This window comes from Dama dama, chromosome 9, assembly GCF_033118175.1.
Source record: "Dama dama isolate Ldn47 chromosome 9, ASM3311817v1, whole genome shotgun sequence".
Classification (NCBI taxonomy): domain Eukaryota; kingdom Metazoa; phylum Chordata; class Mammalia; order Artiodactyla; family Cervidae; genus Dama; species Dama dama.
Genome location: NC_083689.1, coordinates 49,972,039 through 50,044,127, shown reverse-complemented (window position 1 = coordinate 50,044,127; position 72,089 = coordinate 49,972,039). Strand labels below are relative to the sequence as shown.

At 40.5% G+C, this 72,089-nt stretch overlaps 2 protein-coding genes and 1 pseudogene across 2 annotated transcripts; 1 reads left to right on the top strand and 2 right to left on the bottom strand.

Moving 5' to 3' along the window:
• The first annotated feature begins 30,668 nt into the window (after nt 1–30,668).
• Nucleotides 30,669–41,956, top strand: LECT2 (leukocyte cell derived chemotaxin 2). The gene is made up of 4 exons (XM_061149416.1): nt 30,669–30,714; nt 32,762–32,858; nt 34,483–34,628; nt 41,790–41,956. The coding sequence occupies exons 1-4, from the start codon at nt 30,669–30,671 to the stop codon at nt 41,954–41,956; spliced, it is 456 nt and encodes a 151-aa protein (XP_061005399.1).
• A 2,400-nt stretch (nt 41,957–44,356) lies between these two features.
• Nucleotides 44,357–47,189, bottom strand: LOC133062890 (F-box/LRR-repeat protein 21; the record flags this gene model as incomplete). The annotated part of the gene is made up of 2 exons (XM_061152244.1): nt 44,357–46,321; nt 46,979–47,189. Coding segments are annotated over 2 exons (855 nt in total), but the record flags the coding sequence as incomplete, so codon positions are not given.
• A 567-nt stretch (nt 47,190–47,756) lies between these two features.
• On the bottom strand, nt 47,757–62,570 carry LOC133062402 (F-box/LRR-repeat protein 21-like; annotated as a pseudogene).
• Nucleotides 62,571–72,089: the final 9,519 nt, after the last annotated feature.

Genomic DNA, 72,089 nt, shown 5'->3' with positions numbered 1-72,089 from the left:
GAGTAGTGGTCCCCAGAGGAGGGGAGCATACAGAGAGCGTTTGAACTCTGGGAAGGTGGCTGCGCTTTGAGAAGACATCAGAGAAGGGACCAAGCTTCACAATGAACAGGAAAAGGGAACCACTGAGTGACCTTCTGGAGGTGGTGGCAGAAAAGACCATAAAAGAAAGCCATCCTCAACATGCAAGTATGGAAAAACAAGAATCATAAAGATGCTTACATGGGACTTCCCTGGCAATCCAGTGGTCAAGACTCTGTGCTGCCAATGCAGGGGGCATGGGGTTCCATTACTGGTTGGGGAACTAGGATCCCACATGCTGTGAGCATGGCCAAAAGGTTAAAAAAAATAAAAAATATAATTGTTAGGGAATTCCTTGGCAGTCCAATGATTATGACTTGGTGCCCTCACTGCAGTGGGCTGGATTCAATCCCTGGTTGGGGAATTATGTTCCCATAAGTCATGCAGCCAAATTAATAAATAAAGTCACCTGATGTGAAGAGCTGACTCATTGGAAAAGACCCCAATGCTGGGAAAGATTGAGGGCAGGAAGAGAAGGGGGTGACAGAGAATGAAATGGTTGGATGGCATCAATGAATCAATGGACATGAATCTGACCAAACTCCAAGAGATAGTGAAGGACAGGGAAGCCTGGTGTGCTGCAGTCCATGAGGATGCAAAGAATCAGACATGACTGAGTAACCACACGATGATAAAAATTAAAATGGTTAATAATATTTTTTTAAAAAGATGCTTACATGATGGGCAGACAAATGATAGGTGGAAGGAAAGAAGAGAGCGAGGATTCGGTGCAGACTGTGTGGTAATTGAGATTTTTGAAAAGAGATGACAAACTGCATCTAACACATCCAGATCAGGTGTGGTGATGTTGACTGGCAACTTTCTCTCAATGTGCTAATTACACTTCTTTGTTCTCAAATGAAAATAGCGTATTTGTCAGGACGGTGTGAGAGAGCATCTTCCCTCAGTGAGCAGGTGGGTGGATCTATTTGAATACCAGAAAACACATGAGCACAGAGCAACATGGCCACTTCTCCAGGTTTCTTCTGGATTGGACTCTCAGCTATAGCTCACAGCACTAACCACATCAGGGGCCTGGCTAAGATAAGAGTCCTCAGGGAAGACAACCTGAATGTCTACCAACAGACGAATGATAAGGAAAATGTAATCTATACACACAATCAGGTCTTATTCAGCCATAAAAAGAAAGAAATCCTGCTACTGTTGCAACATGGATGGACCTTAGTAGCATTATGCTAAGTGAAATAGGTGAGACAGACAAATATGATCTCATTTATATGTGGAATCTTAAAAACATAAAAAAGAAAATAAAGTTCATAGATATACCAAACGGATCAGTGGTTGCCAGAGGCAAGGAGTTGGGGGTGGGTGAAATGGATCAAGGGGGCCAAAAGGTACAAGCTTCCAGTTATTTAAAAAAAAAAAAAAGTCTTGGGGAATCCAATAAACAACATGGTGGTTACAGTTAATAATACCATTTTGCATATCTGAAAGTTGCTAAGAGAGCATATCTTAAAGGTTCTGTTCACAAGAAAAAAATTTGTAACTGTGGTGATGAATGTCAGCTAGATTTATTGTGGTACTCATTTCACAATATTCACAAATAGTCAATCATTATGTAGTACACCTGAAACTAATATAATGTTGTATGTTAATTATATCTCAATCAAAAAAGAGACGTGACAGCAAGATTAACAGTGACACCCTCCTTTGCATCAGTCAGGGATAGGCTACGTTATGTGGCAGTAACAAAGAACTCCAAATCTCAGGGGCTTAATTTAACAACAAAGGTTTCTTTCTCATGCTCACGGTAGGTTGCCTGGGGCTTTGCTCTGTATCCCCCTTAGTCAGGGACCCAGGCAGATGGAGCCATTTCAAATCTTGCCAGCCACTGCAGCAGAGGAAGAGAGACTGAGACAAAACACACACTTCCTTGTAAAACGTCTGCTCAGAATGACTTCCATCACACCTGCTCACATTTCACTGGCCAAAGCAAGTCGCATGGCCATGCCGAATGACCAGGAACTGGGGAGGTACAGTCCTACCGTGTGCTGATAGAAGACAAGAAGAAAGAGAAAGGGAAAAAAGAGTGCATGTGAGCACCCTCACTAAACCAGCCATCCATTCCACAATTACCCTCCTGCCTATCACGTGGCTGTCCCTCCCAGCAGCTCACACCCCTCTCGATGATTCTCTGTCATCTGTGCCAAACTGGTCCCCACAATCTTCAATCACATTTTAGATGACGTGATAGATAACAGTGCTTCCAACTTGACTCCATAATCATAAAATAAGGGAAACACAGGGCAAAACCTCTGGAAGGACCTAGCCCAGAATCCCTCCTTCTCTTTACAGGAGGAGAGACAGGGAGTCGGAAGAGCCACCATGTGCAGTAGACAGAATTCTAAGATGGTCCCCAATATTGCCACCCCATCATGAGCACACTGCAGGAATGACTACCTCCCCCAGGAACATGAGCAGACCTGTAAATAGGATGAGACATCACTCTAATCAATGTTACTTTACATGGCAAAGAGGATTTTGTGGGTGTAATTAAGGTCCCATGAGTTAACAAAAAGATAGGTCATCCTGGGTGGGCCTGACTTAACCTCAATGCCTGTAAAAGAGACACAGTGGCAGCAGGCACTGCGCTGCTGGCCTAGAAGAAAGCAAACAGCCATATTGTGAGTGGCCTATGAAGGGGGCCACCTGGCTAGGACCTGGGGCAGCCTCTGGGGCAGCAAGGAAATGGGGATTTTAGCCCTACAGCTGCAGGACCTGAATTGTGCCAACACCCTGAATGAACCTGGAAGTGGCCCCTGAGCTTCAAGTGAGAGCACAAACCCAGGCAACACCTTGATTTCAGATCCTGAGCTGAGAACCCGGCTGCCCTAGGCATGACCCATGAAAACCACAAGATTAAAAAACAAAATTATTTTCGCCACTAAGTTCAAACTAATTTGTTATGCAGTAATAGCACGCTAATATGCTATGGCAGTGGCAGGTTCTGCAACTTCCTGCTGCTGAACTGAACTTCCAGAAGTTTAGCAACTTCTCTGCTGAACTCTGCCACCAGGCACATCTTTGCACCTGGGGAGGCAACCAGACTTCACCCATGAAGCCATCAGGAAAACAAGCTCAAACCAACAGCCCCCAGTCTCTTTTCTTGCAGGCTGTGTTTCATTCAAACCATCTTATACCAAAGATGAGAGAATCTTTCAAAAACACTGCTTTTGCCCATGCCCTTCCCTGCTCAAAAACTTGCAGCAGCTCCAACCTCCTGCCCAGGAACATCAAAACTGGGCTTCTAATCCCAGTGTTCAAGGCCTTCCAGCTCTTTATGTCCCCTCACAGAACACACACTCTCACCTAGGTCTGAGGGGATCTGCCCAGATTGTTCCACTCTGTGCTCATCCCCAGCAGCCTGTTCTCAGAGGCACGACCCCTGGTCCCTGTTCATCTGATGGGTCTGTAACACCCTCCCCCTCAAGGATATAACCGGCCCCCCTACACAGTGAGTCCCGCCCACTGTACTCTTTCTCCGACTGTTCCATCACACCTGGCACAAATACTAGGCATTTCTGCACTTGAGTCCATCCAATAATCAGTCATCACAAGTATCACATCATTTAAACTCCTTCCTGCCAAGATTTCAAGTTCTCTAAGGGTAATAACCATGGTCACTCCAGGTGCTACATCCAGAATCTGAAAAGGTATTTGTAGTCATAACTAACTGCAAACAACCCAAAGAGCTATATCATCAGGTGAGCAGATAAACAATCTTTTATTTCCATTCAATTGAATACTGCTCAGTTTTTTTAAAAAGGGGGAATAAATTATTAACAACATGCTATCATGTGGATGAATCTGAAAAACATTATGCTTTATTATTTATAATAATATTACTTATTTTTCTAACAATCTAGAAAAAGTGAGATGAATCTATAGTGACAGAAAGCAGATAAGTGGGGGCCTAGGGCCAGGGTCAGGGGAATGGTAACAAAGGGATTCAAAGGAACTATTTCGAGGGACTGATGCTGAAACTGAAGCTCCAGTATTTTGACCATCTGATGTGAACAGCCAACTCATTGGAAAAGTCCCTGGAGGGCAGAAGGAGAAGAGAACACCAGAGGATGAGATGGCTAGCTGGCATCACCAATGCAATGGACATGAATTTGGGCAAACTGTGGGAGATAGTGAGGGACAGGGAGGCCTGGCTCGCTGCAGTCCATGGGGTCGCCAAGAGTCAGACACAACTGAATGACTGAACAACAACAAATGTTCTGTGTCTTGATCATGGTGGTGGCTACATGAATGTATCTATTTGTCAAAACACATCAAACTCTACACTTCAAACGAAGGCATTTTATCCTATGTAAACGAGGCCTCAAAGTTGACTTCAAAAATTCTTTGTATATTCTAAGTCAACACAGACTCTGTTGGAAACATCACGGAACATACCTTTCTGAAATGGAGGTCTGTATGTGCCCTGTAAAGATAAAGCCCAGGAGGATGCCTATGGAGGCCTGTTCAGGCACTGTTCCCTACAACGCGGGTAAAGTCCTCTCTCCCAGACAGATGAGCTCCCAGGCTGACAGCACAGTAGCTTCAATGGTGAGTTAACCGACTTAAAGAGGACTTGCTTATCAATGGAAGCCCAGAAAGAGGGGGAGAGGAGAACAAAAGAGGGCATGTGTTCAGGAAGAGAGGCCTGGATGTGGATGTTCAAAGGGCATCTTGTCCACCCTGGAGGGCCCTTGCAGAGGCCTCACCATGACCCAGAGGAAGAGTGAGTCCAGCCCCACGCCCCTGCTCTGAATCCACATGCCCTGGACACCAGCCCGTTTATGGTCTGACTGCCAAAGGAGTGGAGTCCTGGAAAGGGGCATGGGCTCCCCACCCAAGAAAGGCACCCCTGTCTGCCCCAAGTGCTGGAGGGCCACGGCCCGGGTCACGCTGTCTCATGTGGCCTTTGGCTAGCCAGCCACGACCCCGCCTTCCTGCTGTCACTCAGGACACCCTCTGCAAGTTGAGTCTTGGTGAGGGGGCTGTTGGACAGGAGCAGAAAGCAGGGTTTCAGCCCTGGAGAGACCAGAGAGAAAGGGAGTGATCTCTGGGAAAAGCAGACTGAAGAGCAGAGAGGCCCGGGAGCCAGGGAGCCAGGAGATAGGAAGAGGAAGGAAGAGAGGCTTGGCTGAGGCCATGAGCTGCAGCAGAGACGAAAAGGGGAAGAGAGGCTGATAGAGGAAAGAGGTGGAGACTGCTCTGCAATCTAGGGTGGGGGACCCAGGGCCTGTTCATACACAGGGCTGCCAGGCCACCCTCCACCTCACGGAACCTCCGATGCTCCTCTTCCTCCCCACCGCCGCCCCCATCCTCCATCACCCACACTGTCACAGCCCAGTGGCTGGACTCGGCTCCCTTCTCGCAGGCCAGGACTTACCTGCCTCTCCACGGGATGCTGCCAGAAGGAACCTCCTGCCGCCCACTCGCTGAACCCCGTGGAGGTGCTCAGTCACGGAGAAGGGAACCCAGGCGTGTTAAGTGTGTTCTGTCCTAGATGTGTTCACTGCAGCTCTCCCGGCAGCCCTCCGGGGAAGGCAGGCTGGCCTCCACTTGGCTGTCAGAGCACCAGGGGCTCAGAGGGTTGGCTTAGCTAACCCAAGTCCAAACAGCTGGTGAGGGGGCCAGTGGAGAGTGAAACCTCTTTCCAGTGTCTCCCTACGACTCCCAGGTGGACTTAACTACAGAGCCATTCAACTTGTTTCCTTGATTAAAATCCTTTATCGACCCCCCATTGCTTACAGCTGTGTTTTTCAGTGATTTCTGTCCTTGCTGTTGCCATAGTCTATTACCTCAAAAATATATCTACACAGACACTCACCTGTCACCCAGAAAATGGTGGAGCTTACCGGATGTGCATGGGGGTGAGGCCAGCACCCCGCCTGCTCTCCTTGCTAACAGCTCCTCTTGAAGTCTCACCAGGGTACGTGTGTGCTCAGTCACTCAGTTGTGTCCAACTCTTGGCAACCCCACAGACTGCAGCCCATCAGGCTCCTCTGTCCATGGAATTTCCCAGGCAAGCATACTGCAGTGGGTTTCCCTTTCTTACTCCAGAGGATCTTCCCGATCCAGGGGATCGAACCAGCCTCTCTTGCACTGGCAGATCGATTCTTTACCATTGAGATACCTGGGAAGCCAAGTCTCACCAGTTTGTCCATTTAAAACTGAACTCCTGTTCTGAGCCTGGGTCTCTTCCTGTAATGACTGGTGGAACCGCCACTCAGGGACCTGAGAGCCAGCTCCTTCCCACGTGCTCCCTCACCTCCAGGAGAATCAGCAAGCCTTCTCCATCTCTCTTGAGCCAGCCTCCTGCTCCCCATCTGCATGTGAACACCCAAGCGCTCAAGTCCAAGCAAGTATAGTCTCTTCCTGGAATGGTGGCACAGCCTCCTCACTTCTACTGTTGCTCCCCAAATGTCCAGCGTGTTCCCCACACTGCAGCCAGGGTAAGCGAACACAAAATTCCCAGCCAGAGCACAAGGCCACCCCGACACAGGAACTTCCTGACATTTCAATGGCCTTGTCAGTCTCCTCTGCCCTCCATCAAATACGACCATATATTTCCTTCTTACTTCTATTTTTTTTATAACACTGAGATGAAACTATCAATCCAAAGGTAATCTGAGAATCAAAGAATGAGATGTGACCTGTTCTTGAGTTGTAGCATGACCATTGAGTTTCACTGGCCACGGAGCAGAGTTCATAGGGTCCTCTTCTCTTGCCTGCAGCTGTTACAGCAGTAACTTCTGTAAAATATTCAGAATTAATCACAAGGAATGTACACGTCCAAAGCACTCTTATGTTCCACTGACATGAAATAATAAATGTGGATATATGGACATCTGGTTGACAATATGATGTCCTAAGATCTAAAACAAATCTGATGATGTCATTAAATACCTATCTTTCTACTTTTACTTGTATTAGAACAAGATCCCTTTCAAAATCTATATTTATACATGGAGTTGGCCACATGGTCATATAAATCATGGGAAAATTTGGAGCAGATGGTATTGGGTGGCTGGAATTCTGTGAAGACTGCATTTTAATGGAAAAATGACACAGAGCAGACTTCCTATTGTCTCACAGATGTAGTAATACAGCTACTTGAAAGGAATGTTTATATTCTAGATGGGTTGACATTTAATCAACAAATGTGATTGCCTACTGTCTGGTCTTGGGGAAATCAGACATTGGGGTGTTCAGGCATTTCCAGGCCGGAGGGCAGTGAGCCACTGGGAGAAGGTTTTACAGTACGTTCTCTGTCCGTGTGTCCTGGGCTTTTCCTCCTCTTGCTGGCCAATGGAGATGTTCCAGGGCCTTTTCACTGTAGCCTTCCATGGTCCTGCAGCCTCAGAAACTTTTGTTTGAGAGGGAAGTGATACATGTAAGCTAAACCTGAAACTCCACCAAGTATAGAAAACAACTCTTTGTGTACATTTCAAAGGTTTTTTTTAACTTCTCTGTTTTGCTGGTTTTTATTCTTTTGAGTCTGTTTCATCTGATGTTTATGTTTTGAACCTTGTTTGGAATAATTTTCAAGACATGATTTTCTAGGGTTACAACACGTCATTCTGAAGGCAAACGCCTGTGCTTCAAAGATAAAGTAGGTGGTGTTCTGCTTCATGTGGCCTCCGGCTTCTCTGTTTTCCTTCCTCCTTTTCATGCGACTGAGCGGAGCATCACAGGGCTGAATCCAGATTTTCTACTTTTCTGTAACTTGGAAAATGAATAGGTAAAGATACAGCATTCAGCATGGGAGGTCTGATGTATAAACGGATTGGAAAATGATTTAAATAGTGACTCAGATTTTCTAACACAGGATAAGGTCGTTTGATTTTGCTGATCCCAAGTCAGGTTAGGTGTTTGAATAACCGCAGACACCATCCTCAGTTGGGCGACTATCTGTGATTTCAGGGGAGAGATGAGGTGGGTGGGCAGAAGAAGGAGGACTGTACAAAGTGCCCCCACGGTGCACAGTGGGGTTTCAGGAATGGTGGCTGCTGAACAGGCCTCTCTCCTTGTGGGGCTGAGGCCCCAGAATTTGTGTTTTCACAGGAACACCCTGGGGTTGGAAGGGCAGCCACAGACCCAGCACCTGGCTTGCACCACCTGAGTAGCCTGGGCTCAGTCTTGCAGACTGAATGATAGACAATGAAGAATGACAAAAATGCCATGAATTGGAAAATCTTTTCTGACTGAGGTAATTAATTACAAGAATCACTGAAAACAGAGTATATATTATCAACCTCTTGTATACAGAGAGACTTGTGCATGTCTATTACGATTGAGGCCAAAACTAGACCTGGCTGCCCTTGTCATTTTATTGCCTCAAATATTTACTTAATGCTTACTACGTACTCAGCATTTATGCTCAGCAATTGTGTGACATCCCAACTAAGCAGATTTTCATGTCATTTTCATCAGCACAGTGTAGTATTTATAATATATTGCTAGATGCAACAAACTAGTTTGAATCACAAAAAGACACACAGACTGTTAAGACATATGAAATTACAATACGTTAGCTATAGCTCTTTGGATAATTGGATAATGGGCAATTTTTATGTTCATACAGCATTTAAAAAAAATAGGTACCACTACCCAGGATATGTCTAACTCAGGCTACCAGGAAAAAGTCCTCTCAACAATGAATCATCTACAACTAGCAAGAGCAGCATGTTATTTGTTGCCGTAATGACACAAATCTTTTTACTGAGTGGTCGCTTACTGCATCTGCTACTGGAAGCTGGCTGATCTAGATTTCTACCTCTTAGGAAGTCTCTATGCTCAGATCCTCTCAGATCCTTGTTTCATAATTCCTTTTCAGTACACACTTCCTAGGCGGACAAATAGGGTTCAAATCCCAGAGAAGTCATATGTCAGAGCCTAATTTGTTTTGACATATTGTATGTGTAAGAAAACTGAATTGACGTCAGTTTCAAAGCCACAAAAACCAGACCTTCAACCAGAAAACTGCATCATGCTATTGCTTTTAATCTTTTCACTTGGGCCAAGTTTAGACAAGAGACATCCACTCCAGGTAATTCCAAAGGCACCGAGGCGTGCAGAGATACCTGCTGCTGGAACCCTGAGGACTCTGATGAGCAGCACTGGGGATGTGCTCTGGTGAGTGACAGCCAGGCACTGCTCCTTAGAAGTACTGACTGCACTAACTCAGTGTTTTTGGATTTCATAGAAAGGTCTCCATCTTACCATATTTGCAGAATTCACAAAGAAAAAAAGAAACAATAAAAATGAAATATTTGGTGATTTAAGGATGACCAAAGGTCATCTTACCATAGGGAAAAAGGTGTATTCTTGTCCTAAATGAAATTTGATGTTGTTATGAGTCATGGATACACCCCTAAGTCACAAGACACTTTGGTAATTATCCATAGTCTGAGAAAGCCTGCCTCACTGTTGCTATAAAGTTCAAGACACAAAAGTGCATGAATATTATTTTTGCTATGCAGTCAACCAGTGGAAAATACCAGTTTTGAAAGTGGACCTGCCAAAGTGTACCTCTAAATCATGCTCTGATTATCTCAGCATAAGTTTCCTTACCATGTTTGCTAAACAGGGCGACACTGCCATGGATACTTTCCATTACCCTACAACACCCCTCACACATTCTGGCTCTTTCGAAGCAACCATGTACACCAATTGAACATGTTAGCATGTCATTTGTTCTCAGCATGGATGGGAAATCCAGAGAAAAAGCAACATAAAAATGTGATGAAGAGAGAGGAAACATAAAATAAGGACAATGAGAAGGGTGGAGAGCCACCACTCGACTGAGAAAATGTCCTGGGGTGACTTTACCCATTAAGAGTTTAGCCTCCCTGTTGAGTCTAATCAAAACCGCTTCCCATGAGAGGGTACAGAACAGATGGATGAGCACACTTGACTGAGCGAGCTGACAACAGGGGTGACAGGAGGAGAGCTGCGGCTCAGAGAGAAGATGGGAGATGGCCTTGTCTCTACTCACGGAGGAGGCAGCCACGTGCCAGCCACCACTTGCTGTCTCATGGTGCCACACGCAGAGGGCCTGTGCTCAGCTACCAGCTTCTCCACACACCTGAGCTGTGTCAAATGGAAATGTCTGCCCTTCGGTCTCTTTGGAAACCCTGGCTGGGAAAGGACCATTCTGGATTCCGTGTTGGGCTCCTCAGAGAGGTCGACAGGCCTATCCATATCCATCCAGATACCTCCTGCTGGCCTGTGACAGAGATTAAGCAAGCACAGCCCAGGAAAGACAACTTTACTGTCGTTCTGCTGCCTGCATTCCCTCCTCAGTATTTCTGAATTCTGCCCACTTCTCTCCACCTGCATTAAAAACCCCAGAGTGTGTGGGAAGCGAAGCACTTTGGCTCAGAACCCTTTGGGGTAGGACACAGACATATGTACAGCAATAACCTTATTGAGAATTCTAGGAACTTCCTTGATAGTCCAGGGGTTAAGAATGTGCCTTGCAATTCAGGCAGCACAGGTTTGATCCCTGGTCAGGGAACTAAGCCGACAGGCTGCAACGAGAGATCCTGTGTGCTGCAACTAAGACCTAACACGGACAAATGAATAAATAGATATATTTTTAAAGAATTCTGATGTCCACTAACATTTGAGAACCACATAGCTGAACTTAAATTTCTGCCTTTAAGGCTCATATCATTTCCAAGCTTATTTTTCAGTGTGAATTTGTACCTTTTTGGGATAAGGAGGAAGATGGATATAGAATGAAACCCATGGTCTTCTTGAATCTCCTGTTTAAAGTCATTGGTATTTGGGCTAAATAAAGAGACTTATACATTATGCAGGATTGGGAGAGGAGTGTATTGCTAAAATTAGAGGGATTGTTTTATTCATTTATTTATTGGCCACATTATGTGGCATGAGGCATCTTAGTTCCCTGACCAGGGATCAAACTCAAGCACTCTGCATTGGGAGCATGGAGTCTCAACCACTGAACCGCCAGGGAAGTCCCTGGATTAGAGTGATCATTTTAAATGAGGGAAGGACATTCCTCTCAGTGGCCTCTGGTGAAACTAATCCAACCCACTGCTTACACTTAGAGTCTGAAAAGACTTTTCACAGACTAGGGCATCAAGCAGTGGAAATCTAGGGCCTGCCAACTAGAATAAGATGGAAGTTATTCCCCTAACTTTGGGTTGAGACACTGAAAAGTTGTACCCCAAGAGTAGAGTGAAAGAAAAGGAGGTAAGTTTGTGTAGGGACTAGAGTGCATCAAAGTCTTGGATTGAGCTTTTTAGAGCTTATCCTGACTTGATGGGATGCTTAGGGATCTAGAAAAGGCAAAGAAAATTCCTCTCTGGAATTATAACCTCATCTCAGTACTCTAGCTCTACAAAAGATTTTGCAAATACCATGTCCAACACAAGATTAAAATTAACCAGAGCCACTCAAAGACAAGACAACATGAGAGAGAAACAATAGAGAGAAAAAATAGACCTGAAAAGGTTTTAGACATTAGAGTTACCACACAAACTTTAAGGTGACTCTTCTATGTACAAGCTTGAGAATTTTTGTCAGATAATTAAAATTTATTTTAAAAAAGACCCAAATGTAAGTTTTGGAAATGAAACATACAGTAACTGAAATCAATAACTTAATGAGTGGGTTTAACACTAGATTAGATATAACTGAGAGAAAACTGACAAAAAAGGTAAGAATGCTTTACTTAAACTATGATTTGTAGACCAGCAGCATTGACATAAGAGTGTGTGTTTTTTTTCAAATACAAGCATACTTTGGAGATACTGCAGGCTCAGTTTCAGACCACCATAATAAAGCAAGAGAGCAACTCAAATTTTTTGGTTCCTCATTGAATATAAAAGTTCTATTTATACTATTCTGTTGTCTATTAATAATGCAATAGAATTATGTCTAAAAAAACAATGTACATACTTTAGTTTAAAAATACTTTATTGTTAAAAATTTTAACCATCATCTGACAATGCCCCAAGCCTTCAATTTGTAAGAAAATAAAAAAATGTAATATCTCTGAAGCATAATAAAGTGAAGTACAATAAAACAAGGTATGCCTGTAGACTTTTTATCTTGGAATAGTTTCAGATTTTAGAAAAGTTGCAATGGTAGTACACAGTTCTCATATAACCCACACCCAATTATTATTATATGATACGTTTATTACAATTAATGAGTTAATATTGGTATGTTCCTATTTTTTCCATTTAGTAATTAGTTTCTTAATGTGGATTTAATGAAGTTACGTAGCTGGATGGAAAGAACATGGGTTCTAGAATCAGATAGACTTGAATTTGACTCTGGGTTCTGCTCATTACCAGCATGATGATACATTTCTAATGACTAAAACCCATACTTTTATTCATCCTTCCTTAGTTTTTAAATATTGTCCTTTTAACATCTGGGAACTTTTAAAATATGTGGAATCTTAGCCCCCACTACAGATCTAGTTAATCAGAATCCATATTTTAAAACAATCCGTGGGTAATTTCAAAGACATTAAAATTTGAGAAGTGTTGATTAGAAAAAGAAAAACTTTCAGAAGGAAGCATAAACAAAAATAAATAAAAATACAGAAGAGCGCATAGGAGGAAGAGCAAAGACAATGAATACAGACGATGAGATGCAAGTCTTGAATAAGTACAAGTGCGGTCGCCAAAGGGGGTTACAGAGAGAACGGAAGAGAAACAGTATTCAAAGAAACCACGGCTAGGAGTTTTCTAAAACTGATAAAAGATATCAAGCCACAGATTCTAGGAGCTCTAGGAACCCAAAACTGGAATGAAAGAAAGTCCACACACAGATAAATCATAATAAGTCTGTTGAAAACCAAAGACAAAAACAAACAAAAACAGATTACCTTCAATGGAGTCCCTACTGAACTAACACTGACTTCTCAAGGGAAAGACTGGGAGCCAGAAGATTCTGGAATGATACCTCCAGAGGGCTGAAAAACATAACTACTAACCTAGAATTCTATACCCACCAAAAAACGTTCTTTAGAAACTGTGACATGATAAAATTCAGACAAATAAAATATGAGGTAAGTTTTTCTCCAACTACTTTGCACTAAAAGAAATATTAAAAGGTATCTTTCAGGTAGAAGGAAAATGATCCCAGATGGGAGTCTGGAGATGTGGAAAGAGACAATGAAAATGGAAAATATGTGAATAAATCGAAATTACTTTCCAGTGCACAAAATAATAATAATGCATTTTATGTTTAAAAGATATAAGCATTAAAATACAAACAACAGAGAGTGAAAGTATTAAATAAAACCAATAGTGTCCAGAAAGAAATATCAATTAAAACCGGATTTTGATGATATATATTATAAGCTCTACAATGAATAACTATTAAAAGAATGACTATAAATTATATAAAACTTTCAAGTTAATAGAGTGATAAATGCCATACATAAATAATTAATCAAAAGGAAGGCCAGAATGGGGAGAAATAAATAGAATAGGCAAGGAAAATAGAAAACACTGAGTAAGATGGTAGATTTAATTCAAAATGTATCAATTTTTACATTAAGTGAATTGGTTGAGGTAGTGAATTGGTCTGCCTCCATTTGGGGATGTTTGCTGACAGTTCTTCAGTCTCTGCCTTCCCTCTTGCCCTCTGTTGTACATCAGAGAAGAAAAATATGGGTGCTCCCTCCTAAGGCACCAGTGGGAGCTTCAAGCCACACAAGCCCTCTTGTTTGGGGACATCCCAGTACCAACACAATCTCCTAACTGTAGTCCCCTTTCCTTGCTCTCAAGTCATTTCAGGCCTGCGTGGGAGGTCTCATCTGCTTTCCCAGGCAGTCAGCAATAAATCTTTCACATCCTCTTGATGTGTATGTTGTCACTGGTCTCCACTTTCAAACCAAAATCTGGGTAGGGGTCTATTCTGCTTCTTCAGGGTGGTTAAAACAAGCTCTAATTAAAAGACCAAGATTACAAGACTTGATTAAAACTACAAACCCAAATACATACCATTTACAAGAGCTCAATCTAAAACAGAGGCATACCAGAAAGACTGAAAAGACTGAAAAAGATAATATGGAAGTCACTGAATATATTTGGTTTTTCCAAAGAAAGACTGCAAAATAAAATGCATTACCGGCATCAAGAGAATACTTTTAAAAACACTCAGTTCGGAGGACAATGTAAGTATTCTAAAACTGTAGCCTCTAATAAAAGAGCCTCAAAACATCAGCACAAATCAAGCTTCAAACATGAAGAGAAACAGAAATGTGCAGTCATAGCGGAAACTATTGCACACCAATTTCAGTAACTGGAAGAACAAGGAGATAAAAAGCTGGTAGAAATACAGGAGAGGTAAGAACATGAGCAAACTGACACAGTGGACATATTTCCTACACTTCACACTGCAAGATACATTTTTATTCTCTCAAGTGGTATTATATAGAGCTTTCTTTTTTATCAATCATTGAGCTGTACTGAAAGTTTTATTTATATTACTGCTTTTGTACTACTTTCCACAATACTTTAGAGGTTCTCCACCTAGGATCAAGACCCTTCACGGTGTCAGAAACCCAGCCTTGTTCTACTTTGCTGTTCCACTATACATATATTTCCACTTTGAAGGCTGCCTCAGTCCAAAGTGGCTGCTAAAAACTCCAGATATTAGGATCACATTCCAAACACAGGAAGGAAAAGATGGATTTCATAACCTCCTTTTAAATACACTTTCTACAATTTGCAAGTACTATTTCTACTTATATCTCATTGGCCAGAACTTAGTTACTTTCACATCTAGCTCCACAGAAAGCTGGGAATAGAGTCTTTATTTTGGTTGGCCATGTACCTAGTGAAAAAAAATGGAAGATTTCATTGTTACACAGGGAAAATTATAATGATATCCAGATACTGAAATAGAGAGGGGAAAAAAAAAGATTCACATTTTTATCTTATTTAATGGACATTTTCTCCAGCCTCAGCCTATCACCATCGAACAAAAAGACAGAATTTGCCCCCTAGGATCCCCTCTGTCTGTGTTCCTTTGGTGTGGTATGAAGGGGGACAGCAGGGAGGAACAGGCAAGCAAGCAATTACTAAGTCAAGAGAGCTTTGCATCCATACCCTAAACATAGTAGGTTGACTAAATAGGCTGTGGAGGTCTTGCTTTGCAAGTTAAAGTGAGTGACTACACGGAAACTGAAGTCATTAATAAGTACAGCCTCTATTTCATGTAGGATATCCAAGTCTAAATCAAATGCAACTGTTGGAAGGCCAGATGTTATTCCCATTGCTACACTGCAGTGTTTTCCTGGAAGTGATCTCACCCTGATGGTAACGCTGTTGTCCAACTGTTCATACTATTTATATCTAGAAACCCAGCTTTCAGGTTTAAAATGCATCAAGCTGCAAACAGCTATTGCTTTGAATGCTGAGCCTGTTATCGAAAATTCAAGCAGAATCCTCAGGCAGTGAGGTGTTAACTTTGATGGCTGTCAGGAGGCAAAGTCTTATGTAACTTGTAAACACGTGGGTCTATCATTACTCATGGTTCTGGACAACACCGCCACATTAACTGATGTGGGGAATCAAAGTCTTTGCTGTCCTCTTCTATGAAGAAAAAAGTTAACTGTGATGAGTTATCTGCTATAGATTAGAAATTATATAACCTCAAAGCCAAAAAGGATATTTGGTAAGAGCCATAAACAGAGTGCCAATCCTTAAAAGAATAAACAAACAAAAAACAGCTACCAGAAAAAAGTGTGATGATAACCTTTGTCTGAAATATTTTCTTCTTTTTGTTTTTCTCTTTTTAAAATTTGAGGGTAAAGAAAGGCACTGTGAGAAAATAAGCTGTTTTTGAAGAATAGATTTTTTAAGGATAATTATATCATTTCAGTTTTACCTATTCATCTCACAAAAACATGACTAGTATGATGAAGCAAAAACAAGACAGTTATTAACACATCGATAGGTATACACACACAGCAGTTCATTCACATTATAAAAGAAATGGAACATTTAGATGGTTCCTATGTTGAGCAGCAGTATGAGGACAACTAATGCCTAAGACTGATAATCACGACAGCTCCCATTTCTGGGCAGGATACTTTCTACGGGCCGGGTCCTGTGCTAAGCGGTTAGTATGCTTTATCTCACCAAACAGACAGAAGTCCTATAGTTATCCCCAGGTTCAGCAGACGAAAGCATGGTGCAGGAAGGCTATGTCACTGGCCCCAACCCACATGGCCCGTGAGGAGTGCAGCTGGGTCTTAAGCCCAGGTTGCCTACTTCAGACCCCACCCTTGTAGGCCTGGGATTAGATGAAACATGTTGTGTTATGGGTATAACAGTAGTTAGAGCTCAGCTGTCCCTGGTGGCTCAGCTGGGAAAGAATCCACCTGCAGTGCAGAGACCTCAGTTCAATTCCTAGGCGGGGAAGATCCCCTGGAGAAGGGGTAGGCTACCCGCTCCGGTATTCATGGGCTTACCTGGTGGCTCAGATGGTAAAGCATCCGCCTGCAAAACGGGAGACTGGGTTCGATCCCTGGGTTGGGAAGATCCCCTGGAGGAGGGCATGGCAACCCACTGTAGTATTCTTGCCTGGAGAATCTCCATGGACAAAAGAGTCTGGTGGGCTACAGTCCATGGGGTTGCAAAGAGTCAGACACACACACTATGTTATGGTAATTAGTCACGCACCTGGCATCTAATGAGCTGCCAATAAAGGTAAAATGTAGGATATTTACACAAAAACAGACTAAAGCAAGTTGCAACACACATACCGTATCACTTCCATATCACTGAAGGTGCCTGAGAAGACAGTTAAGGTAATGAAAGATAACATGGTCAAGGTTCCCTTTTTGGTTCCACCACTGCTTCACAGTTACCCCTGGGGAGCAGCCCTGGATCACTCCCCAAGAGGCTGTGTGGCTTTGGAGTAATCACTTACCCTCTCTGGACTGACCTTCTTCTGGCTGGAATGATTCCTAAACTTTCCCTTTGCTCTGAATTTCTACAATTTTAAGTCACCTCTAAGATTTTGCCTGTGAAAGCCAGTCCAGGAGCCCAGGGAAGCTAAAAACTTCCTTCACTGTGCAGAAAAGATTAACTGCCCTATTAAGAAAGAGAGCCAGGCACTGAACGGATCAGCGTTTTCCACAAAGGATCAACTCTTGTTTCGATGGCAACAGGCTGTGGTAGCAAAACTGCAAGCTTCCAGAGTGGGCATGACTCAAAACCAGAGGGCCAGGGAAGACCTTTAGAAGAGCTGATGGAATCGAATTATGCCAACGACTTTCATAATCCTGCTCTGTGTGAGACCCAAGTGCGTCAGTCCAGATGGACTCGCACACAGGCTTTCTGCCGGGGGCAGAGGCCGAGGCTCCGAAGTCTGCTCTATGGCGCCCACTAGTGGAAGGCCACACTGTGGCGAGGCAGACTTGCTGGCTGCGGGGGTTCCAACAGCTCCACACTGTGTAAGCCCAAAGTCCACGCCTGCATCTGCTGACTAGGAAAACAGGAGAAAAAGGAATTGTCTTGTCCAAGGCCATCAGCTAGCTAGAGACAGAGCTGACCTTCTGGCAGCCATTTTGGTCAACATGGAGAAGTTATCTTTTGTACAACAACCAATGGTTCTCTATCATAACCTACTATTTCACATTCGTTTGTTGCAAGATCCTGATAGTCATATGAAAAGAAAATGCAAACTTGCTCTGTCCTTAACCCAAGGAAATATAAAATGTCTGGACAAAGTCTTAGGTCTTCTGATTTTTGTCATTTAATAGCTGTGCAAATAAATGCTAGGGATCCCATGAATATTTTATTCATGAATATTTTATTGGAATCAGAACTCCCATGAATATTTTATTGGAATCAGAATGGTTCAGAGAAAAAAATTATATTGGAAGTAAGAATTATTTGGCAGATACTTTGAACTTCTCATGAATGACCAGGAGAGCATAGTACTAACTCTCAAATATAAAAAATCTGACAAAATCCACCAAGTCATCTCAAGTATTGTGGTGTATATCTGTGTGTGTTAGTCAGTCACTGGGTCGTGTCCAACTCTTTGAGACCCTATGGACTGTAGCCCGCCAGGCTCCTCTGTCCATGGGAAAGAGTGGGTTGCCATTTCCTCCTCTAGAGGATCATTCCAACCAGGGATTGAACCTGTGTGTATAGTATTGCAGGCAGATTCTTCACCATCTGAGCCACCAGGGAAGCCCCCAAGTATTATGGTATTAATGCCATTTATTTTCTGGATAGTTAACCATACTTGAAACATTAAGAGTATCTGTGTTCAAACAGTGTTTAACCATGTTAGGAAAATAAAAGCAGCATGTGACTCAATTCTTATCCCCCGAGAAGCTGTACATCTTCACAAGGAAATGAGATATACACAGTGTATACAGCATGTGACTCTATCTGAAATAAATTTAATGCCCCAGAAAAAAGTTTGGAGGGAGTCTCAAGAAGGGCTACTGACAAATCTAGAAACAGCTAAGAGAACTTCAAGGAGCAGACAGGACTTGAGACAGGACTCCCAACCTTAAAGGACGAGAAGGGCACTGAAGTAGAAGGAAAGGAAGACAAGCATTCAGAAAACGCAAACGCACAAGGACGCAGGGTGGTGGCTGAGGCAGGAGGAAGTTCCATAGAGAGAAAGAGTGTGTTCAGAGCAGTCCTGCCATGGCTAATTGCATCGTGACTTTAGTTTCCCAAACCTCGCCCAATCCCTAGCTGGCTTCTCTCTTGCCTCTCTATCCAGGCTAGATCTCACGGTCAGCCTTTCCAATCAAGGTTGTCGACCCTATGCTTTAGCTATCCTGGGGCCTCCCTTTGCTCCCGGTCCTGGGCAGTCGGACACTCCTGGGGCATCACAGAGACTGGGCTCCTGAGTCCCAGCTGCTTGGCAATCCTTTTCTTCATTTCCCATTTATCAGTGACCAGTCCAAACCACGTCCAGTCTCATTCTGGTGGTCATTTCCTTGCCACCCTCACATTTTCTATGCCTCTCATCTCAGAAGATTGAGGCTCTTCTACATGGGCACCAACATAACTTCTCCCCCTTGAAAATGTTTCTTTATTGCCACTTATTCTCCTTCTATGTTCCAGATCACCCCCTCACCTTTACACATCACATCCTCAGGTTAGACTATAATTAGGCCCCCCTAGTCCCCATATCTTCAGTCTCTCCCAGAAGAGAGCACTGTCTTAGCTATTGGGCATTCTGTGTCTTACGTGAATATGACACACACAGAGGAAAACATCTACCTTACGGAGTCAGTCCTGCAGCTTCTTTGATTTCAACTGGGATTAGTAATTGCCCAGGGAGACTGTCCTTGGAGACAAGAGGATGGATTCAAGAGAACTTCTCAGGAGTCAAGGTTAGACCATCATTGCCTGAGCTTCAGTTTTGGTACAAACAAGGAGTAGGGACAAATGAGGTAGTAAACTTGAAAATGAAAAGGTGTTTATTTTCTTTAAATGGAACACACCAAGGAATGAACTCGCCTCAATTGTTAAATGAAAGACTGCTGAGTAAGCATTCTAATTTTGGTACAAAATTGTTTTCTTTCTTTCTTTCTCTGCCCGCCCCTCCCACTCTCCTCCCTCCCTCCTTTCTTTCTTTCTTTTCTTTCCTACAAGATTTGGGGGGAAAAGGAATAAACTAACTTTTGATAGTAAAAAGATGTTTCAGAATATGTGATAATGACAACAAAACCCTAAGTCATGTAGTGGGTAATCTGTTTTCATGTAGCAGTTTTTTTTGTTTCAAAAACTATGGGGCAGAAAATCTTTTTTTAACTAATCTTTTTTTTTTTTTTGCTTGTAAATGATAAATTGGAACAATGTATTATTTGCTATTTGTTATGAAAATGTGGGGGCTGCAGGCTAACCTCAATGCATGTTCCCTCCCTTGTGAGATTCTGTTTGCTCCACACACCGCCTACTCTTCGCTCTAACAGCCCTTCTGTTTCTGTATGGTTTGGCACTGGTAAAACAGAAAGATGTGCGGAGTGCTCACAAAATGCAAAACATGCTAATGAAACGTGGGAATTAGGGATTTTTTCCCCCACTGACTCCATTATTTTCATTATGTCTTATTTCTTCTCTAACTCCTCATCAAAGGTTTTAAATTGAACAGACTACAAGGAAAGTTTTCAATGAGATTGTAATCGAGTATATAAAGTGTCCATAAATTAAACCAACAGAATGAAATTTTCTGAAGTCTCTTGAAAGCTTCAACGGCATGCCAAGCTTTCCTTCTGTCCTGGTTCAACTCTTGGAAATCAAACCACAGAGTTTACTTTTTTAATTCCTGAAGCAAAGGCACTACAATGTTGTGCTACTTAATTTTATGTATCAACTTGGATAGGTCATAGTACTCAGATATTTTGTCAAAAGACTATATAAATGTCTCTGTGAAGGTATATTTTAGATTAACACTTAAAACAGCAGACTGTGAGTAAAGCAACTTACTCTATAATGTGGGAAGGTCTTGAGTCAATCAAGTTGAAGATTTTGAGAGAAAAAAGATAGAGAGGTACCTAAGGAAGGTACCTTAGGTACCTGCTCTCAGACTGCCTTGGACTCCAACCTGTAGCATCAATTCATTCCTGAGTCTCCATCCTGTCCACCTGCCCTGGAGATTTTGGAGTTGCCAGCCTCCATTACTACATAAGTCAATTCCTTAAAATAACATACACTCTCTCTTTTAGAATATAGTATGGTAGTGGTGGTTTAGTTGCTGAGTCATATCTGACTCTTGTGACCCCCATGGACTGTAGCCCTCCAGGGTCCTCTGTCCATGGGATTTCCCAGGCAAGAATACTGGAGTGGGTTGCCATTTCATACTCTTGGGGATCCTTCCTGACCCAGGGATCAAACTTGGGTCTCCTGCATTGCAGGCAGTCTCCTGCATTGCAGGCAGATTATTGACACTGAGCCAGCAGGGAAGCTCATAGTATACAGAGGGTTATTTTATATATATATATATATATATATAGAAAAAATATATTGTTATTTTGTGTACACACACCCCTCCCCCCACACATGCTGTTTCTCTGGAGAACCCTAATAAAAGTGGATATCCTTTTGTTAATTGCAGAGAGAAAACAACATCTCCAGCAGGAGTAAATTCTCTGAATTTGGAATTACAGAGGATACTCTCCAGGCTAGGACTGTTATACTTTCCCTGAAAAGTTCTATTTACCCTGCTGTCTGGCAAAGGTTTAGGTAGAGTCATCTAGTCTGAAGGTCACACTCTGTCTTTTATGTCCATCAGGTCCAACCAAGTTCCTTTCTTTGATAGTTCCTATTTAGCAATAACAGGAAAAAATTGTTTTATGTCTCTGGTATATCTTCTGATAAAACAATTTAAAAGCAAAATTTGAAAACACAAGTGTATCTAGTCTTTGCACAAATATCTAAACACCCAACAATGACTCACCTGTCCTCTCTCACAGCATCCAACACAAGTATTCCTGCAGCAATTCCAGATCTCCCTAGGATGAAATGAAATTTAAAAATTCCATCTTTTTTGTGAGAAATAAGCAAACAGTGGGATTAGTCTTGATCTACAAGGCCGTCTGAAATGCTTCATGGGCTCAGCCAATGACAGGACCATCAACACTCCCCCTACCTGTTTCCCTCCACCTCCACCTGCACTCCCCCTCATTCTCACATCCAGGGCTGACCCTTCTGTGTTCTCAGTCTTTCCTGGCTTGCCTGCCTCCCTAATCATCTTTGCATTTTCACAGCACTTAGCTGAGTGCCTTGTACAAGCCACTCACTAAACTTGAGCTAGAGTTGTTGAACAGTGGGGCAGTGCTGTAACTTTCAGAGCTATTTATGTTGACAGTTCCTTTTTTAGAAGGTGTCAGTAGCTAGAGAGACAATGTAGTCCCCAAACAGGAGAGCATCATTTCTTCCATTATCATAATTCATTTACTACTCAGTTTAAGATGTTCAGCTGGTCTGAGTCAATCTGAACAATGGCGCCAAGAATGTGTGTGTTGTAACCTCTGGCAACACTCTGACTATGTCTGTGTGTGGTGCAATTCCAGGGTTCAAAGCTCAGCGGGCCAATCACATCTGTTTACCATTGCTTGGGGTAATCTTGGTCTTTGTTTCCCTAGCCCTAGGATGTTTGCTTTCTGTTGGTCAAAGTACTAGCAGATGGTGAAACTGGGTGAGGAAATATGCCCACTGTGGGTCTGTAAGTATTTGATAGAGTGAAGACTATCTATTGACTGGGCTTAGTACATTCTGGAAACTTAAAATCAAATGGTCAGTTCTGACACAAAATTCTCAAAAATCCTCTGGTGGGATTTTAAAATCAAGAGACTCTCATCTGAACAAGCAGATTTAAATAAAGAATAGATATTTGTATCCAGTGAGATAAAGGACAGCTTCACTGGTAAAAGTTCAAGTCCAATTCAAATCTCACAGGCTAGAATGATCTTGTTTTGCATAGATGACCACCACTGCCTTTTAGCTACAAAGGTATGCAAGAGATAATCAGTTGGTTCACAAGTGTCCTTGAGAGCAATCTTAGGTAAAATACTAATGGCTGTGGGCAGAGAAGGTAGACATGGTAAATTAAGAGTTGGGAGGAGTAGCCTTCTCATTTTTGACCCTCTGCCCTTAGCACACAGTAAACAGAAAAAAAGGAGGACCTTTACATCCTACATAGGTATAAGCGTTTCCCCGGGGTCATGGCCAGATAGAGACACACAACTTCATGTAGGGACTGTGCACAGAGAATAACCAATAGATACTGCCCCTTAGGAAAATCTGACATTCCACATACCAGACAAAGACTATAAATCAGCTACTTTAAATAATCAAAGAACTAAGGGAAATCATGTATAAAGAAGTAAAGCATAAGAACAATGTCTCAACAAATAGAGAATTTCAATAAAGAACAGAAACTACATGTAAGAGAATCAGAGGAGAATTATAGGGTTGGAAAACACAATTACTGAATTAAAAAATTTTCTAGTGGGGCTTAAAGAAGATTTGAGCAGGGAGAAGAAGGAATTAAGAGACTTGAAGATAGGTCAATTGAGATGATCCAGTCTAAGAAACAGGAAGAAAAACGAGTGAAGAAAAATGAACTTAGAGGTTTAGAGAACTGTGGGGAACCCCCAAGAACACCAGTATATGCATAATGGAAGTCCCAGGAGGACAGGGGAGAGATAGAAAGGGGTAGAAAGAATATTTAAAGAAATAATAACTGAAAATTTATCAAATTTGATGAAAAACATTAATCTACACATCCAAGAAGATAAACAAAATCCAGATAAGATAAACTCAAAAATGCAAATATTGGACACATCATAACCAAACTTTCAAAAAACAAAGCCAAAAATAGATTCTTGAAAACAAGAAGAGAAAATGAATTCTTCACAAACAAGGAATTCTCAAAGAGGCTAACAGTTGATTTATCATCAGAAATCGTGGTGGCCAGAGGCAGTGGTAGGATACAGAAGAAACATATCGAAAGTACTAAAAGAAAGTTGTCAACCAAGAATTCCGTATCTGGCGAAATTATCCTTTAAAGAGCCTCTTGATGAAAGTGAAAGAGCAGAGTGAAAAAGCTGGCTTAAAACTCAACATTCAGAAAACTAAGATCATGGCATTTGGTCCCATCACTTCATGGCAAATAGATGGGAAAACAATGGAAACAGTGAGAGACTTTATTTTTGGGGGCTTCAAAATCACTGCAGATGGTGACTGCAGTCATGAAATTAAAAGATGCTTGCTCCTTGGAAGAAAAGCTATGACCAACCTAGAGAGCATATTAAAAAGTAGAGACATTACTTTACCCACAAAGGTTTGTCTAGTTAAAGCTATGGTTTTTCCAGTAGTCATGTATGGATGTGAGAGTTGGACTCTCACATCCAACTTTCTAAGAAAGCTGAGTGCCAAAGAATTGATGCTTTTGACCTGTGGTGTTGGAGGAGACTCTTGAGAATCACTTGAACTGCAAGGAGATCCAATCAACCTATCCTAAAGGAAATCAGTCCTGAATATTCACTGGAAGGACTGATGTTGAAACTGAAACTCCTGTACTTTGGCCACCTGATGCAAAGAACTGACTCTTTGGAAAAGACCCTGATGCTGGGAAAGATTGAAGGCAGGAAGAGAAGGGGATGACATTAGGAGGAGATGGTTGGATGGCATCATCGACAGGATGGACATGAGGTTGAGTAGGCTCTGGGAGTTGGTGATGGACAGGGAAGCCTGGTGTGCTGCAGTCCATGGGGTCGCAAAGAGTTGGACACGACTGAGTGACTGAACTGACTGATCCTTTAAAAAATGAAGGATAAAAAAAAATGAAGGATAAGTTAAGACTTTCTTAGGTAAAAACTGAGAGAATTTGTTACTAGCAGATCTGCTCTAGGGAAATGTTACGGAACTCCTTCAAGCTGAAATCAAAGGACACCAGACAGTAACTTGAATCTCTGTGGAAAAAAACAGCGTGTACTGATAAAACTACATAAGTAAATAAAGCAACAAACATAAATCTGTATATTGATGAGCATACAATGTATAAAGGTATAATTTATATGACAAAGCACAAAGGAAGAAGGGAAGAGTGAAACAAAGTTTCTGTATACTACTGAAGTTAATTTGGTATTAATCTGAACCAGATCATTGTAAGTTAATTTATAATCACCAGGGCAACCACTAAGGAAATAATTCAAAAGTATACAGCAAAAGAAATGACAAGGATGGGATTTTCCTGGTGTTCCAGTGGCTAGGACTCCATGTTCCCCAAGCAGGGAACTAGAACCCCCTGGTCAGGGAACTAGAACCCACATGCCACAACTAAGAGTTCCCATGCTGCAACAAGAAATGACAAGGAAATTATAAAGTACAATAGAAAATATTTATTGAACACAAAAGAAGGCAGTAAACAGATGAATATAAAAGACTATTTTCAGATTAAATGAACTTGTATATAGACAATTCTAAGGAATTCATAAAAAAAAAATCTGTAACAGCCAAGAAACTAATTTGGCAAGCTCACAGGATACAAGATATATATACAAAAAGCAGCTGTGTTTCTATATATTAGGAATGAAAATGGTATTGATGAACTTATTCCCAGGGAAGGAATAGAGATGCAGATATAGAGAACAGACTGTGGTCACAGGGGGGAAGGAGAGCGTGGGACGAATGGAGAAAGTAACACAGACATATACACACTATCATGTGTAAAACAGATAGGGGTGAGAAGTTGTGATATAACACATGGAGCACAGCCAGACACTCTGTGATTATTTAAAGGGGTGGGATGGGGTGAGGGGAGGAAGGCTCAAGAAGGAGGTGATATATGGCTGATATATATATTTAATTATGGCTGATTTGCATTGTTCTCCAATTAGAAAATAAATTAAAAAACAATTTCATTTATAATGGCATCAAAAGGAATAAAACATTTCATAATACACTTAACTGAAGAAGTGCAAGACATGTGCCCTGGAACTGCAAAATTTATTGAAAGAAATTAAAGAGAACCTAAATAAATGGAAAGACCCCCCTCACCATGTTCAAAGGTTGTAAGACTTTATAATGTTAAAATGGCAATACTCCCCCAATTGATCTACAGATTCAACTCAATCTCTATCAAAATTTCATCTACCTTTCAATTTTGTTCAGAAACTGACAAGATGATTCTAAAATTAACATTGAAATGCAAAGGATCCAGAATAACCAAAACAATTTTGAAAAAAGTAGAAAAAGCTGGAAGACTCATACTTCCAGATTTCAATATTTATGCTAAAGCTACAAATCAAATCTGTGTGGTACTTCCACAGGATATACATATAGATCAGTGAAACAGAACTGAGATTCCAGAACAGCCAAAGTAATTTGGGCAAGGGTTCCAAGAAAATTAAATGGGGGGAATAATAGTCTTTTTAATAAACAATGTTGAAAGAACTGGCCACCTACATACAAAAAAATATGAATTTGAACCCTCTACTTCATCCCATACAAAAAAGTTAACTTGAAATGGATCAAAAACCTAAATCAAAGAGATAAAATTATAACATTATTAGAATAAAACATAGGCATAAATCTTCATGACTTTGGATTAGATAACCATTTCTTATATATGACATATAAAGCATGAGTAGCCAAAGCAGGAGGAAGATATATTTAACTTCATTAAAACTAAAAGCTTCTATGATTCAAAGGACACTATCAAGAAAATGAAAAGACACCCCACATATGGGAAAAAGATATTTGCAAATCATCTAACAAAGATTTTGTATCCAGAATATATAAAGAACCCTTACAACTCAACAATAGAAAGATAAATAATCCAATTAAAAACTGGGCAAAGGATTTAAATAGACATTTAAAAGACAAAGAAAATAGACAAAAGGGCAAAAAGCACATGAAAAGATGTTCAACTTCATGAGTTATGAGAGAAATTCAAGTCAAAACCACAACTATATACTACTTTATATCCACTAGAATAGCTATAATTAAAAAGACAGAATATAACAAGCATTGGTGAGGATGCAGGGAAATTGCAACTCTTAGTGCTGGTAGGAATGTAAACTGATGTAGCCACTTTGGAAAACCATTTAATAGTTCCTCAAAAATCTAAATACAGAGATACCATATGACCCAGCAATCCCACTCTTAGTTATAGGCCCAAGAGAACTGAAAACACATGTCCAGATAAAAACTTGTACCTGAATGTTCATAGTAGCGTTATTCGTAATAGCCCAAAGTGAAGATAATCCAACTGTTCACCAACTGATGAATGGAGAAACAAAACATAGTCTGTTCATTCAATGGAATATCATCCAGTGATAAAAAAGAAATAAAGTACTTACCCATGGTAAAATGTGAATGAACCTTGAAAACATTATGCTAAGAAGCCAGGCATGAAAAATCACATATTCTCTGATTTCATTCATATAAAATGTCCAAAACAGGCAAGTCCAGAGAGTGAAAAAGTAGACTAATTGTTGCCAGGGGCTGGAGAAAGTAGGGAATGAGGAGTGACTGCTCATGTGTCAGATTTTTTGTTTTGGGGTGATGAAAATGCTCTAGAATTAGATAGAGGCATGAGTATATGATATTGCAAATACACTAAAAAACCACTGCATTGTGCATTTTAAAAGGGTACATTTTATGATATGTGAAGTCTCAATTTAAAAAAAGATAAAGCTATGTTAGCAGGTATAAAACAAGCATGCATGATATTTCTATGTATACAAATACACACAAAACTATAGTTGTCGGATGATTACAACTATAATTTCATCTGCACTCTTGTTTCTTCCTTGCCATGTACATTATAATTCACAGGGTCTAGAGTTTAGTATGTAAATTTGAGGGAGGGAGTTATTCTGTGTATCACACAGAATTACACTTAATAAATGTAAAAGGAATGATGTAAATAGAAAAAAAGTATGTTGTTTTATTCCTCTTCGTTTTGCCCCATTTCCAAATCCAAAAGAAATATTGACAACCTATGTCACCATGCTTATCCTTTGGCTTTTTGTGTTATCTGGCCCACCTGCAAGCACTCCTGGTTGAAAAACATGGGCCGAGGAAGCCAGGAAGGAAATCAAGGAGCAAGATGTTTGTAAACCCATTTGGTGTCACTCAAGGAGGATACATTTTCTAGTCCATTTTATCATGGAAAAGCAAAGATTTCTGACTAGACCATACAGTTTGTTGGAAAACCACTTAAAATTCTGTCTTTTTTGTTCTCATTCCACATTCACCAAGCCACTTCCCCAAGGGTTTTAACACCAAGAGAGCACATCCTCCCATTAGAGGGGAGTCATCTCTGTTGAAAATCATCAATCAAGATAGCTAGCTAGCTAGCTAGCTAGCTATCATCTATCTATCTCTGCATTCAGCTTCCTATAATCTGATGAACTTAAATCATTCTCCCTGAGTCAAAGTCTTAGACAACGAAAAGACTAAGGGTTAGACTCTGGATTAAGGGAAATTTACTTCAATCAAGGATGATAAGTAGGTTTTTATATGCTAACCGACCATACTGGCACCAGGATCTTGGACTTCCAGACTCTAGAACTGTAAGAGATAAATTTCTGTTGTTTACGAACCACCCCGTCTCTGGTGGTCTGTACAGCACCCCAAACAGACCAAGATAAACACAAACTATTAACACATCAGAATCAATTTGTTCATAACCTCCTGCCATTTGGCCAGCATGATCACTCTGCTATTTCAGCACAAGTTCACTACCTACCTCATCAGAAGCAGAAGGCAGAGTTACAGAGAAGCAGAGACAGGACAGGAAACAATCGAGCCTTGCAACTGGGTGTGAGCCCGGTCGGCTACAGTCCATGGGGTCACAAAGGGTCGGACACGACTGAGCGACTACCACACTCACATGACTTTACCTCAAGCTTTGCTAACAAGAGATGAGACTAATGTGCTGAAAGTAACTTAGTTCATCACAATATAGGAAGAGAAGAGTTTTATCACCCCTGCCCTCAAATTTAAATTTATAGCCAGTTTTGAATTTCTCCTCATCTCGGGACTCCCTATCTTTAGTGAAATGCTAAGAAAAAAAATGAAAAGATCAAGGCGTGAGGTACAGGTCGGGGCATAGTTGGTGGGGCTGGGGGTGGTGTCAGGGGGCTGGGGGTGAGTAGGAGAGAAATGTGAAGCCAACTTACAGTGCTGTTAGCTGACTACATCCTGCAAAAGTTAAATACCCATAATTGTAGCCCAATAAGCATTTGTAATTCCACATGTATTTCTTTATGAAGTATAGCTTAGAGAAGATAAAGCTGTCTATTAACAGATCAGTGTTTCTAATCAAAAGATTTCTACCATGTAGCAACCATCTGATCGTACCTTATAATCACTGGTTATACAAAAGAACAATGACAGTGCCTTCTGGTCCTGAGATCCCATTTCAAAATGGACACTTGCCAGCTTTGTTCAGAACAAATCTTCAGTTAGCTAGCTTATAAACAATATTTGCTTTAATTCCCATATTTTTTCCTTAAACATAATGGAGTTTAATTATTGTATTCAATAATTAACATTACAATTATTGGAAGCTGGTAATTTTTTGATGTAAATTTAGGAATATGGTTTAAGTAATTTAACATGCTGATTCCCATCATGATGTTTTTATTTTTTTTTATTTTTTATTTTTTTTTCATCATGATGTTTTTAAAATTGTCAGTTAACACCTAGACAAATTTAATTCAACATGTTCTTCATTCTAGTTACAAAGAAATTGTTAGGTATACTTTAGCTCGGGCTTCCCAGATGGCACTAGAGGTAAAGAACCTGCCGATGCAGGAGACATAAGAGACGCACATTCCATCCCCGGGTCAGGGAGATTCCCTGGAGAAGGGAATGGCAACCCACTCCAACATTCTTGCCTGGAGAATCCCATAGACAGAGGAGCCTGGTGGGCTACAGTCCCCGGGGTCGCGGAGTCGGCCGTGACTGAAGTGACTTAGCACAGCACGGCATGCTTCCTATCAGGGATGTGCAACTTTGGCACGATGAACATTTTGGGCCAGATAATTCTTTGCCCTGGGGTACGTTCTATGTCTGGTATGATGTTTAGTAGTAGCCCTGGCCTCTGCCCACTATGTTCCAACAGTGGCTGTGTAGCAGTGACAACCAAAAATATTTCTAGACACTTCCAAGTGTTTCCTGGTGGACAAAATTACTCCAGGTGAGAACCACTGTTGTGGATGAATGACCAATGAATGCCTAAGAGAGAATCTCTCTAGATGATTCTAACACAGCAAAACTTCCCCCCTTCCCCATAGGTTTGAATCCCAAATCTGTTACGTCCCCTCCATGTGATCTTGAGTGAATTCACCTAATCAAACTGTGCCTTTGTTTTCTCTTCTGGAAAATGGGAATGACAATATATATTCCAACTGCTATTATACTCCATTGTATGACTATATCTTTCATCCTTTTCTCTACTTATGGGTACTGTGGATGTTAATTTTTCATTACTACAAACAAGCAAACATTTAAAATCACATATTTAAAGAAATATAATTTTCTCAAAATTATAAAAGTATTTGCAAACATTACACAGATAAAATTAACTGATCATCCAAAAAAACCCAAGGGATATACTAAAGAATATACTATAGAAGGTCATACATTATTAATCTTCTTTTCTGAAACATGCCCTACCCAGGGAATGAAAGATAGATCTACTAGCAGACAATATTAAATATTCACTTTTTCATGTGGATATCCTCCTACCAGTCACAGCCCAGAGAAAAACCATTCTTCACCCAGCCTTGTCTTATCACTTCTGTTAATATTTAGTCAGCATTTCCAATAAAGTTAACTTCTTCAGATGAAAAGCTTTTACGTAGGTCCTACATAGCCGTCCACAGAGTATTAAAATCTGACTCCTTCCATTCTCGTAAATTTTTGGGTCTCGTACCAAATTGAAGATACAAGAGATGCAGAATTCTAAGGTTAAATAGCTAGAAAATACTAATTTAGACTGGAATATTCTTCACAGAGTGCATGGGGGCAAGCCTAAGTGTCAGAGGAAGCAGCATTCTAGAGAGACAAAGACAAATGTTTTCCACAGGAGCCCTCCTTCTGGCTGCTCTGATTTCTCCTGGTAAGTCAAAATTACTGTCTTAGAATCCTGGCTGACTTTTAAAAATTGATTCCAAGCACAGATTTGAAGGTCATTAACATTACAATCACAACAGAAACTTGTATATTTGGTTGTTGACAGTGGAATAGGAAGCAAAGCTGAAATAGAGACACCGACGCAGAGAACAAACATATGGACACCAAGAGGCTAATGGCAGGATGGGATGAACTGGGAGACTGGGGGTGACATATATACACTACCACGTATAAGACAGATATCTAATGAGAACCTACTGTATTGCATAGGGGAAAAAGCAGCTTTGTCTGTGTGTAGGACATACATTGTTAACTTTAAAAATGCATTCCAATAAACATTAGGTGCAGACATATATTATTTGATTCTGCTTATACAAAGTAACTAGAATAGTCAAGCTCATAGAGTTAGAAGGTATACTGGTAGATGCTATTGGAGGGGGGCAGTGAGGGGAGTGGGGAGTTGGTGTTTATTGGGGACAGAGTTTCCATTTAGGAAGGTGAACAAGTCAGGAGATGGATGAAGAGTTGCACAACAATATGAATGTACTTAGTGTCACTGAAATGCACGGTTAGATATGGTTAACACAGTATGTTTTATGTTATGTGACTTTTACCACAATTAAAAAAAAACATTAAAAAAAAAAAAGCAGAATAGGAAGAATACACAGGGTCAGGAGTGGTTCTCAATGATTTCCACCTGAATGTTCTATTTCTTTAATGAAAGAAGCAGAAAAGGAAGAACAATCTTAGTTTGGAATTAATTAGAACAAAATTATAAAATAAAGTTTGTATGAGAATCTGATTTAGAAAACCCCTGACACAAAAATTGGTATGGATTAGGACAAGGGGAACACTCCCCTGTCATAGCAAAAGAGCAAATGAATACATTAATTTTTTTTTCTCTTTAACTTTATTAGTTGGAGGCTAATTACTTTACAATATTGTAGTGGTTTTTGCCATACATTGACATGAACACTAATTTCTAATAATAACAATTAATATCTGCCTCAATTCTGAAGGATAAATATTAGTGCCACAGTGATTTGAAGCTTGGTCCCAAGGCATAAGACTAGTGAAACCCACCTTTTAGAGGTATATTCAAGAATATGCTTAATGGTCATATTCTGTAGCTTCTTTTCATAATATATTAATGAATAGCAAAATAGCTTTAAATACAATCAACAACCAAATTAGCAGATTCCTGCTTTTGTTTCCATTTTTGTTAGTTTGCTTTGAAGTAAAACAATGAGTTTCTTAATGCATCTCTCTGTGAATATAAATAATTAGAAATCCAGGAAACAATTTAAAGGAACTTCTCTAATAACGAGAAGTTGCCTGCAAAGTTTGCACAAAACATACGAAGACAGCCAGCCCCCTCCCTCCATGTTTTACTGCTTCTCAATTTTTCAAATAATTCTTATTACTCACTTCCCCACCTTCTCTTCACACTCCACTCTAGGCTAAATTAGTTTGACATGTTCTTATTTCTAAGAATCTCCTCTTCTATGTTAACAAATATGAAAGAGATCCATTTAGTGTTAAATAAACTTTGCTAACTCATAGTTTGTTTTTCCTTAAATTCAAACATCTTCTTGGATCAAGACTAAAAATAAAGAACATTTCAAAGTTACTCTAGAATCATTTCTTTGAGCCATGTTGTTCGATTATTTTGTTTAACCTAATCATAGAGTTCCCCACGCCAAGTCATAAGCAAAGAAAAATTTTAAAGCACAATCTACAACATTTTTTGGGGGGGGGGATAATATAAAACAAATAACAATAAAAGTGAATGCTTGTAAATAAACTTACAAATACTCTATATGTCAGAAAACAAACTTCCCTGGCCAGGGAAAAAAGGGCCATCTTATAGCTGAATCAGGAGTTAAAGGCAGGCCACCCCATAAACGACAGAAAAAAAATCAGAGAAAAAGTGTAATGAAAAGAGAAATTTTGAATCTACTGGGAGACATGAGGATAATGGATATTGGGAATATGTGGTCAGGAAATCTGCTTCTCATGTTTTTCCTTTTCAGCACTGGCTGGACCATGGGCTATTATATGTGCTGGCAAGTCTTCCAACGAGATCAGGACATGTGATGGCCACGGCTGTGGCCAGTACACGGCTCAAAGGTAATGGGGTTTCACACATACGCTCTTTCAGCTCAACCTCTTTGCTCAGTGTCCTTGCTGTAAGTTTCCACAAGTGCTCACCATCCTCTCCCTCTGACAGCAGGAAAATTCAGAGGCAAAACCAGTTACATTACCATGTCTGGAGCAACTTCCAAGAACAGGGCTTCAACTGGGGGCTCTGAATTGAGAAGAGAGCACTGCATACGGACCACAGAGAGGAGAGCAGTGTTTTCTCTCTCTATGTTTTCAAATGTTGACTTGTCTCACCTGGATTTTCCAACATGAAAACCAAACTTTACCATCCCATTTTATAGATGAGGAACTTGAAATGGGACTCCAAAGGGTTGAGGGACCTGCCAAACACAGTTGAAGGTGGTTGAAGGCTGGGGGACTAGGATTCAGGCTTTCAGCTCTTCTTCCTAGCAGACTATGGTGTTATTGACCCAGGCTCTGGGAGGTAAATACCAAAGTCTGGCCCTAAGCAGGTAATCTCTTCCAGACAGTGAGGGACATACTATGAATTTTCAACAATTCCCAGTACTACTTAGGGAGTGCCACTTTCTGATGAAATAGCAACATGTCCAATTACATTTAGAGAAGGAAATGGCAACCCACTCCAGTACTCTTGCCTGGAAAATCCCATGGACAAAGGAGCCTCATGGGCTACAGTCCGTGGGGTCGCAATGAGTCAGACACGACTAAGTGTGTACAGCACAGGCAGCAATTGCATTACCAGTCACCACTCTAATCACAGAACTCTCACTCACACAGATACCGTTCACAAAGCAACGTCTCATGCATAGAATAGGGCTGAGAAATGGGACACAGGGGAAAGTGGCCTCTGAATTGCCAAAATTAAGGCTCAGTTAGTTCATAAACCCTAAAGTTTATGCACTTGACTCATTCTGTAACTTACTGGCCCCTCACATGGAACCTGCTCGATGTTGCTATACACATAATCCTGGTGTATCTGGCTAACAATCCTGGTGAATCTGACGTTCAGGTAGCCTATTAGAAGGGAGAAGAGCCTGGTAAGAGACGGAAGAGTGAGGACTGTTAGAGACAACCTCAGGAAACCTTACAACCTGGGATCATTTTGCGTTTGTGCTCCACAGTTTAAAAATTGCAGGAGGTATCAGTCACTGTATTAAAATGTCATACACAATAAATGATGTGTATAGATCACTGAGAGAAAATAAGACTATGATTCTTTTTATATAATTGGTTCCCATAAAAAGTCAACTCTTTTCTAAGTGGTCTTGCAGATGTAAAGATTCAGGTATCTATAACGTTTATTTAAATTGATTGCCTCATCTCCCCCAGATGCCATATAATATTAACGGCTAACATTTTTTTTAAATGCCTCTTGTGAAAAAAACAAAACAAACAAACAAAAAAAACGCTTCTTGTGTACCAAATACTATCTTACACGCTTTAACCTTTACAACGTGATTATGAATACCTGCGGAGAGGGAGGTGAAAACTGACTAAACAGAGTGAGGAAACCTGGGACATCCCAACATTTTTGATACCCTGGACTGGGAACAGTGAGTTAACCTCTGTTCCTGGCCAATAAAATTCCCAGGGCAGTTCTTCAGTCTGTTCACTCTTATTTACATCCTAGAAATCAGAGGCTTCACCAGGGTGTAGATGTCTTGTGCCCAGATGGCTCTACTGTTTACGCACCTTTCACCGGAATGATCATGGGCCAGGAGAAGCCTTATAAAAACAAAAATGCCATCAATAATGGTGTTCGGATCTCTGGAAGAGGTAAGAAGTGGTGAATGTACCTGGGGCATATAGTGGAGATTTTTGATGCTTATTTAATGTATATTCTATACAGAGAAGTTTCATTCTTCTTTCAAAGGAACAAAACCTAGGAACTAAAGGACAAGGGTACCATACTAAAACAGCCCACACATTTTCCAAGATGTTTCACCACTTTCCCTACAGTCATCTTCTTTATGCATACACTCCCCACCTGGCTCTATACCTCACTGGGGCACTGTCCTCCTGAGGCCCACGTGGCTTTGCTTAACATCCTCCAAGCAAAATCACTTTCAGCAATATTAGCTATAAAGAATAGATGCTTTCATTTACCAGTTCCACAACTGGAAAATGTTGGCATTTCTGCAAGAGTTGATGTGAACTATTTTCAAATGTTCAGCTGTACACGTGTCTAGTGGTGAAAGTGAAGTCCGAAGCTGTAAAGAACAATATTGCATAGGGACCTGGAATGTCAGGTCCATGAATCAAGGTAAACTGGATGTTGTCAAGCAGGAGATGGCAAGATTGAACATAAACATTTTAGGAATCAGTGAACTAAAATGGACGGGAATGGTCAAATTTAATTCAGATGACCATTATACCTATTACTGTGGGCAAGAACCACTTAGAAGAAATGGAGTAGCCCTCATAGTCAGAAAAGAGTCTGAAATGCAGTACTTGGGTGCAATCTCAAAAACAACAGAATAATCTCAGTTGATTTCCAAGACAAACCATTCAACATCACATTAATCCAAGTCTATGCCCCAACCACTGATGCTGAAGAAGGTGAAGTTCATCAGTTCTATGAAGACTGACAAGACCTTCTAGAACTAACACCAAAAAAGAGATGTCCTTTTCATCATAGAGCACTGGAATGCAAAAGTAGGAAGTCAAGAGATACCTGGAATAACAGGCAAGTTTGGCCTTAGAGTACAAAATGAAGCAGAGCAAAGGCTAACAGAATATTGTCAAGAGAATGCACTGGTCATAGCAAATTCCCTTTCCCAACAACTCAAGAGACAGTCTACATATGGACATTACCAGGTAGTCAATACCCAAATCTGATTATGTTCTTTGCAGCCAGAGATGAAGAAGTGCTATACCATCAGCAAAAATGATAACTGGAGCTGACTGTGGCTCAGATCATGAACTCCTTATTGCAAAATTCAGGCTTAAATTGAAGAAAGTAAGGAAAACCCCTAGGCCATTCAGATATGACCTAAAGCAAATCCCTGATGATTAAACAGCGGAAGTGACAAATAGATTCAAGGGATTATATCTGGAGACAGAATGCCTGAAGAACTACGGACAGAGGTTTGTGTAACACTATTGGGGCTTCCCTTGTAGCTCAGTTGGTAAAGAATCTGCCTGCAGTGCAGGAGACCTGCATTTAATCCCTGGGTTGGGAAGATCCCCTGGAGAAGGAAATGGCAACCCACTCCAGTATCCTTGCCTGGAAAATCTCATGGACAGAGGAGCCTGGTGGGCTGCAGTCCATGGGGTCGCAAAGAGTTGGGCACGACTGAGCGATTAACACTAACACTATATAGGAGGCAGTGACAAAAACAATCCCAAAGAAGCAGAAACGCAAGAAGGCAAAGTGGTTGTCTGAGGAGGCCTTACAAATAGCTGAGAAGAGAAGAAAAGTGAAAAGCAAAGGAGAAAGGCAAAGATAGACTCAACTGAGTGCACAGTTCAGAGAATACAAAGGAGAGACAAGAAGGCCTTCTTAAATGAATAATGCCAGGAAATAGAGGAAAATAGAGAAATAGAGGAAAAATAGAATGGGTAAGACTAAAGATCTCTTCCAAAAAAAGGAGCTATCAAGGGAACATTTCATGCAAGAATGGGGCATGATAAAGGACAGAAACGGTAAGCAAAAACAGAAGAGATTAAGAAGAGGTGGCAAGAATACACAGAAGAACTATACAAGAAAGGTCTTAATGACCCAGATAATCACAATGATATGGTTACTCACCTAGAGGCAGAGTATGAAGTCAAGTGGGCCTTATGAAGCATTACTAAAAACAAAGCTAGTGGAGGTGACAGAATTCCAGCTGAGCTATTTAAAATCCTAAAGGATGATGCTGTTAAAGTGCTGCACTCAACATGTCAGCAAATTTGGAAAACTCAACAGTGGCCACAGGACTGGAAAAGGTCAGCTTTCGTTCCAGTCCCAAGGAAGGGCAATGCCAAAGATCATTCAATCTGCCGAACAGCTGTACTCATTTCACATGCTAGCAAGGTTATGCTTAAAATCCTTCAAGCTAGGCTTCAGCAGTACATGAACCAAGAACTTCCAGGTGTACAAGCTGGGTTTCGAAGAGGCAGAGAAACCAGGGATCAAATTGCAAACATTTGTTGTATCATGGAGAAAGAAAGAGAGTTTCAGAAAAACATCTGCTTCATTGACTAGGCTAAAGTCTTTGACTAGGTGGTTCACAATGAACTGTGGAAAATTCTTAAAGAGATGGGACTAGCAGAACACCTTACCTGCCTCCTGAGAAAGCTGTATGTGGGTCAGGAAGAAACAGTTAGAACTGGATTTGGAACAACTGACTGGTTCAAAATTGAGAAAGAAGTATGACAAGGCTATGTACTGTCACCCTGCTAATTTAACTTATATGCAGAGTACATTATGTGAAATGCCAGGCTGGATGAATCACAAGCTAAAATCAAGATTGCTGGGAGAAATATCAACAACCTCATGTATGCAGATGATACCACTCTAATGGTAGAAAGTGAAGAGGAACTAAAGAGCCTCTTGATGAAAGTGAAAGAGAAGAGTGAAAAAAACTGGCTTAAAACTCAACATTCAAAAAACTAAGATCATGGCATCCAGTGCCATCATTTAATGGCAGAGATGGGGGAAAACTGTAAACAGTGACAGATTTTATTGTCTTGGGCTCCAAAATCACTGTGGATGGTGACTGCAGCCATAAAGTTAAAAAACACTTGCTCCTTGAAGGAAAACTATGACAAACCTAGACAGTGTATTAAAAAGCAGAGACATCATTTTGCCAACAAAGGTCCATATAGTCAAAGCTATGGCTTTTCCAGTAGTCATGTAGAGATGTGATAGTTGGACCATAAAGAAGGCTGAGCACCGAAGAATTGATGCTTTTGAACTGTGGTGCTGGAGAACTCTTTAGAGTCCCCTGGATTGCAAGGAGATCAAATCCTGAAGGTAATCAACCCTGAGTATTTATTGGAAGGACTGATGCTGAAGCTGACGCTCCAATACTTTTGCCACCAGATGCGAAGAGCAGACTCAATGGAAAAGATCCAGATGCCAGGCAAGATTGAAGGCAAAAGGAGAAGAGGGTGACAGAGGATGAGATGGTTAGATGGTATCACCAATTTAATGGACAAAAATTTAAGCAAACTCCAGGAGATAGTGGAGGACAGAGGAGCCTGCTGTGCTGCAGTCCACAGACTCACCAAGAGTGGGACACAATTTAGCAACTGAACAAAAACATTTTCAGAAGTTCTATGTTCTAGGTAAAGTCAGGTCTCCTGGTACTTCAGGTCCTAGGCTTCTTATTTGGTTGTTTTAAATCTATTGCAGTAGAATATACACACAGCAAAGTGCACAAAGCAAAAATGGCCAGCTCTATGAACTTTCACGAAGTAAGCACACCAGTGTAACCTGCTGGTTACACTATTTCAAGAAAAAGTACAACAGCAGCAACCCAGAGAGCCCTTGTACTACTTTTTAGCTTTTTTAAATCTTTTTGCCTAGTTTTTGAAAATGACTTAAATAGAATTAAACAGCATGCACTCTTTTGAGCGGGGGCCTTCTTTTATTCCCATGATGTTTGTAAGATTCATTCATCGTTATTTACCTATAGTATCCATTGCATGCATGTATGTTTATTTATTTAATCATTCTCTAAATGGACATATGGGCAGTATCCAGTTTTAAGCAATTAGGAAAATGCTACTATGAACTTTCTAATACATGTCTTTTCATGAACATAAATTTGCATTCCTGCTGGGGGTGGGTTCAGTGACACTCCTCTCACCAGGGCTATGAGAAACACTTTGCTAGGCAGCCCGCATCCTTAAGGAGCTATCTGGAGGCTATCTTCTCTAGGCTTAAAATAAGAGAAATGACTGCCATTGAAAGGACTCCACTGAGCAGTCACAGTTGGCTACCTTGACTATCTACCCAACAGGCAGCAGAGGTGAAACAGTCATCAGATGCTTCAGAAACAAGGATCTATGGCATTGTCTGGTTAATCACAGTGACCTAGAACCAAATAGATGGGCAGCGTACTAAAGCTTTATTTGATTTGTATAAAAGGAAACACTATAGGTCTGATGAACAAAAAATTCTGACCTCAATCAATTCTGGGTCTGAAAATCTTCCCCCAACGCTATCAACTGATTCCCAGACTTGAGTCAGTTTACAGTCCTGGGGCTCTCTTGAATGAAAGGGAGGCTGAGCCTTTCTAAGGAAGGGCTGTCACAAAGCCAAAAATTTATACTATAAACCTTACTTGTAGCCATTCTCAAAGGGACCTGCTCTAGCCTTTTAGCAGGATGACTGCACACTGGAGATGAAGACAACTTAAAACTTTGACACTAATTCCTAAAGACACAGAAGGCACTGTGGTCCCTGACTAGGGCTCATGGAGTCAGGTGATCAAGACAGTTTTTCACTAGGGTCCATCTTACAAGCGGACTGAGTGCATCCACATGACTCCCTTGTAGCAACTTCCCCGGTCCAGAATGCATAGCTGGAATCAATATACTCAGCAACTGGCAGACGCTAGAGGAGTGGAGTTGCTGGGTCACTTGGTAGATGTACCTGCAGCATTAGCAGATACTGCCACCCGGTTTCCCAAAGTGGTGCTGTTCACTCACACTCCCAAGAGGAGTGTGTGAAAATTCCACTTGCTCCATACACAATACTTGGTATTATCTACTTTTCTCATTTCAGCCATTCTCATGAGTGTGTAATGGTATCTCCTTTAACTTTAATCTTCATTTCCCTATGGCTAATGATATTGAGCCCTTTTTCATATTTATTGATAACACTGATACTGTGAAGTGTCTATTCATATATTTTGCAAAATGTCCAGTGTTTTCTTAAAGGTATGTGGGAGCTTTTTGTGTATTTTGGACACAAGTTCTTTGCTAAATATGTATTATAACTATCTTCTCCCATTTTACGGTTCCTTTTTTTTACTTTTCAAATGTTGTTTTTTAATAAACCAAAATTCTTATTTTTAATGCAGTCCAATTTAGTAATATCTTCCTTTACTGTTAATAATTCTTATTACCTGTTTAAGGCACACTTGCCCACCCTGAAGCCCTAAAGATATTCACCCTATGCTTTTGTCCACAAGCTTTATTGCTTGACCTTTCATATTTAGATTTATAATCCTTCTGGAATTGGCTTTTGTGTAAGGAATGAGAAGAATCAAATTCTTCTCCCATATAGATAACTGACTCCATACCATTAACTTGCCAATACTGTTTTCTCCTCACTGCACAGCAGTATCTTGTCATAAATCAAGGTCTGCATATATGTGGGTCTGTTTATGATCTTTCTACTGTGTTTCATTGGCCAGTTGGTTAATCTTCCAGCAGTACTGCACTGTCTTAATTATCTTAGCTATAAAATACATCTTGATCTCTAATAGTATAAATCTTCCAACTCTGCTCTTCTTTTCAGATTGCCTTGCCAAGTCCTGGGTTATCTGAATTACCAAATAAATTGCAGAAGCAGTTTGTCAATCTCCACCAAAAATCTTGCTGGGTCTTAGATTGGGTCTGCATTGCTTATACAGATCAAACTGAGGAGAACTGATGTCTCAGAAGTAATGGGTCTTCCAATCAATGAGCATGTTATATCTTTCACTTATTTAGATCCTCTCGCACTGCTACACTAGCAGTTGTACTAGTATCAATGTAGCACTCCTGGACATATTCTGTTTAACTTACGTATATAAAATGTAGCTAACGGATTTCACTAATTTTCTACAGCAGTATAATAAAAGCCACATATGTAATCTTAATTTTTCTGCATCCACATTAAGTAAAAAGAAACAACTTAATTTTAATATTTTAAGATCTACAAATTATTAACATTTCAAAATGCAATTAATATAAAATTAGTAATGCTTAACTTTGGGGGGGTACTGTCTTCAAAATCCAGTGTGTATCTTATACTTAAAGTGCACCTAATTAGCTACATTTCAAGTGCTGACCAGGCTAGCAGCTACTGTGTCGGACAGGACACGTCTATAGCCTTTCTTACGCTTTCTGTCCAGCTGACCTGTGTGCACTGACACCAGATGTGTTGAAGTCTTCTACTACTACTGGGTTTCTATTTCTCCTTGTATCTCCTGTAATCTCTCCTTTATATGATTTTTGTGTTATATAATGATTATAATGATTTCTGTGTTATTTAGTGCCTGGATAGTTTTAACTATTATATCTTCATTGGATTTAGCATTATAATTGTCATTCTTTGTCTTGCTTCAATGCTTTTTGGCCTGAAGGTAACAAGATCATAACCCTTGCTTTCCCTTTCCTTCCATTTGCAAGGTAAATCTTTTCCAGCCCTGAATTTTTATACCTTTTCAGTGACTGTCTAATTGTACACAGCACAGACTTTCATTTTGCTTTTCAAGCCAATATGAAAATCTTTTTAAAACATGAATTAACATTTATAGATACAACTCATATATTTGGTCCCAACACTGTTATTATTTTATAATTATGGTATTATAATGGTATTATTTCTATGCTTTGACAGGTCTTTTTTTTCTTCTGGTATTTAGGAAGCTTTGTATTCTTGTGCCTGTTATTTCTATTTTGCTTTGTTTTTAAAAGTCTGTTTTATCAGAATCTGTCTTGAAGTTGACATTGTTCTGGGTCAATTTTTTCAGCTAGCTGGTGTTTCTCAGCTATTCTTAACGCCTTTTTAAACTACTCATTTGAGTCTATTCTTCCTTCAGCATCTTGTAATTTTAGTCTTCATTTCTGATATGATTTTGTCATTTTCTTCTGTTCTCTCATTGAGTTCAATCAACCACCCTTTCTTTTTGTCTTTTTTTTCATTTCCGCTCTTCTTTAAAAAAAAAAACAACTTCTGATTCAAGGCTACTAAAACCTAGATAATGAATAATTTTACTTCTTCTTTTCTTTTAGGTTTCTGCATTAAAATGTTCTATATCAAGCCAATTAAATATAAAGGTTCTATCAAGAAGGGAGAAAAACTGGGCACTGTGCTGCCCTTGCAGAAAGTTTACCCTGGAATACAATCCCACATACATATTGAAAACTGTGACTTGAGTGATCCTACTGTTTACCTATAGATGGAAGACAAGCTGATCTTCGAAAAAGACAGCCATCTTCTTAAAACCTAGGCACCTATCCTGCTTTTCAATAAATTCGTGCTCAAATAGAACATGATGAATGAAAGAAAGAAAAAAGCATTTTGATTTCAACTCATTGCCACTTTGATGTTTTGAGGGTCAGTTCATTTCTCAGGTCTGATCTGTAACCTATGGGATCAGGGGTGTGTCTTTTCTTAAAGATTTCTCAGTCCTAAATAAATAGGATAAACAAACATACAATTTCAAACTGGTGCCAACAGCAATGTTGACATTTCTAAAACTAGCTTTCTGCTTGAAAATAAGAAAAAAACCTTAAGTGTTTTTAGGGCACAAGATTAGAGTGTTGTATAATGCTAGACACATAAAGTTCATAAGTACCAAGGGAATAAACTCAAGGCTTCTTTTGAGTTAAGGCAGTAAAGAATTTCAGGAATACCCTTAGGTTTTGGTATTGGTATACCCAGCCACTTTGGTGGTTGGAGGGTGAAGGGTTTACATGGATAAGACAGAATTTGCCAGACGTGACATCCACACATTCCCAACACTCTATATAAGTTGTCGATCTTCCAGGTAATGAATGATAGCAGTCCAAGGGAATATGGAACATTGATTTCAGAAAGTCTACATTATAAGGAATACTAAAAAGAAAAAGAGATCTACCCTGACCTGAAGTATCTCATGCAACCAAGTCCGTCAGCCTCATCGAGCCATATGCCTGTAACAGCTACTTATTTTTACACATCATTGTATATCCTTATGACTCTTTCCTGGTTATGCTAACAACAGGTATAAGAGGGAAATAAGACCATATGACTATTCAAAGGACCAGAAATAATACGGCTCTGTAGATCTTAGTCAGTAAGAAATGAGTGAGGTGAATTCCTCCTTCTGGAAACTTTCTTCATGAATTTTTGCTTAAACTTTTTGGAATGTAGAAAACTCCAGTTGAATGACTCCATTACTAGTGTAGCAATGCTATTGGAAATGCAGTCAACTGAACTTGTTTCCTAGAGAGAAGGGGCTGCATTGGTATACTAGCACCTATGTACAAGAATGTTCATGATATTACTATCAGTCATAGCAAAACCCAGAACAACTCAAATGCCTGTCAACAGTCAGATGGACAAACTGTGGTTTCATTACAGAATGGAATATTACATAGCAATCGTAATAAATGAACCTCAGCTAAACATAACAAAATAGATGAATCATTAAAAAAGCTCAAAAGAGCATATAGCATGATACTGTTTTACAAAGCAAAGACAGAATTTTTAGGAACACATGTATATGTGATAAAAACATATAAAAAGGAAATCGAGCAAATAATAAACACTAGTTATCTCAGGACTGGATAGGGAAGGACCACACAGAAAAATTTAGGTTACTATCAATGCTGTAGTTTTATGGTTGGGAGGTGACTTCACGAGTATTTATCATCATGAATAAGATGTTACAGAGGCAATGGGACTCAGGTGGGTATCCAGGAAGACCACTCACTGATGGCTCTCAGGTAGTTTAGAGTCTACACAACACCATCAGTACTTTCTCATATCCTGTTAGACACTACTCTCTACTGTGTCATAACATATCATACAAGGCCAGCAAATTAAGACTTTACGTTTTGGTTAAAACGAAGAAAACTGTAACACTGGCACTGCCTGTTTTGATCATCTACCTTATTCATCTCCCTAGTGCCAAATAACTTTAGGTCATTCCCAAAGATTACATTTCTCTTCAAAAAATAAAGTCTGTGCTCCCATTGAGATCACAAAAAAGGAAACAGCATACAGATTTCAAAGGCAATTTTAAAAGGAGCTCTAAAATTTTTGAACAATGAAATATACACTTAGCCTTCTAAATAATCAACCTTCTGAAGTGACTGTTCTAGAAAGCAGACTCATTACCCGGAATGGACAGCTTCTCCGAGGTAGAGCAAAATTGCTGCCTTCTGCCTAGCCTCCCACAGGCACTCTCATATCTGTTGAACGCAAATGCGAACTTCAGACTAAAGGACTTCTTTCCTCAGAATCACTAGAATATAGCGCCCTCTAGTGCACCGTATCAGAAGGTTGTTTTGTCTTCTTAATTTCCTTTTCCTTTAGGTTTGAGCGTTAAAATGTTCAGTCTAAAGTACTGCACAGGTTCAAATGACAGGGAGGTAACAGCACCGAGTAACTTAATTTTCATTATTGAAGGTGATTATAACATATACTTAATATTTTGGTGTCAGATATTAGCTTAAATCGGAGAAGGCAATGGCAACCCACTCTAGTACTCTTGCCTGGAAAATCCCATGGACAGAGGAGCCTGGCAGGCTGCCATCTATGGGGTCGCACAGAGTCAGACACAACTGAAGCAACTTAGCAGCAGCAGCATTAACTTAAATAACTATAAAATCCATCTTTATTTAGAAAATGTTTTTAGTTTTCTGAAAGTAAGTAATTTAATGAAAGAATAAGATAAGTGGTCAATTTAAGAAGCCAGAGCTGGACAGGGAAGAGTTACTACATTCTTGTGACAACATTTATCACACTCAGAGCATATTAACAATAACATATGACTTTAAAAGCTGCCCAGAATATGTACAAATGCGCTCTGACTAGGGGGTGCACGGCAGTTTTAAGGAACTGAAAGAGGATGAGAACAGCAGGGCCAAGGGCACCTGGTGGGAGGAAACAAGGTCACAGAAGCAGGGAGAAGCCAGAAGCCAGAACCTGGAGGGTCTTATGGGTCATTTTAAGGACACATATTCATCTTAAAGGCAATAAACCGTAGCCATTGAAGAGTTTCGGTTGTGTTACTAACTAAACAACCACTTCTGCAAAGGATCTGGTTTAGTTTCAGATACACAGTAAATATATCCAGTAAACATTGATTCCCTCACAAACACCCTCTAAAAAATTTACTTTTTATCTCAGTAGTGTATTTAACCAATTACAATCACAGGATCTTTATAAAATGAATTAGGGTTATTTAATGCTAATGTTGGAGAAGGAAATGGCAACCCACTCCAGTATTCTTGCCTGGAGAATCCCATGGATGGAGGAGCCTGGTGGGCTACAGTCCATCGGGTCGCAAAGAGTTGGACACGACGGAGAGACTTCACTTTCTTAATGTTAATCTAATGCCCATTTTCTCACAAGTTAATACAACAAAGTAGAATTCGAAATGCACTAGAAATTACAAGTTATTTATTGAATCATAACATGATCTTATATACTGCTAAAAAAAGAGTACAATTAAGCCAGCCTCTGTATGTCTACTTTGAGTGTACTCTTAGTTTCTAATACCAAATATTTTGTAAAGTGTATTAATGCCAAGATGAAACAGAAACAATCAACAATATAAAATTGTAAGTGACATAATTTAAGGGATCCAAAGCTCAATATTACAAATTTATTCAGCAAGTCAAAATACGCCTTCAAGGAAGGCTGAGGAACTTTCCTAGAAACTGACTGTTTCTATCAACTATCTAACCCACCATACAGTCTGTGTTCTATCTATGATTTCTGTCTTTTCAAGTCTCTCATAGTTTCTCAAATGCTTCTGCTATAATCCATTTATACAGTTTGTAAACAATACAAGATTTCACCTAACACATTTCAGCAATGCATCTTAAAATTTACATTTGCATAGACAGAAAGAAGCTAATCTTACAGATTTTTTAAAAAAAGTTAATAATCTTTGGTTTAGTAGTCAATTACCAGAGAGGCATGACATCAGGAAACCATATTCTTCCCAGGTATTTGGAGACCTCAGTGTGAATTTCATCTAGGCTATAAACATCATCAGGTATCAAAACTTCCTCCATGATAGAGAGGTGGGTTAGCTTTCTCCCACACAGTCTCACAAACTCAATGAATGCACTGCAGCTAACTTCACATTCACTGAGGCCCAAGGCTGTTAAGTTTTTACAGTGTTCAGCAATACAAATAAGTTCATTATCAATGACCTGAAGACCATTAGCACATACAACTAACTCTATCAGTCGGGGACAGTTAAGACCTAGCCGTCCTAGAATCTCTTTGCTGACTGAACGACCAAAATAAAGATGAGTAACAGGGGTTTCTTCTTTGAAGAACGTCTCCATTTCCTCTTCATATAAAAAGAAGTACATAACAACATTCACTCCAGGGGAGTGTTTAGTAAGTGCATCCCAACTTTGTCTTTTAATAGAATGAAATTCAATCTGTCCAGGATTTTCACTCACAACATCTATTCGAAGATGCTCAAGGTTAACGTGAGTCTCATTTGAAAGCGCCAGGAGAAGTTCATCACTTAGCATGTAATAATTCAATGCCAGTTCTCTAAGACCTTGACAATGATCAGCTACACAAAGGATTCCTGCAGGAAATGGGGAAAAATCCTTAAATACAAAGAGTATGGATACTCACACAACATTTTGTGAATTTAAATTTGTATCAGTTATTCATTATTTCTTAGAATAGACATCTAATGATTTCTGAGGAGATGGACGCTGATATATATATATATATATATATATATATATATATATAATTTGCATGCAAATCTGTATTTGTGTGTGTGTGTGTATATATAAAAATAATTGTGTGCATATGCATACTTAGTCATGTCTGACTCTTTTGCAACCCCATGGTCTGTAGACCTCCAGGCACCTCTGTCCATGGAAATTCCCAGGCAAGAATTCTGGAGTGGATTGCCATTTCCTTCTCCAGGGAATCTTCCTCATCCAGGGATCAAACTCGCATCTCTTCTGTCTCCTGCACTTGCAGGCAGATTCTTTACCACTGCACCACCTGAAAAGCCCCATATATATAAGTATACATACAATAAAAAATATAAGTAAGATACTCTTAGGAGAAGCAATTTAAACTATATTTAGCTTACATCAATACACTGAGTTCTTTTGAAAGAAAGACTAATGAATTACATCTCATAAGCATATAGTTTTCAACAGGAAATTGTATTACTACTATTACTATAATAAAAACATCATATAAGCTTAAAAATATAACCTACCATCAGATGAAACATGAGGACAGCTACTCATTTTTAGGCGTCTTAGAGTATCACTATTATTGGCCACAAGAATGCTCAAAGAAGGATCATCCACTGGCATGTCTTCAATTTTGATTGATGACAATGATTTTGAGTTAACAAAAAGAACTGTTAAGTGCTGACACAAAATGAGACTACCATGGCAATAAGAAAAAATTATAAAAACATTATTTTAAAATCTACAGCTGCAATAATTTCATCAAAAATATTCATTAATATATCAATATATGCTTATAATAACATAATAAAAGTGATCAACATATTACTGCTTTTCACAGTGCCATTAGCCAGGAGAAACAGCAAAGTATAGTTTTATTACTTTTATCATTGCTAAATGGAATAGTGAGAAAGGAAGAAGTTTCAAAGATTTCAAAAACACATCTTCCAATTATTTTCAATCTTAAGGATTTATTTTTCAACATTAAAAGGATATAATCTTATGTATTTCCTAGAATAGAGGTTGGCAAGTTATGGTCCACTGGCCAAGTCCAGTCCACTTTATCGTATGGTTCAGGAGTTAAGTATGGAAAGTGTTAGTCACTCATTCATGTCTGACTCTTCACAACTCCAAGGACTGTAGTCCACCAGGTTCCTCTGACCACAGAATTCTCCAGGCAAGACTACTGGAGTGGGTCGCCATTCCCTTCTCCAGGGTATCTTCCGGACCCAGCGATCGAACCCAGGTCTCCCATGCTGCAGGTAGATTCTTTATCATCTAAGCCGCTGCATGGTTTTTACATTTTCAAATAGTTCAGAGAAAATTTTTAAAGAGGAGTACTTTGTGATATGTAACAATTAAGTGGAGCTCTTTCAGGGTCCATAATTAAAGTCTGACTGCAGAAGAGCAGTGCGGGACTCATCTATGCACTGTTATGCCTGCTTTCACACCACAGTGCTAGAGGTGAGCAGAATGACACGACCCACAAAGTCTGAAATTTACTATCTGGACTGAGTCAACACCCTAGTCCAGAATAAATAAATTCTTATCTGTTTTATTCATTCCTGTATTTCTAGCACCTAAAGTAGTATCTGGCACATAGTAAAAGTCAACATTTACTGCTGATGAATAAATGATGTCATATTCCTCAGAGACATTTTTTTCTAGCAAATTATCTAAAAAAAGATACATTTTGAAAACTTTCTCTGTTTTGAAGATTGACAAACAAAAGTTTAGTTACAGTTTGACTTCATAACCGGTGGAACTCAGAACTTTTCAGATCCAGTATTTTTTGACACAAATACAAAGTCTAGAAAACAAATCTATGCATTTTCCTTTTCAAAATCAACTTGGATTCTATCAAAGGCTCTATTGCCCCTATAAGAATGACCAAATTGGTTATACATCCTAATTCCTTTACAAGAAAACAATGGTTTATACTATTGTAAACTAGTTGCACAAATTCTCAAATGGTGGACAGCTAAACCTCTTTACTCAACTTTGATGTTGTTGTCCAGTTGTGCACGATTCTTTGTGACCCCATGGACTGCAGCACACCAGGCCTCCCTGTGCTTCACCATCTCCCAAAGTTTGCCCAAGTTTGTGTCCACTGCATCAGTGATGCCATTCAGCCATCTCATTCTCAGACACCCTCTTCTCCTTCTACCCTCAATCTTTCCCAGCATCAGGGACTTCAATGAATCAGCTGTTCACATCAGCTCAGTTCAGTCGCTCAGTCACGTCCAACTCTTTCCAACCCCATGGGCTCCAGCACGCCAGGCTTCCCTGTCCATCACCAGCTCCCAGAGCTTGCTCAAACTCATGTCTATCAAGTCAGTGATGCCATCCAACCATCTCACCCTCTGTCATCCCCTTCTCCTCCTGCCTTCAATCTTTCCCAGTATCAGGGTCTTTTCCAAGGAGTCACTTCTTTGCATCAGGTGGCCAAAATATTGGAGTTTCAGCTTCAGCATCAGGCCTTCCAATGAGTATTCAGGACTTATTTCCCTTAGGATTGACTGGTTTTATCTCCTTGCAGTCCAAGGGACTCTCAAGAGTCTTCTCCAACACCACAGTCCAAAAGCATCAATTCTTTGGAAATCAGCTTTCTTTACAGTCCAACTCTCACACCCATACATGACTACTGGAAAAACCATAGCTTTGACTAGAAGGACCTTTGTTGACAAAGTAATGTCTCTGCTTTTTAATATGCTGTCTAGGTTGATCACAGATTTCCTTCCAAGGAGCAAGCGTCTTTTAATTTCATGGCTGCAGTCACCATCTGCAGTGATTTTGGAGCCCAGAAAAATAAAGTCTCTCACTGTTTCCATTGTTTTCCCATCTGTTTGCCATGAAGTGATGGGACCGGATGCCATGATCTTAATATTTTGAATGTTGAGTTTTAAGCCAGCTTTTTCACTCTCCTCTTTCACTTTCATCAAAAGGCTCTTTAGTTCCTCTTTACTTTCTGCCATGGGGTGGTATCATCTGCATATCTGAGGTTATCGATATTTCTCCCAGCAATCTTGTTCCAGCTTGTGCTTCATCCAAGCTGGCATTTCGCATGATGTACTCTGCATATAAGTTAAATAAGCAAGGTGACAATACACAGCCTTGACATACTCCTTTCCCAATCTGGAACCAGTCTGTTGTTCCATGTCCGGTTCTAACTGCTGCTTCTTGACCTGCATACAGATTTCTCAAGAGGCAGGTAAGGTGGTCTAGTATTCTCATCTCTTAAAGAATTTTACACAGTTTGTTGTGATCTACACAAAGGCTTTGGCATAATCCATAAAGCAGAAGTAGATGCTTTTCTGGAATTCTCTTGCTTTTTCTCGAAAATACTGGAGCTTCAGCTGCAGCATCAATCCTTGCAATGGGTATTCATGGTTGATTTTCCTTAAGAGTGACTGGTTTGATCTCTTTACTGTACAAGGGACTTTTAGGAATCTTCTCGAGCACCACAGTTTGAAGGCATCAATTCTTTGGTGCTCTGCCTTCTTCACGGTCCAGCTCTCACAACCATACATGACCACTGGGAAGACCACTATACATACCTTTGTCAGCAGAGTGATGTCTCTGCTTTTCAACACACTGTCTAGGTTTGTGATAGTTTTCCTGCCAAGAAGCAATCATCTTCTGATTTCATAGCTGCAGTCACCATCCACAGTGATTTTAGAGCCCAAGAAGAGGACATCTGACACTACTCCCACCTTTTCCCCTTCTCTTTGCCATGAAGTAATGGGGCTGGATGCCATGATCTTAGTTTTTTAATATTTAGTTTTAAGCTGGATCCTTCACTCTCCTCCTTCACCCTCATCAAGAGGCTCTTTAGTTCCTCTTTGCTTTCTGCCATTAGAGTGGCATCATCCTCATATCTAACGTTGTTGATGCTTGTCCCTTCTGTCTTGATTCCAGCTTGTAACTCATCCAGACCGGCATTTCTCATGATGTGCTCAGTGCATAGGTTAAACAAACAGCGTGGCAGCAGACAACACTGTTGTACTCCTTTCTCAATCCTGAACCAGTCAGCTGTTCCACACAGGGTTCTAACTGTTGCTTCTTGACCTGCATACAGGTTTCTCAGGAGACAGCTAAGATGGTGTGGTATTCCCATCTCTTTTAAGAGCTTCCCACGATTTATTATGATCCACAAAGTCAAAGGCTTTGGAGTCGTCGATGAAACAGAGGTAGATGTTTTTCTGGAATTCCCTGGCTTTCTCTATGATCCACTGAATGTTGGCAATTTGATCTCTGGTTCCTCTTCCTTTTCTAAACCCAGGTTGGACATCTGGGAGTTCTTGGTTCTCAAAATGCTGAAGCCTAGGCTTGCAAGATTTTAGCATGATCTTACTAGCGCAGGAGATGAGTGCAATTATCCAATGTTCAGCGCATTCTTTAGTACTACCCTTCTTGGGAACTGGGATGAGGATTGACCTTTTCCAGTCCTGTGGTCACTGCTGGGTCTTCCAGATTTGCTAACATACTGAATGTAACACCTTCATGGCATCATTCTTTAGGGTTTTGAATAGTTCTACTAAACTTTATGGTGCCAAAAATTATTAGAGGAAAAGAAATAGTTTACTCTTTTTCCTTAAGAAATGTAAGGTTTATTTCACTTTTAATCAACTTCCAAAAGACTCTTTCAGTCCTGAAGAACACATTTAAGCATCAGAGTACATATTTCATTATAGTAACAATGTATTAGTGCTTTTTAAAGACTTTTTAAAAAAAATGCAGACCATTTTCAAAGCTTTTATTAAATTTATTACAATACTGCTTCTCTTTCTATGTTTTTGGTTTTTTGGCTGCAAGGCATATGGGATCTTAGCTCCCCAATCAGGGACTGAATCCACATCCCCTGCACTGGAAGGCAAAGTCTTGACTACTGAACTGCCAGGGAAGTCCCTAGGTTAATACTTCTCAGGCAGACCAAAATTCTGTATCCATACATCACTTTCCCTCAGTCTGCAAATGAAAGAACTGAGGCGCAGAGACATCCACAACTTTGCCAGAAGCCACAGAGCTCATTTTGTGTGGCGGTGGGGCTTGGAATGAAGCCTCTGGTGACTGCCTCAGCTAACCCAGAAGCTGGCCTTGGAAGCTGATGTGCAGCAGAGAGATAGCCCAGAATCTAAGAATTTCAGGCTAATCGGTTTCCCTATCTCATAAACAAGGAAATAACTATTTAGAAGTAGTAAGTTTTCATCTGATTACTTGAATCCCCAAGTGACCCATTTTTTTCAGCATATCTCTTAAAAAGATTAACAGGCTAAGCAGAAATGCATTCTCAAAGAGAGCCATGACCCAGTTAATGAGAAAGGAGATGCTGCTATTCCTCCATCCTCTTCTACAGGAAGGTTTCCATTAGTCAGTTTTATTGATGACCAGAGTTCAGTGCTTATTACACATGAGGCACTATTCTAATTCTGGGTTTATTATGGTAAATAAGCAAAAGAGAATCCCTGCCCTCAAGGAGTTGATGTCTTCTGTTTGAGGAGAAGAAGAGTAAACATTAAATAAAAAGGTGATTTCAAGTCCTGATGAATGATGTAAAGAAAATAAAACACTGTAGAGAGTAACTAGAGGGGGTGTTGTTTTAGCAAAATGGGTCAAGGAGGGCCTCCCTGAGGACATGGCATTCAAGTCAAAGCCTGAATGAAGAGAAGTCAGTCATTAATTTCTGTGGCAGAGACTGCTGGTTGCTTCATAAGAACCATCATCCTTTCTTCTTTGGTAATCTGGTTCTAATTTTTAGCTGGGCATACTGCCACCAGCTAAAAGACTTTACTCGCTTCCCAGAGATGTGCTGTGGCCACAGAGCTAAGCTGCCCAGTAAGACAGACAAAAGTCTTATGTGGTACTTATGGCTAGTCTTGCACACCTTGAAAGGGAGAGGGCACACTCTTCTCCCCCCATTTATTCCCTCCAGTGGTCTAGAACAAGGACGTGATGGCTGGACCACAGAAAGCCATCTTGGGAAATGAAAATGAAATAAACACCGTGGAGATAAAGGAAGTGCCTAGGCGGAATGTGGGTTCCAAATGACTTCATACCAGCTAGGGACTGTGGCCCTATGGATTTCTTTAGTATAACAGAAATAAACCTCACTCATGTTTTCAAGCCACTGTTATTTTGGAATTGCAAGGATGCCAACACTATCCTAATCAGTATAGTACATTTAGTTAAATATTACACTGTTCTACCTCCAATGGAGCAACTATAGAATTACAGGAAAGATATCCACTACTGGCCCTACACATTCTACATTCAATGTAACTATGTAAACTGGCACTTGAAAATTCTAAATATAACACCTAGATTTTATATTAATGATATCTGCTGTGAAACATTAAAATTACAAAGTAGACCTGAAGAATGAAACCATGCATTAGATATCTCATCAAAAATATCTAATGTGTATCTAAGTTCTAGTCAACAAAAACCTGCTTTTAAGTAATTATTTGAATGCAAGTAAGGTTGTGATCTATTTTTAGGAAAAGAATTATGTTTGACTGAAAGCATGCTCAGTCGCTTAGTCATGTCTGATTCTGCAGCTCCAGGGACTGTAGCACTCCAGGCTCCTCTGTCCATGGAATTTTTCAGGCAAGAATACTGGAGTGGGTTTCCATTTCTCTCCCCAGGGAATCTTCCCAACCCAGGGATCAAACTCGCAGCTCTTGTGTCTCCTGGTCTCCTGCATCGGCAGGGAGATTCTTTACCACTAGCACCACCTGGGAAGCCCTTTGTCTAGTTCAATAATATTTAAGAATTGTAGTGGATCTCACAAAAAAATCATCTTTACCTTTGACATATTCATAAAACTTGGCTTGGCTGTTGAAATTAAGCCCAAAGTCTGGATAGAACAATTTACCAGCTGAGAAAGTATATCACAGGCAGCTTCTGCTGACTCAGTACTACTATCAACCTACAAAGACAATTTAAAATCTTAATTTCATGAATGTAACATTAGAAAGTTACTGGCAATATAATTATTTAACAGAATTCAATATGCAACTACAAAACCGTACTTATACCTTCAACCTATAAAATAAATGAGTATTTTTTCTCTAATACACACTATCTTGGACAAAAAAGGAAAAGCAGAGATGATGACAAATGAACTTTCTAAGCACTTTATACTTTCGAATCTTGTAAGATCACCTGAATTTTAATAATGGCATCTACATGAAGGAAGCTGAAGTTTATTCAATTGTAGCTCAAGTACTACATCTAAATCTATACAAGTAATAACAAAGAAGCAGGAAATAGTTTGGGATAAGAATTCTGAAAAATTCATTGACTGTTTCAATATAATGATCTAACACAAATACTAACAAAACTTAAGTCATTGCTTTTATATACTGCTTATTTTTCTTACCTTAAAGCTGACATACTGGAGATGGGCAGCATGCTTTTTAATGATCTGCTGAATGAGATCAGGATGAGTGGAGTTAAAATATGAAGTAGCTGACTGGTTCAGCTCAAACTCAAACTTTCTCCAAAGGTCAGGTATGTGGAAAACTTCATTCCATCTCCTACAGACAGAAGATGCCCGGGCTCGATCTATTAAAGGAAGATACTGAAAAACGCGCAACACTGCGTGGTGAGGCAAATTCCCCCAGTCCAGTAGAGCAGCACACATGTGAGTCTGGCTGAGAGAAGGACAGCACCCAAGTTTTGGCTATTTCACTGCAGGTGAGGACTGGAGAACTTCATTCATGCAAGGTAAACGGTTCCTCTTCATTCTGTAAACAGTAAACAATGGTAAGTGGTAATTTCCCCCACATTCCCATCCTATATTTTGCTTTAATTGTATGGAATAACATCAGAAGATGAGAAGCAGTTTAAGACAATTTTGACAGGAATATTTCTTTCATGCATTAATAGGCACTACTTAGCACTAGACATACAGAGATAAACAGGAGGAAAAAGTCAAAATGTTAGTCGCTCAGTCATGTTCGACTTGCTGCGACCCCACGGACTGTAGCCCACCAGGCTCCTCTGTCCATGGAATTCCCCAGGCAAGAAAACTGGATTGGACAGCCATTCCCCTCTCCAGGTAATCTTCCTGACCCAGGTTTCCCATCTGCCGGCAGATTCTTTACCATTTGAGCCACCGGAGATGCCCTAAATAGGAGGGAACTTGTTCTCAAAGAGCTAGGGTGAAACAGCAAAACACAGTGATGAATGCCATCACTGAAACTGGACCAGCTGATGGAAGTTTAAGGGAATGCCATGTTTCTGAGTTTGTATGTGGGAGGGGGTAGTTGGGGTAAGTTTCCAGGAAGAAAGGTCCAGGGAAGCAGTGCATGTGCCTGGTTCATTCCTAGTCAATTACTGTATTCTCACTCTCACACTGCGATTGTGCTGAGAACTCCAGGCAGGGGTGGGATTGTGGGGATCGTTGGGAGATAGAAAACATAATTAAAAGCATGGATCTAGGTAAGTCCCAACTCTACTATTTACCAACCATGTGATCCTGTCTGAGCAAATTAATACAAGCCTCAGCTTCCTCACCTGAAAAGCAGGGAGAACTACACTGCCAGTCTCATAATGTTGCTGAGAGGATTAAAGTAACTCAAGTGCCAGCCCATAGAAAGTGCTCAATAAATGCTGCAGTCATTGTTAAATCGTCTAACGCATTTTCCTGAACAAATTTCATTATGTTGCTTAAGCTGGAACACAGTTCCAACAAAAAGCCAAATGACCTGTGACAGTTTTCAGATGACACCCAGGACATGGGAGCTCTAGAGAAGCAGGATATGGCAGGGACAGAAGCCGTAGCAACATACTGGGTCCTCACCAGCTGATGTAAATATAGCAAAGGAATGAGCATTCTTTCCCAACAGAAAGAAAGGATAACTCCCTATCAGGTATTAGTCAGCTTGAGACAAAACTAAGTGCCAACAAAATTCAGGTCTAGATATACCCAAATATATAGGGCTATCTTGTACATATATTTTACATAAAAATTCAAAGTATATTAAGTATACAATTTAAAATAGTGATGAAGGTAGTTCTGAATTTTATTCAACTTTGGTTGACTCTTTAACCCTCTTCTCATCCTTGAATGCTAGGAATGTATATGTGGAAGATTTGGTATCATAACTGAAACATACCTTCAAATCTAATGAAATATTTATTTAATATGTAAATATCCCTATCTGGTGAGTCACTCTGTCTGATGGGAAACATTTCTTAACCACAATGTAGAGATGGATCCCAGAAATAGGAATGGCCTATAAAATCACTGAGCAAAATGAAAGGTCAACTTTGGGGTTTGGGAAAGGGAAGGGGGGCGGGTAGGAAAAAACTGTATCTCAAGCACTAGGCAAAAGAGCCAGTGCACATCTTAATCTGACTAAACCAGTTTATGTGCATAACTGAGCAATACAATGTAGAATATGCACAACTGCTGACATCAGTAATTCAAAGCATGTACTATTTTAAAGGGTTAATTACCTAAATGAAATACAATGGCCCAAGGAAAGCAAAGGAATGGATGTTAGATACTCACCTCTGAAGTTGAGCATATTTATTGACATTTTGCTTGTAACTGTTTTATTAGGAAGCCCACAGAATGGAAAGCTAAAATTTTACTAAGGAATTGCCAAAAAGTTATCCCTAACATAATCCCTCATTAAAAAAGCAGTGAAGCCAAAAATAAAACAAAGACTTCATCCAAATGCCCAGTTAGAAAACTGCCTTGTGATTCTAAATAAAGGAATTGTGCTATATATTAAATCTGCATGCAACAGGGATTAAATGTTAAACTGTGTATCTGTTAAAATCATTAAGTTGCCAATTCACTGACAGAGTCACCATAAATAACTAAACGATAATATGCACCATAATTCTATCAAAAAATAACATCTTAGTTTTCTTTTTCCTCACGTATATCAACTTTCAAAATAGAAAACCCATCCACAAACCATAAATTTTATATGAAGTAACTGTTTAGCAATGAGCATCAGGAAAATAGTATCAAGTGCAAGACAAAGGTATCTTTATTAGCTTGAAAACCTTGACATAGAAATTCCAGCCTAAGCATATATAATCATTTTTCAGAACTGATCATTTTCCAAACTACCAACTTTCTTACCTAAAGAAGGCTCCCAAGTTACAGTTCACGGTGAATGAACAAAATGAAGTAACTGCTGCCATAGGGTACTCACCAATATCCATTTGATTTCACTTCCTAGCTTGGCAAAACACCACAAAAACACATTCATCAGAATATATAAGTAAAAATTCAGCAATTTTTATGCTTAGGGCATTTATATATCATTGTATATGTTGAAAGTTTTTATCAGAAAATTACTGATTCCCAAACTATTTTCCACTCAGAAGAAAAGCTGTCCATTAAAGCAAAAACAAAAACAAAATACTACTAGCCTGATCAACAGAAATAGTGCAACACTCGCCAGGAATTACACATGAAGCTCTACTCAAACAGAAGACTGTGGATCAAACAGTCAAATGAGGGCTTTAAAAATTCACATTTTAATAAAAACATATAGGGAGTTACTACAAAACAATCAAGGTAGCCCATGATTACATTTGTTAATAGGCTATGTAAATCTTTCAGTTCCAGTTTTTAGAAACACGTAACACCACTACTTTTCATACTGTTCATGGGGCTCTCAAGGTAAGAATACTGAAGTGGTTTGCCATTCCCTTCTCCAGTGGACCACGTTTTGTCAGAACTCTCCACCATGACCCGTCCGTCTTGGGTGGCCCTACACGGCATGGCTCATAGTTTCATTGAGTTAGACAAGGCTGTGGTCCATGTGATCAGATTGGTTAGTTTTCCGTGACTGTGGTTTTCATTCTGTCTGCCCTCTGAAGGAGAAGGAAAAGAGGCTTATAGAAGCTCGTGATGGGACAGACTGACTGAGGGGGAAACTGGGTCTTGTTCTGATGGGCAGGGCCATGCTCAGTAAATCTTTAATTCAATTTTCTGTTGATGGGGAGGGCTGTGTTCCCTCCCTGTTGTTTGACCTGAGGCCAAACTATGGAGAAGGTAACGAAGATAATGGCGACTTCCTTCAAAAGGCCCCATGCATGCACTGCCGCACTCAGTGCCCCCAACCCTGCAGCAGGCCACCGCCGACCCACGCCTCCTCCAGAGACTCCTGGACACTCATGGGCAAGTCTGGGTCAGTCTCTTGTGGGGTCACTGCTCCTTTTTCTTGAGTCCTGGTACACACAAGGTTTTGTTCGTGCCCTCCAAGAGTCTGTTTCCCCAGTCTTGTGTAAGTTCTGGGGGCTCTATGGTGGGGTTAATGGCAACCTCTTCCAAGAGGCCTAATGCCATACCCAGGTCTACTGCACCCAGAGCCCCTGCCCCTGCAGCAGTCCATTGTTGACCCGTACCTCCGCAGGAGACGCTCAAACACAGTTCTGGTTCAGTCTCTACAGGGTATCTGGGTCCTGGTGCACACAAGGTTTGTTTGAGCCCTCCAAGAGTCTCTGGTGGGTAAGGGGTTTGATTCTAAACATGATTTTGCCCCTCCTACCATCTGCTGGGGCTTCTCCTTTGCCCTTGGACGTGGGGTCTCTTTTTTTGGTGGGATCCAACATTCTCCTGTTGACGGTTATTCAGCAGCAAGTTGTAATTTCGGAGTTCTTGCAGGAGAAGATGAGCGCACATCCCTCTACTCCACCATCTTGGAGAAAATATTGGCTTAAAACTCAACAATCAGAAAGGTAAGATCATGGCATCTGGTTCCATCACTTCATGACAAATAGACAGGGAAACAGTGGAAACAGCAGCTGACTTTATTTTTCTGGGCTCAAAAATCACTGCAGATGGTGACTGCAGCCATGAAATTAAAAGACGCTTACTCCTTGGAAGAAAAGCTATGACCAACCTAGACAGCATATTAAAAAGCAAAGGCATTACTTTGCCAACAAAGGTCTGTCTAGTCAAAGCTATGGTTTTTCCAGTAGTCATGTATGGATGTGAGAGTTGGACTATAAAGAAAGCTGAGTTGCGAAGAATTGATGCTTTTGGACTGTGGTGTTGGAGAAGACTCTTGGGAGACCCCTAGACTGCAAGGAGATCAAACCAATCAATCCTAAAGGAAATCAGTCCTGAATGTTCATTGGAAGGACTGATGCTGAAGCTGAAACTCCAATATTTTGGCCACCCGACGTAAAGAACTGACTCATTAGAAAAGACTCTGATACTGGGAAAGATTGAAGGCAGGAGGAGAAGGGGAAAACAGAGGATAAGATGGTTGGATGGCATCACCGACTTGAAGGACATGAGTTTGAGCAAGCTCCGGGAGTTGGTGATGGACAGGGAAGCCTGGTGTGCTGTAGTCCATGGGGTCGCAAACAGTTGGACACAACTGAGCGACTGAACTGAACACTTCTACAGTTATAATAATTAAATAAGCAGACAGAACTTTTATTATTTATCATTCCCATATGAAAGTAGTTTGACTAGTCTGCTGTTAACATAAGCGTCCATGGTTTTTATATTTTTTACCTGTATTGACAGACATAATTGATTTGTTCATGATTGATTCATATTTTCTTTGAGGTTTGATCAATTTCTGTGACTTATCAGAGTTAGAAGCAGTCTATGGACACAGAAGAAAATAGTAACAGGTCTACACCAGGCATGGCAAATAGATGGGGAAGCAATGGAAACAATGACAGAACTTTATTTTCTTGCACTCCAAAATCACTGTGGACAGTGACTGCAGCCAAGAAATTAAAAGAAGCTTGCTCCTTGAAAGAAAAGCAATGACAAACTTAACAGCATATTAAGAAGCACAGACATTACTTGGCTCTAAAAGGTCCATACAGTCAAAGCTATGGTTTTTCCAGTAGTCATGTATGGATGTGAGAGCTGGACAATAAAAAAGGCTGAGCACTAAAGAATGGATGCCTTCAAACTGTGCTGCTGGAGAAGACTCTTAAAGAGTCCCTTGGACAGCAAGGAGATCAAACCAGTCAATCCTGAAGGAAATCAACCTTGAATATTCATTGTAAGGACTGATGCTGAAGCTGAAGTTCCAACCCTTTGGTCACCTGATACGAAAAGCCAACTCCCTGGAAAAGACCCTGATGCTGGGAAAGAGTAAAGACAGGAAGAGAAAGGGACAGCAGAGGATGAGACGGTTGGATGGCATCACTGACTCAATGGACATGAGTTTGAGCAAACTCTGGCAGACAGTGAAGGACAGAGAAGCCTGGGGTGCTGCAGTCCATGGGGTCGTAAAGAGTCGGACACAACTGAGTGACTGAACAACAACAACAATACCAGGATAAAACTCATTGTCTGGGCATCAAGGATAAGTGTCATAAAGTAAAAATAAATAAACGCACTCTGCTACTTTTTGTAAGCCTAACTCAGTTACACATATCGAGTGGGGGAGACAACTTCTTAATAATCCACTTAAAACTTCTCTTCGATCTCTAACGCCCACCATCAGCCAGCTCTCTTCTCTCTTCTCTCTGAATCCTACTCCTAAAACAGAGCACTGGAGGACAGACGGAGAATGAATTAGAGCTCAATATCACCAATTTGATTTCCAGACTGCCAAGTGTTGCTCTACTATCCTACAAACCCCATCTTCCAGATAATGGCAAGGTCAGCTCTCTCTCCTTTATATTCTACTCCAGGAGTAAGCAGATGGGGGCCACCAGGGACACCTTACAAAGGAAGAGAGAGGTAAGTCAAGTGATTTATACCTTCCGAACCAAATGACACACAGTTTTATTTACCACAGAAACTTTTCTACTGAGTTATCAATATGGCTAATTCTGTGTATGCAGGCCATGCTTTATGCTAGAAAACACGGAAGAAATCTGAAAAGGATATATAAATAGGGAATCTCTACCTAAGACCCAGAAGTAGGCATTGTGAAGGTACCGAACTTGTTTTTAAGATCAGATGAATTACTTTCCTGGTGGCTAAAGGAACTTGACTGCTATTTTAAGAGTTACCAAATAGTGAGGATTGCTGGAAGACAAAACCAGAATTTAGGACCCCATCAGGTGGTAAGCCACAATCTGAAACATGCAGAAATGAGAAAAATTGACAGTGATCACAAGCACAAAACGGGTTTATCAGCACTTGGGAAAAAAACGTAACGATGATTCAAAGTTCACTTGGGGGCTTCACTAACCACCCTAACCCAGTTTCCCTTTTTAAAATATGCTTATTAATTTGGCAGATAGGTGACCCTGTGAATCAGAGCGTCTAAAAGTATCTAGGAACTCTCCCACAGTATTCTTGAGGGAAAGACAATCAAAGACAGGTTACTAAACATCCAAAGCCCGCCTGGAAGCAGTAATGAAAGCAACTATCTTCTGCACCATCACCAGGTTCTTCCAGATTGATGAAATGAATACACACAAGGCACTTCTAAAAACTTCAAGTTTTTAAGAGTCACAACAGTAGAAATACTGTGTAAACACTACAGATAAAGAATAAAGATTTAAAACTACCTAAAAACTGAGACAAATTTGTTGGAAGCAACAAGATGAAAATGAACAAAAATAATGAGCAAATGTCCTTAAACGACTTTTCTAAAGTGGCACACGGAGAAATCAGATTGCTCCCCCCACATGCAGGCGACCTCTGTTAGGAGGTCTGAAATCCTAGTAGTCATCAGTGCAATGGCCAGAGAGGTGTGGCCTGGACAGAGGAGCAGAAGATTTATTTCAAAATATAGTTTTGAAACTTGACTGCTTGACAGAATATTAATAAAAGAGTAAATTGTGCCAAAGGGCAAACTCTTCCCACTGAACATATCCCGGAGGACAAAACATAACTTTTTACAAATGTTGTCAAAAATATTTATGTTCTTTACAACCCACATGACCTCTGAGTTCCATTCTAAATCTAAAATCTACAAGTTTTTAAAATATGAAAGTCAAACTACAGTATCATCAAAGTTCCAACAGGACATAAATAATTGGTATGTATTTATGTCAAACAAATCTTTATTAAAGCAGTGATTGCCAACTTTCTACTGTTGTGACTCTTAAAAATTTGAACTGGGCAATGTGTTTAAATCCTTGAAACTGGGGTGGGGGGAGGGTCTCAGCTGTTCCCCTCTCTTAACCCTCCCCACCTCTCCTCCCAACTCCGAAGAGAAAAGGGAATGAAGACTGCAAGCCAGGCTCTCTACAGGGAAGGCTTCTGAAATGGGGAGAGTCTCTTCTCAGTGTTGGTTACACCCAGGGATCTTAATAATTAATACAAAGGATTCAAGAAGGCATTTTGCAACATTTTTCTGAGCAAATAGTTTTTCCGCTTCATATTTTGGGGGAAATTTCTGGGCACAGGTAACTAAAGACAAAACCAGTAACACCTAAAAGGGCACAGATTATTCCAAATCACAGGGAAAGCTTGTGTCTACTTTTCTCTAGGACATGCCTTTGTAAATATAAATTCTTAACAAGCTCCTCCTGTAAGGGAAAACACTTCAAGTCATCGTGCAAAAGCGACCGCGTAATCAGTAATCATACAGGTAATGAAAACATCAACTAATACGCGTTTAAGAGAGAGGTTAAAACGAATATGATCCGTTCAGAGCTTACCCTCCAAAGATGAACAAAATGACTAAATTCGGGAAACCCGGGTCCCGGGCTGAGCTCTGCAGAAAAACCACCGTGGAAAGAAACGAACAACCCGAGGCTGTAAAACCTCAGACAGAAGACCCCACCTCAAAGAAAAGCAAATGCGGGGGTGGGGGTTGGCCACGGCAATCTGGCCTGGGGGCGGGGGGAGTCTCTAGCCGGGGGTGCCCCCTCCCGCTCCCCGTCTCGGGGAGCCCAGTGCCCGGGCTGAGGACGCCAGCTCGCGCCTCCTCGTTCCCAGAGAAAGCGCGCTGGCCGGGTCCCCAAACCACAACCCGCCCCAGGCAGGACCCGCGCTCCGGCCCGCGGCTTCCTCAAAGCTAGCGGAGGCGCAGCCCCCCACAGACCTCCGCGCTCCCCAGAAGGAAAGGATACCTGGAGACATACAACCGCGTGTCCTTCCGCGCGCCCGGGCCTTCGCCGGCCCGGCTGCGGCGGCGGGACAGGTCTGCCTAGTTCGAGCTCTGGGCGGCTGCCCTGGAACCGGATGCGCTGGGCCCCGGGCGAAGACCCCAGAGCCCGCGGGCGTCCCCCAGGCCCTCCCCCGGCCCCGCCCCCGGGCGGCAACGCATGCGCGCAGCTCCAAATGTCGCAGGGGACCTGTGCGTGCCGGCTCCCACCTGCTCAGGGGCATCTCCCTAAGTGGTGACTGGAAGGTTTTTCTGCCTGCTGGCCTTCAGCTAAACGACGGGACACCTGCGCGGTGAAATCTTAACGACCAGCCCATCCGAATGGGAGTGAATTCACAGTTCCAGCTTCTAGAACGTAACTTCCCTGCAAAGTGCACCTTTTATTAATACACAGATACATGAAACTTAAAATACTGAAAGTGTTAACAGTTCAGTGTTAAATATGTGTACATCAACTCCCTATCCTGTGCCACATCTCACTCCCTGGCGATAACCACTGTTTTTGTGTAAATTACTAGACCTTCCGTACATACACAGAAGTATCCAGCTGAGAAGCAAGGATTTTATTACTCTCATTAGTTAAGTTTGAAAAAAAACTCTGGGATCAAATTATATGTAATGTTCTGGAACTTCTTTTGCTTACTACACCACGGACGTATTTCTCTATAAGCTTCTCTATCAACACAGATCCTCCTCATACTTTTTTTTTTTTTTCTTTGCAAACAACTCTATTAAGGTATAATTGACAAAATAAACTGCACATACCTAAAACATACAATTCGATAAGTCTGAACATACACATTTCTTCCAAAAGTTTCCTTATGACCGTCTATAATCCCTCCTCCAACACTTTCCCCATCTGCTTTCTGACACTACAGATTAGTTCACATTTTCTAGAATTTTACATAAATTGAAGCATAGAGTATGTACTCTTTTTATCTGGTTATTTGCACTTAGCATAATTACTTTGAGTATCATAGTGTTAGTCGCTCAGTCGTGTCTGACTCTTTACTACCCCCATGGACTGTAGTCCATCAGGCTCCTCTGTCCGTGCAATTCTCTAGGCAAGAATACTTGAGTGGTAACCATTCCTTTCTCCAGGGGATCTTCCCTGACCAGGGACTGAACCCAGGTCTTCTGTATTACAGGTGGATTCTTTACCATCTGAACCACCAGGGAAACCACCAGGGAAATATCATAGCTAATTTGTTTTTATTGCTAAGCAGTATTCCATTTTACAGATATAACACAGTTTATATATACATTCACATGAAGATGGACATTTGGCTATTACAAATAAAGCTGCTATGAACATTACTGTACACATCTTTGCATGTATGTTTCATTTCTCTTGGGTGAACACCCAGTATGGAAGAGCTGCACTGTATAATAGATGACACCACTCTTATGGCAGAAAGCCAAGAGGAACTGAAGAGCCTCTTGAAGAAAGTGAAAGAGGAGAGTGAAAAAGCTGCCTTAAAACTCAACATTCAAAAATCTAAGATCATGGCATCTGGTCCTGTCACTTTATGGCAAACAGATGGGGAAACAATGGAAACAGTGACAAACTATTTTCTTGGGTTCCAAACTCACTGCAGATGGTGACTGCAGCCATGAAATTAAAAGACGCTTGCTCCTTGGAAGAAAAGTTATGGCCAACCTAGATAGCGTATTAAAAAGCAGAGACACATTACTTTGCCAACAAAGGTCCATCTGGTCAAGGCTATGGGTTTTCCAGTGGTCATGTGTGGATGTGAGAGTTGGACTGTGAAGAAAGCTGAGCGTTGAAAAATTGATGCTTTTGAACTATGGTGTTGGAGAAGACTCTTGAGAGTCCCTAGGACTGCAAGGAGATCCAACCAGTCCATCCTAAAGGAGATCAGTCCTGGGTGTTCATTGGAAGGACTGATGCTGAAGCTGAAACTCCAGTACTTTGGCCACCTCAAGCGAAGAGTTGACTCGTTGGAAAAGACTCTGATGCTGGGAGGGATTGGGGGCAGGAGGAGAAGGGGACAACAGAGGATGAGATGGCTGGATGGCATCACCGACTCGATGGACATGAGTTTGAGTAAACTCCAGGAGTTGGTGATGGACAGGGAGGGCTGGCATCCTGCAGTTCATGGGGTCTCAAAGAGTCGGACGCAACTGAGCAACTGAACTGAATTGAGCTGAGAGGGCTATAGTTCATGGCGTGGCAAAGAGTTGGATACAGCTGAGCAACTGAGCATGCACAAATCCTTAGCCTTCTAATCTTTTGACTTCGCACATGATACAGTGGTAAAGAATCCAACTGCCAATGCAGGAGATGCAAGAGATGCAAGAGACGTGAGTTTGATCCCTGGGTCAGGAAGATCCCCTGGAGGAGTAAATGGCAACCCACTCCAATATTCTTTCCTGGAAGACTCCACAGGCAGAGGAGCCTAGCATCTACAGTCCATGGGGGTCACAGAGAATCAGACATGACTGAGTGAGCAACACACACTCTAGGTATTTATAGTTTTTACAATGCTGCTGTAAACAGTATTTCTTTTTATGCTTTAATTCCTAATCATTTGATGCAAATATATAGAAATATAATTGACTTTTGTACATTGATCTTGTATCTTGCTGTGCTATGCTTTGTCGCTCAGTCATGGCAGACTCATTGCGACCCCATGAACTGTAGCCCACCAGGCTCCTCTGTCCATGGAATTCTCCAGGCAAGAATGCTGGAGTGGGTAGACATTCCCTTCTCCAGGGGATCTTCCCAACCCAGGGATCGTACCCAGGTCTCCTGCAATGCAGGCAGATTCTTTACTGTCTGAGCCACCAGGAAGCAAATTTGCTCAAATCACTTTTAGTTCTAGAAACCTCCACTGGCATCTAGTACATTCCACTGGATGTTCTACATAGACAATCATGTCATAAAGGCAGTTATTGTTTGTCCCAATTGAATGCTCAACCAATATAATTGTGCTCTGAAGATCTGCTATGCCTTTCTTTTAAGAATTTGGTGTTTAAGTCCAGGTTGGATGCATGCGACAGGGTGCTCAGGTCCGGAGCACTGGGATGACCCTGCGGGATGAGATGAGGACGGAGGTGGGAGGGGGGTTCAGGATGGGGAACACATGTACACCCATGGCTGATTGATGTCAACGTATGGTGAAAACCACTACAATATTGTAATTAGCCTCCAATTAAAATAAATTAATTAATTAAAAAAAGAATTTGGTGTTTAATATTTTAAAAGATATGTAATCTATACTCTAAATAAATTAAGACTTTTTGCTTTTGCTTCATATTCCTTTAAATCAAGCTTTCCCCAAAGGAAATTAGTAAATGTGAAATTAGTAAAGTAAAAATTAAGGGTTTTCATTTTAAAATCAGAAATGCCAGCTAGTGTGTCTCTAAATGTGGAAGAACTTGCTGCTGTTTTCAGTGTTTTCAGACACAGTATGAAGCCCCTGATAAGAGAGGGAATTATGAAATGAGCATTTCTAAGTGGGTCAGGGCTAGTCATCCCTGACAATACTGATTCAAAGCCACTATCCTGTTTTGAAAAGTGAATAACATCAAGGGGATTGTGTGGAGCTCAAGATTCCATAAACACTGTGTTCTGTCTTGTATAAGGTAGCCTTGTTTTGTACCATCTTGTGGATCTGAACTTATCATTTCTTAAAACAGAGAAGAAAAATAATTTTGAACATTTTCTTTTTCACTAATGCTTTTCTAAGTCAAGTTTTTATAGTGCAAAGTCTTTAAAATAAAATGTAACATTGACCTATGTGTTCCAACTGGTTTGAAAAGCTGTAACATAAATTACCTGGTTTTAAAAGCTGTAACATAAATTCACAATTTTTAAAGGTAATTTTCGGTAACATTGAATTGTGTGTTCCAACTGATTTTAAAAACTGTAACATAGATTAGCTAGTTTTAAAAGCTGTAACATAAATTTGTAAATGATTCTGCAAATACACTTTATTTTAAAAGGACAGTGATTTATTGCTATGTTTAACTAAACATTTCATAGAAATAGTTAATTTAGAGATAATTTTCTGTAGTCATCTATGAAAGGCAAAATGTGTATTATTAATTTGACTTCCACACAAATCTGGGATTATAGAGAGAAACAAGGTCAGTCATTTCAAATCATGTGATAAAAGGAGGTTAGTAGGTCATGTTTTATAGCTGTCCTGGTGATCAGCCATCTCTAAAGGCATTTCAAAAAGTAGTCATTAGCAAGAATGAAAATTTCTTAGCTTTTTAATTAGAGGAAAAATTTAATACTAAAATATTTTCCTTATAAAGAACAGCAAATGCTTTCAATGTGTTAAAATTTCCTCTTTATTATGTTTTCCTATGACAATTTAAAATCTTTGAAAAATGACAAGTCTTAAGATTGGAAATTAAATACACAATAGTTTAATTTGATGTACTGGCTTTACAAATAAATGCTCCAAAGTAGGTTTTGTTTTTAATAATTATTATTCATTATCATAAAGGATACACTGTATTGCCAGTTGATTACATTAAAGCTGTCAGAGGAAATGGAAAAGATACTACAATATTTTAGGGAAATCATAGTTTAAATATCACAGGATAGCAGTAGACTGGCAGCAAACACACCAATAAGTAAGGAAACAGAAGCAGGGTAGCTCTTTGTTACAAGGTATTAAGGAGACCCTGTAAACACAGGCTCAGAGACATCAAGAGTTTGCATATCAACAGCAACGGCAGCCAGTCTAGCACAGAGAACAGAGCAAGAACAAACCGAGGGGGACCTCTCTGGTGGGCCAGTGGTTAAGAGTCTGCCTGCCAATGCTGGGGACACAGGTTCGCTGCCTGGTCTCGGAAGATTCCACATGACGTGGGGCAACTGAACCTGTGTGCCCCAACAACCGCACCTAGAGCCCGTGTTTGGCAACAAAGAAGCCACAAGAATAAAAAATCCACACACCACAACAAAGAGTATCCCCACTCGCCACAGCAGGAGAAAGCCTGCACGCAGCAACAAAGACCCAGCAGAGCCATGAATACGCGAGTAAGTAAAATTTAAAAAACAACTGAGCCACACAGTCACCTGTGCAGCACAGGCCAGTGTCACAACCACAGTGTCCACTACTGCTCACGTCACTGCCGAGCAATCACACACCTACCACCACGTCTCCTAGATGGTGGTGTTAGTGAAAGGATTACCTCAGTAGAAATTCAAACCAAGCACAGCATGTCTGGCTTTTACATTTCCTTGTGTGAACTCCCTGTGTTGAGTAAAATTGCAAAGCTCAACATTCAGAGAGAGTGTTACAGCTTTGACTCTTTCAAATGAGTCGTCTTATTTGAGCTTTACAAACAAAGGATGAGGTATGCAAAACATGTCGAATAAGAATCAAAGTGAAAAAAAAAAAAAATCCAAGTGACACCTCTTTCTGGACCCCATGCATACCCAGTACGTGGCATGGTGTGGCTCTCAGTTAGGCTTTCAGGAAGAGTCTTGAGAACGCATGAAGCTTTTGAGAATGCAAAAAACTTTGGGCTGAGGGGCAATGATTTTCCTCCAGAAGGGGGAAGCAGATCACATGTGTGAGTTGGAGCTATTTTCTTCCTTTAATGATGATTCACAGAGCATGTATTCAGTTTGGGCTGAATCATAGTAAAAAAGTGTATTTTAGATCCCCAAATCCTTACTGAGTATTTTTGCGCTTATGTTTAATAAAAGAAGTTTTCTCTTCAGAGAAAATTTGGTTACTCACTTTCCTTTATCAACATCAATCACAACTTCTTGCCTTTAGGGAACTTTTCAAACCTTTGAAAGGAAATCACTACACCATCTACTATTGAATGAAGGGTGTTTCATTAAGAGCAAATTACTGTTGAGTCATATCCTGAAAGTGACTTGTTCTTTTTAGCAGAAAACTTCTATGTGTGCTTCAGAGAGGAACCAAGTCAAATTCTTAATATATTGATGTATTCCCTTTGGAGCAAAGGTTTCATTTTGAATCTGGAAAAAAATAACTAATACCAAGCTTGTAGAATGCCATATATAGGTTCCCTTTGACAAGTGACAGTCATGATGTGCAACTATGTCACTGACTCATGTAAAATTTAGTTATACTTCCTTGAATTAACTACCTAGAGAATTACACTAAAATCATTAATTAATGAACCACAGCATTTCTCCTACAATATTCATGGCATCCCTAGCACTTTTCCTAACCATTCTCAATATAGAGCTAGAACATTATCCATAAAAGATAATGGATTTGAGTAAAAATTCCTTTTCACAAACTCAGATTCCCCTATATTCTGGAAGCTATATAAAATCTATTTCCAAGAAGCCTAAATTTAATTTAGATTTTTTTTTGGCTAATATGCAATAGAAATATGTTGAGAATTATAATGACTTTACTTCTGAATTATGTTGGGGAAAAAAAAATCCCCAAATAGTTTTTATACCAAATGCTTCAAATTTTAAACTTTGATGTGAAGCCTTTTGCAAAGTAGGAATAATGATGGGAAGGCATCAGTTTTCTCTGACCAGAAATCATCACATTAGCCTGTTCTTTTAGCTTTGGTTTATTCTGCTCTCAACCCAAGTCACAGACACTTTTCTAGATATAGGACAGTAACATATAATGATTTTTTAGTACACTATTTTATTACATTTATTTTTAATTGGAGGGTAAAGGCTTTATAGTATTGTATTGGCTTCTTCTATACAATGTGAATCAGGTCATAAGTATACATATGGCCCCTCCCTCTTGAATCCCCCTGCCCCCAACCCCATCTCACTCCCCCAGGCTCTCCATGTATCGCTTTGAACTCCTGTGTTATACAGGAACTTCCCATTAGCTATCTATTTTACATATGGTAATGTATATGTTAGAGAAGGAAATGGCAACCCACTCCAGTATTCTTGCCTGAAGAATCCCATGGACAGAGGAGCCTGGTGGGCTGCAGTTCATGGGGTCGCAAAGAGTTGGACATGACTGAGCGACTGAGCACAGTGTATATGTTTCAATTCTTCTCTCTCAGTTCGTGGCACCACTCCTTCCCCTGCTGTGTCCAAAGTCTGTTCTCTATGTCTGCATCTCTAATTCTGCCCTGCAAAAAATTCATCAGTACCATTTTTATAGCTTCCATATATATGCATTAATACAAGGTATTTTTCTCTTTCTGACTTACTTCATTCTGTATAACAAGCTCTACATTCAGCCACTTCACGAGAACTGACTCAGATGTGTTCCTTTCTATAGCTGAGTAATATTCCACTGTATATATGTACCACAACTTCTTTATCTATTCCTCTGTTGATGGACATCTAGGTTGCTTCCACATCCTAACTATTGTAAATAGTGCTGCAATGAACAAACATTTTTGAATACACTGTTTAATTATGTCCTATTCCACTGCAGAGAGTCTGGATGCAGTCTCTGGCTTTCCAAACCTGATTGCTCCGACAACTCCTCTCCTAGGCTGCCCCCTCTCCCATTACCTCAACCTCTTGACAGCAGGGGTGCCCTGGCTCGGCTCAGTTCTAGGAGCATTTCTTTCTCTATTTATGCTGATTCTCTTGGTGACATCACTCCTCCTGGTTTTAAGCTCAGTCTATATAGTATTGACTCCCAAATCTAGATCTCCAGTCCTCCCCTCTCTCTTGAACTCCAGACTTTTATATCCAATTCTCCCTTTGACTTCTGCTGGATTTATGATAGTCATCTCAAACTCGTGTCCAAGGTGACTTCCAGATTCTCTTCTTAAAAACATGTTTCTCTTGCTGTTTTCCTATCTCATTAAATAGCAATACCATGTTTTTAGTTTTACAGGCCCAAAACTTTGGAATTCTCTGTTTTCTTTCACATTTTATGTAAAATATGTCAGCAAATTTCAGCTCTAACTTCAAAACATGTCCAGAATCTAAATACCTCTCCACACCCTGACTATCACAACTCTGGTCCAAGCCACTACCATCTCACCTGGAGTGTTTGGTGGCCTCCTAATTGCCTCCCTGCCTCCACTCCTGGTCCTACAATGTATTCTAAATGCGGGGGGCCAGAGGACTCCTGTAAGGATGTCAACTCATGTCAATCCTCTGCTTGAAACCCACCAATGGTGTCCCTCCACTCAGAGTAAAAATAGTCCTTATAAGGACCTAAGAACCCTCCCTGCAATCTGTCCTCTGCTACCCCATCCCTTTGACTTCATCTTCTACTGCCTCCTCCCTCCATTCTTCACTCTAGTCTCTGTTTCCCAAATCTTGCAAGAATACTCTCGCCTTGGGCCTTCACTATTTACTTTCCCCTCTACCTGGAATGCTGTTTCCATAGATATCTACAAGGCTTACTCCCTCTTCTCCTTCAGAAAATGAAAATATTAGTTGCTCAGTCATGTCAAACTCTTTGTGACCCCATGGTCTATAGCCTGCCAGGCTCATCTGTCCATGGGATTCTCCAGGCAAGAATACTGGAGAGGGTTGCCATGCTCCTCTCCAGGGGATCTTCCCGATTCAGGGATTGAACCCAGGTCTCCTGCATTGCAGGCAGATTCTTTACCATTTGAGCTACTAGGAAAGCCCAGGGCTTTACTCAAATGTCACTTGCTTCATTTTCTCCTTAGTACTAACCACTATATCATATACTATAGAGTGTGGCAGAGGATGAGATAGTTACACAGCATCACTGACTCAATGGACATGAATTTGAGCAAACTCCAGGAGACAGTGAAGTGTTGCAGGAAGAGGGACACTTCCCAGGGCTTGAGAGTGGGCTCTTGTCTGACACTGGGAAATGAATTGTCTGAGGAGACACACGTGTTGACGAAACAAGAGGCTTTATTGGGAAAGGGTGCCCAGGAAGAGAGCCATAGGGTAAAGGAACCAGGAGCACTGCTCTTCGACGCGGCTCAGGGTCTCAGGGTTTATGGTGATGGGATTAGTTTCTGGGTTGTCTTTAGCCAATCATTCTGACTCAGAGTCCTTTCTGGAGGTGCACGCATTGCTCAGCCAAGATGGATGCCAGTGAGAAGCATTCTGGGAGGTGGCTGGACATGTGGTGTGTCCTTTTGCGCTTTCTTGAACTCTTTTGGTTCGTGATGGCTTGTTAGTTCAGTGTTCCTTCCTAGGCCCTCCTGTCATAAAATAACTCACACAAATGGTTACTAGGGTGACCGGCCAGGGTGGGTGGTTTCAGTCCATGTGTTTCCCCTAACAGAAGGACAGAGAAGCCTGGCGTGCTGCAGTCCATGGGGTTGCAAAGAGTCGGACACAACTTAGCCACTGAACAACAACAACAACCACAAATACGTTTTTCTTATCTATTGTTCCCATTAGAATGTAAGCTCCAGGCAGGCAGGATTTTTGTCTGTTTCATTCACTGCTGTATCCTCACTACTCAGAATAGCACCTGGCACGTAGCAAGTACTCAATGCGCAATTGTAAAGGGGATGAGTAAATGAATGTCTTGTCATCTCACAAAATTGTTCAAACAGATAGAAAATGGATGGGTGAATGGATGGATGGACAGAGTAAGCCTATATAGAGATAGGCTGGTATAACTTGTCACTACCACTCCCCAACTCCTACTCCAGGAAAAGCAGGATGAACACCACTACAGAATTACAGATAGAACTCCTCATTCTAGCCTTA

Coding starts and splice junctions, on each gene's coding strand:
- LECT2 (XM_061149416.1), top strand. CDS start 30,669: ATGTTTTCCACAGGAGCCCTCCTTCTGGCTGCTCTGATTTCTCCTG. Junction 32,859..34,482: donor GGCCAGTACACGGCTCAAAG/GTAATGGGGTTT, acceptor TTTACATCCTAG/AAATCAGAGGCTTCACCAGG. Junction 34,629..41,789: donor TGTTCGGATCTCTGGAAGAG/GTAAGAAGTGGT, acceptor CTTTTCTTTTAG/GTTTCTGCATTAAAATGTTC.